This window comes from Helianthus annuus, chromosome 17 (assembly GCF_002127325.2).
Source record: "Helianthus annuus cultivar XRQ/B chromosome 17, HanXRQr2.0-SUNRISE, whole genome shotgun sequence".
NCBI classification, from domain to species: Eukaryota; Viridiplantae; Streptophyta; class Magnoliopsida; order Asterales; family Asteraceae; genus Helianthus; species Helianthus annuus.
Window position 1 is genome coordinate 186,979,702 of NC_035449.2, and position 72,089 is coordinate 187,051,790.

The window sequence follows — 72,089 nt, forward strand, 5'->3', positions numbered from 1 at the left end:
GTTTACCAATATACCCTTATATTAAAATTAACTACAAATATTAAATGAAGTAAAATGAAGCATTCTTATTGGTTGAAACTTCTTCTTTTTTTCTTGTTATACGGTGTTTATATGGTGTTATATAGTATTATATATAGTGTTATAATTCACTTCTCACATTTCTCACACTTTAGGCCCTTTTTACACTATCCCTACCCTATATATATATATATATAGAGGGTAAGGTTCATGCGAGAACCACCCTTATTGCGAGAACCAATGTGAACACAAAATAAAATCTAAAAAAAATCAAAAAAGGACTCAATTTTTTTTTAATATTTAAAAAAAATCGCTATATTTCGTTACCAAAAAAAAAAGAAAAGAAAACCTCTTTTTTTTCGAGTAACAGTTATCTATGCACATGTGCATATGTATCATTACTTCGACAAATTCGGTAATACGTTATCAGGAATAGACAATTGCACTTTAATTTACAATACCATCCGCAATACACTACTTTTTACATTACCAATATTCAAAATGCACATCTGCATCATTAGGTATAACCATGATATAACGTGTTTTGTTACAAAAAGTTTGTGATTTTGAATGGAGAAGTAGGCCCAAATACATGTTTTTTGGTTAGTTATATCTAGGGGGAGGGGATATTCCACGGTCCTCCCAACCGCCGAGGTGATCCCACCTCGCAGACCGCCACCTAGCAAGCTTGAGTCTGGGGGTAAATCCGCTACCGTAGGGGCATTGGGAACGAGCAAGACTCGAACCCGCCACCTCCGGGTTAGAACGCGGGCTGGTGGCCATTGGGCTGACACCCAATGGTTAGGTTAGTTATATCTAGTGGTTGATGGTTTGGTTATAGTTGTTAATTTATGATGTAATGTGTTGATTGGATGGTATAAATGGTGTTTACATACATGTAATAAAGTGAAAATATTGGTAATGGTATTGTATTATGGATAGTAGGAGGTAATGGATTGTATTATAGATGGTAGGAGGTAATGGTAGTGTATTATGGATGGTATGATAGATGAAAGGGAAAGTGTATTCATAGTAGTGTACCAAAACACCTTATTTCATGTTGATACATATAGATGCACATGTGCATTTCTAATATTGGTAATGTAAAAAGTATTGTATTACACATGATAGTGTAAATGAAAATGCAATTGTCTAATATTTGTAATGAATTACGGAATTTGTCAAAGAAATGACAAAAATGCACATGTGCATGTTTGTGTATTATGGATGGAATGATAGATGAAAGAGAAAGTAGTGTACCAACACACCTTATTTCATGTTGATATATATAGATGCACATGTGCATTTCTAATATTGTTAACGTAAAAAGTAGTGTATTACACGTGGTAATGTAAATGAAAGTGCAAATTTCTAATATTTGTAATGAATTACGGAATTTGTCAAAAAAATGATACAAATGCACATGTGCATGGATAAATGTGACTCGAATTTTTTTTTTTGAATTTCTTTATTATAAACGAAATATAGCGATTTTCCAAATAAAATAGTAAAAAAAACTGGGTGTTTTTTTAGATTTTTTTAGGTATTACTGTTTGTGTTCACACTGGTTCTCTCAATAAAGGGTGGTTCCTAATGGATCCTTCTCCTATATATATATATATATATATATATATATATATATATAGGAACATGATTAGGAGAGAACGCCTCAAAGTATGAGAACGATTCTCAGCACAAGATCTTAGTGGTTTGTGGCTGAGATTGATGCGGTGGTATTTTTGTAAATAATAGGGGCATTGGAACTACCAAGAGGGGTAAAATAGGGGCATTTTTGTAAAACAAAGGTGCACATGCTAATCACATGTCATTTTCCCCCATCATATTTAAACGACAATAACTTTTTATACATGATTATTTTTCGAAAAAAATTACACCATAAAACTCAGCGTTTTTTATCTTTCCAACGAGTATACTATTGATATACTTTTCGAAAAAAAAAATTAACTGGGTTTCATGGAGTTTTTCTGAACTAGGTGTTTTATGGCGTTTTAGACTATGTATTTTCATGGCGTTTTTCTGAAGTAGGTGTTTTTATGGCGTTTTAACTAGGTATTTTCATGGCGTTTTTCTGAACTGAGTGTTTTATGGCATTTTCAACTGAGTTTTTTCATGGCGTTTTTTCTGAACTAGGTGTTTTATGGCGTTTTAACTGGGTATTTTTATGGCGTTTTCTGAATTGGATGTTTTTATGGCGTTTTATTTGAACACCCAGTTCATTTGAGTGGGTTTTTTTGACAATATTACCCCTTAGTGTAAATTAGCATCAATGCCACATGTCACCACCAAAATCGTTCTCACACTTTTCACAGTTCTCTCTAAATCCTGACCCTATATATATATATATAGGGTGGGAGTTGGCTACAAAGTCTATTTTTCCTACAAAGTGTAAAAAGTCATAAAACACCATAATGTCAACCATAAAACATACTTAAAACCCCCCAAAAACAAAGTGAAGATTACTAAACGCCATATTTGTGGGTTTTGTGTTGTGTTTTGGATGATAAGGCTTTGATTATCGAATGACTAACATTAGTGTGTTTTATGTTGATTATCCTGTTGTGTTTTATATCCATAGTTCTAGGATGGTGTGTTTGAAGTTTTTATAGATTGTTATTGTTTGGATATTGTGTTTTAGTGATCTTCACTCTGTTATTTTGTGAGTTTTGAGTGTGTTTTATGGCTGAAATTATGGTGTTTTATGACTTTGTACACTTTGTAGGAAAAATGGACTTTGTAGCCGAACCCCACCCTATATATATATATATATATAGGGTTAGGTTCATTTGTAAACAACCTCATTGATTGTGAATAGTAATGCCCTTGATTATTAATACACAAGTGTAAACATAAGTGTAAATCAATGGCTAAAATTTGTTCAGTCAGTTAACAAATACAATAGTTTTCACTGTATAACCTCACCCTCTATAATCCCACCCTATATATAGGAAAATGATAAAATGAGAACCACATTAAGTTGTAAGAAGCACGAGAAGTAGGCATTTCAAAAGGATTTTTTTAAAAGGTTCTCAAGTAGGGGTGTAAACGAGCTGAGCCAGTATGGGCTCAGGCTCGGGCTCGAAGTTAAACGAGCTGGCTCGGGCTCGGTTCGATAATTTTAGCGAGCTAAAAATCAAGGCTCGAGTTCGGCTCGAAGAAAGTTCGAACTAGCTCGCGGCTCGACGAGCGAGCTCGTTTTTTAAATAAATTATTGAAAAAAATCAAATTTTGTATCTGGGCTTATAAATTTGGGCTCATATATGTGGTTTTTTTTACACAGTACCTTTTATAAACATGAAAATAAAACAATCAAATTACATACTATCAAAGTACCTTCATTCTAAACAAACCAAGATTGTATTGAAATGCAGGAAAGTAATACCAAAGTACCCTTTAATTCAGGCATTACTTGTTGCTGAGATTTCAACAACAATAATTTAATGTTATCAGCAAAAAATACAATAAACAACCAAGTTCAAAACTTTTAATGTCTTTAAAACTTAAACAAAACAAAAACAAAACATTAAGGTGTCATCTTGAAGTTCTTTCCACTTTTCCAACATCCTCCTAAGTTAAATTCCAACTTCAATCATTCCCAGTCACTAAAACAACAAAGAATAAAACATTATAAGCACCTGAGTACAATACAAAAACCATTTATATTTTGCAAGTAATCTATACTAAATTTTTAATTACCTTTCATTTCAATTAAATGTATCGTCACTCGTCGGGATTGGAACTTCTAAATTTTCTTCTTCCATTGCAAAGGTGGTGGGTTGTGGTGTTGTTGATGATTGATGAATGGTGCAAGATGGGATGGAATGGAAAAAAACATGGGGGGTGGAAGGAATGATTTTGAGGGAATGGAATGCCTTTTGGAATGGGTGATTCCATTCCATTGACCAACCAAACACCCTTTTCTTCATTCCCTCATAATCATCCATTCCATTCCACCCCTCATTCCTGCATACCAAACACTACCTAAAAGACGATCAGGAGACTTCCTTAAATACTTGACCCCTTCGCTAATTTTCACAAGACAACAATCAATCGTTCCTAATCCGTCTTGTACTACCAAATTCCATATGTGAGCACAACAGCGCGCATGAAAAAATATTCCCTCAAAATGCAATTTTCCCTTCCCTTGAAAAGTATTTTTCAAAATTGAAGCAGCCCTATCATTACTAGAAGCATTATCTAGAGTAATTGTACCAATTTTGTCTTGAATGCCCCATTTAATAAGACACTCTAAGATTGCATTCGAAATAACCTCACCACTATGTGGTGGTGCCAACTAATTGAAACCAATAATTCTTTTTTGCATTTTCCAGTTACAGTCAATATAGTGTGCTGTCAAACACATATAACCTATTGTTTGGTTAGAAGTCCAGCAATCACTAGTAAGGGAGATCATATCAACCCTTTTTAAGACTTTTTTCAACTTCTCTCGTTCTAATTCAATCACCTTTATACAATCCTTCCTAATGGTTGCCCTAGCTACTCACCTTTTGATAAAGTGGGTTATTATACTTCATTAAGTTATTAAACCATTGATACTCGACGAACGAAAAAGGTAGCTCATGAGCTATGATCATTTTTGCAATCATTTCTCTACATTTCATTTGATCATAACCGCCCATTGCAATAAATTCAGATGCATTTTCATTATCAGATGGTTGAAAATTAATAAAACCTTTTGTACCTTTCAAGCGTTTCACAAACGCACACTTCTTCAAGTGTCGCAAGAGATGTGTCGTGGTCCGTGAATTTTGTGGTGCATATTTTTTCTTGTAGTGCATACACTCATGTTTCTTAACCATTTTCCCGTCTTCCTTCACTTCAATAGTTGTAAAATGGCTCCAAGCTGCTCCAGATGAAGACTTTCGTTTTGAACCATCTCTTTCATTGTCCATAATTTCATCAACCATATCATTTGCTTCCTCGTTTAGCTCGACATTGTCTTCATCACTTAACTCAACGGGATCAACATTTGGGGTATTGGCTCTAGCAACAACAGATTCTATGTTTGAAGACATCTTGCTTCCTACAAAATAATAACACAATATGTATCAGTAAATCCAAATCAAAACAGTAAGTAATCTATATTATGACAGTGAGCTTATGTTTATGTTTATTTCTTGTAGTGAAACAGGGAGCTTGTGCGCGATGAAAGAAGTTGGTGTCATTCCTGATGATCCTAAATCATCCGAATGTAGTAGTTTGCAAATAAAATTGAAGAAAATTGATCCTAAATCTACTTGAAACACTGATCAAATAAAATTGAGCAGGTCAAATGGGTTAGAACATACATACTAATCATTAGCAGAACATACATACTAACTACATTTGAATCGAGGGTTTCACAGTTAGGAAAACCAGTATATTTTATAATGTCATTTTCGATACAATTGTGCATGTCTTGTTTGTCAACGTCCTGCATCCGATTGATTTTTCTCCTTAAACTTGGCAAACCAAAATTAATCCTAAAACGTCTGCTTACAAAACATAGATATATAACTACCAACACATAATAATAAATATATAATACACAAGTTTGATTCGAGCTAGATAATATCACAAAAACACAAAATATGGTTACTTCACTTTAAACTTGGCAAACAAAAATTAATCCTAAAACGTTTAATTCGAGCCAGATAATATCACTGAAGAAGAACAGAAGTAGCAAATATGAGGGTATCCCACATCATACGGACAAAAGCATGATAATACAGTTACCTTATACGGAAGATTGGAGGGGAATTAGTTAGGGCAAAATCGAAGCCTCCATGCGTAGAACTGTAGAAGAACGATATGAGTTAGAAGTTAGGACAAATGGACAATATATAATTAGGGCATCAGAGAAGAGATTGAGATTTGAAGATGAAAAGGCAACTAGCGAAGTGAATCGGCAGCCGCATATCAGAGATCTCGCCATCTAGGGACTGTGTTTTGATAACTGAAAAGGTAGCGCATATGAACAACCCTATTAATGAGTATTATTGAACATATGTTTAATAGATTGAAAACTGAAAAAGTGAAAAGGCATCGCATATAATTAGATTTTATAATATATGTTTAGTATAGACTTTATAATATTAATATATATACTAATGATAACGAGTCAAACGAGCGAGCCAACGAGCCAACTAACGAGCGAGCCACAAACCGAACCTACCTTGGCTCGGGCTCGGCTCGTTAAAATCGAGCCAATTTCGAGCCGAGCTTTTTTTGAACTTTTTTCGAGCGAACTGCGAGCCGCGAGTTTTTTAAATAGCCCTATTCTCAAGAAAAGAAATTACAAAAATGGCCTTTTCTACTCTTCATTCACTTTCCTAATTAACATATAGGAATAAAGGGCAGTTTTGTAACTAGAGCAATTTTTAATAGTAGAAAGCCGTATAAAAAAGGAAATTTTGAATATCAAAACTAAAAGAGTTAGAAAAAAAGACGTTGAGGGCCAAAATAGTTAGAAAAAAAGACGTTGGGGCGAAAAGGGTTAAAAAAAGACATTGAGGCTCAGATATTAAAAAAATACTTTTTGAGCTAAAAGGTAAAAGTGATATAACCACATGGGCTAAAATCGTAATTTACTCAAACTAAAATTAAAAAATACAAACAGTATGGAATTTTCAAACATTAACAAGCATAAAAATCATTTTAGATTCAACATCAAAATCAAAATAAAAAATCTCTTTTGGAATCAGAGCAACTTCAAAAAAAAAAAAAAAAACGCAATCAATATCAAAACTTGTTCTCTCAAAGCTATTATTGGTTTCTTATAAATTGATTATATTGTTACTAAACTTCTGACTAAAAACGATGAAGATGAGGAAATAGGTATTGTGCTGATATGCATATGCATTGTGTGCTGTTATGTATACGTGTTGTGCTGATATGCATATTCTTTGTGCTAATATACGTTCATATGCATATGCATTGTGTGCTGTTATATGCTGGTATTGTTGTGCTAATATTATAGTTGCGTTAAACATCTTTCATCTCAATAAACCAGTACATTTGTTACTACCAGCACAACTACAAAAATTAAAACTTGTATTTCAAGATAAAAATGGTACATTAAAAAGATAGTTATTTTTATGATATCACCATAAAACAATACATGTTTACATAAAATCAACACAAAAAAAAACATAATTTGAAAACATACAAATTTGATATTGATAGTATAAGTATGATATCATATAAAAACAGCACATGTGATATCCGCACAACAACCTCCTGGTTATTTCGTACATGAACTAGAACAACTGTGGCGAAGAATACAGCAAGTTGCATATTTAGACCATCCATGAAAAAAAATATCATGATAATAGAGAGAGAGAATCCTTTCTACCATTGATAATCTGAATTGGTATTGGAGAGAGGAGAGAGATAACGAGATATATATTAAACGATAAGGGGTCTGGGGGTGGGAGATTTTTTCTCCGTGATAGGCAAGTTCCACGAGTGATGGGAACAAACAAACCACCGTCACCATGCACTTTTATCACGTGAAGAACAATTTCCGTGAAAAAGTTCACGAGTGATGGCTTGTGAGTGATGGAACATGTGAGGGGGTGTGAGGGTTTATTGTTGGGTGTTGTGAGTGATGACCATTGCCACTAAAAAGGTCGTGAGTGATGGAAAAATGGTTGATAACATGACGAAACTTGATTGGATGTTGTGAGTGATGAAATTTTTGCAAGTAATAAGCACCCACACTCCCCTAAACTGTAACACCCCAAATTTCCTATGTGACGAGTTTTAATGCTTCATCACAAAACATAGACGAAAAGGAAGGGTAAATATGAAAATTAGAGTATCATTAAAATTTATACCATTTAACAAATCAAAAACCCCATATATGCATTAAGTTACCAAGATTGTAACTAGAAATGAGTAAAGTGAATAGAACTTAAAAGATGGGGGACTAGATATGTAAAAAAGGGGGTTAAAACATGACAAAAAAAAGAGAAACCAGACAAGTCTGGTTATCTACGATCGTGAGAAGCAGAGGGGGACTCCTTCCCTCACCAAAACCCTAAATCACTAAATTCCTTCAATTGAGAGCTAGATTATTGAAGAATCGAATGCATTACCCAAGTATCTTGATTATCTAAGTGTTCTTGATCTCAAGTAAGTCAATTTTTGTGATTTGATGAATGTTTAATTAAGTGGGTTTTGTGTAATTCATGAATGTAATACAAAATTCAGTAAGATTGATGGTTATTAGGAAGGTCTAGATATCATTAGAATGCTAAAATTCGAATATGAACAAGGTTAGGGCAAAAACCCACTTGCATGTCAAGTAATGTTTAACAATTGTGAAGTTTTGTATGTTAATTTGATGATTAACTTATGAAATTGTTATGAATATTGATTTAGAATTGTATGTTCTTGATTTGAATGATAGATTCTAACATGGTAGGATGTTTATGTTACTCAAGGAGTGAACTATGAAAGTTGTGCTTAAAATGCTTGTACATTATACTAGTCTAGTGATATGCACACCATGTGTTTGACAAAATGCCTAAGTGAGTTTAGTTATGGCTTTTGCATGAATACTTGTTAAGATGATGCAACTTTCTCATGATAATGATGTATGTAACTAGTAAACGCCATAACATACCATAAGGATTGTGAAATTAATGTTGAAAGAAAGCCAAAGTATGGGATTATGACATATATGCACAAAGAAGGAAGAAGGCGCAAGTCACTCAAAGGCACAATCATCACAAGATCGCGGTAAGTTCATATGAACTTTATGTACTCTATTTGTAGAATTATGAATGATACCAACTAGTACTATGATTTTGGTGTATTTCCCTTTATGAATCATGATTTAATAAATGCAAAGAGTTTGTATGGAGAAATGTCCGAAAGATCAATTGTGGTAAAGTAGGAAAGATCCGTCTAATAGGTTGGAATGTTAAGAAGAATGATAGTTGGAATGTTTAGGAATTTGACTTGCCATACGGGTCAAATGAGGTAAGTATATTGAAAAATATAATATGTGGCGATTCATCACAAATGAATCGGGAAGTGGAATGTTGAATGTTTCCGAATGAAAGTAACGATGTTAGTAAGGTAATATGTTATGTTAACGGGTTTAAAAAAAAAGAATATGAAATTAAAGGATTTTAATTGTTATGTGTTACGAACTAACAAGTGTTTATTGTTATGAATGTTAGGTAAATCTCATGCTTGATTGTGGCGCACTCGGACCGAACACACAATGTCGACCTCTTGCACGCTTCCGGTTCATGTCGTTGATTATGAAAGGGTCAAAGATTTCGTTTTGTCTTATGATATTAAATTGTGTCTAGTATGTTAGTAAGTAGTTAGGATTCCTAAATCTTTTGGTATGTTTTGTACAAAATCGTTCATGGTGAACCTCATGGTCACAACTTTGTGGTTTTGAAAAGTGTCGTAGAACATAAATATAATGATGTTGTTAAAAGCAGGGAAAAGGTTAAATTTTCGAACGGGTCATGTCAAAATTTTTTAGAATTCGTATAAAGTTATGTTATATGTCATATGTGGAATATGGGCGTTTCAAGTTGGTATCAGAGCCTAGGTTTGAGGGATTTAAGCATCAAGTGCTTGAACTCAAACCAAAAGCTCGGGAGAAGTGTGTGTTCGATCCGTGGCGCAAAGCAAGTAAGTGTTCTAAATGATTACGTTATGAAATAATTTTGCATTTCAATATAAATTGTTGTGGGACGTTATGGAATGATTACGTGATGTAGTGGAAGATATAGGATGAATCAGATCAGTTTGCGGGTTAATACGGGTCAAAAAGGAGTAGAAAAACATGAAAAATCAATAAAAGTACGCTGGGCACTACCGTAAGTTACGGTGGTACCGTAATTTATGGTAGCACCTGGGAGAAAGGATGGCTACCGTAAAACAGTAGCTCAGCACCGTAAAGGAAAAGGGGCCACCGTAAGTTACGGTACCACCGTAACTTACGGTGGAGCTCATTTTCAGCCCATTTTAAAATATATTGTTTTGTTTATTGATTTATTCATACGGAAGGTACTTAGAATGATATAATTCGATCCTAATGGGTAAGAAAATTATATCAAGGTGTAAGGGATAAAGAATACTATGGAGTTGGTTGTCGGAAACGTTGAGTTTCCAAAGAAAGTTTAAGCATGGTTTAGTCATGAGTAATTCCTTTCACATATTAGAAAGAATGAGAGCTACGTAGCACTAGCATGGTCATATGATAGAAAGGATGAATGAATGTCTAAAATAAAGAATGATACGATACAATGACGATAAGGCAAGAAGTATGAATGATGAATGGAACGTGTCATGATAAAATAATGTTAAGACATGATGGTGGAAGAAATGAAATGAAATCTAATGAATGTAACGAATGTTTTATGTAGATGGCCGATAAGGTGAATGCGAATGAGGACGATGAAGCACGCCGAAATGAAATAAAAGCTATGATTGTGGAAGAAGTAATGAAAGCAGTTGAGGCTAGTATTCCCCGACTAGCTCAAGAAGTCGAAGGACAAGTATTTGAAATAATTAATACCTCGGTAACTTCCAAGGTGGAAGAATTGAAAGAAATGATTAGCGAATTGAAAGTGAAGAAAAGCTTTCGGCGATGCACGTACAAGGAGTTCATGGCATGCAACCCCTTACCATACAAAGGGGAAGTTGATCCGATAGCTTGTCAAAGGTGGATTTCCAGTACCGAGGCAGTGTTTACACGAAGTAGATGTGAAGTGGAGGATCAAGTAATGTTTGCCACGGGCCTTCTACAACTTCGAGCAAAAGATTGGTGGGACGCATATTCGAAGGAATTGGGGGATGATAAGGTACAATCGTTAACATGGCAAGAATTCAAGGAGTCATTTCTGAAATATTATAGTCCACAATCCGCAATTGATAAGATTCAGGAAGACTTCTTACGTCTCAGACAAAAGGATGAAACGATTGATGAGATAACAAACAAGTTCCTTGAGAGGGTGAAGTTCTGTGAGGAGATAGCGGGGACTGAGAGGCAAAGGATTGTACGTTACCATGCTATGTTAAAGGCTGAATATCGGGAATTTGTAAACCCCTCCAAGTGTGCAACGTTAAATGAACTAATTGAATGGGCAAGAGACAGAGAAATTGAGATAAAAAGGCAGGTTGAACGGGGAGAGAAAAGGGTAGCGGAGAAGCCTACCAACGCAAGCCCATCGAAAAAGGCAAGATATCAAGACCAAAGCAAGAAAGGGAAAGCAAGTGGTGAAATCCCGACTTGCAAGACGTGTGGGAAGCATCATTCGGGTGAATGTTTGTCGGGAAAGAAGGGATGCTACAAATGTGGACGAGAAGGACATCCGTTTTATAGGTGCCCCGAAAACTCAAAGGCGTGTTACAATTGCAATGAAACGGGGCACATTAAAGCGGAATGTCCGAAACTCCAACAAGGGGCAAAGAGAGATGGGAAGAAGGATGAGCCCCCCAAGGCTCGCGGAAGGATGTTTCAGTTAACCTCGGATGAAGCTAAAGCTAGCCCGGACATGGTTTCAGGTATATTCTTGGTTAATTCTATGCCTATGAATGTTTTATTTGATTCCGGGGCTAGTAGGTCATTCATTTCTAATGAATTGTTAGCTCACCCATCGTTTAAGCTTAAAAGATGTCAATACCCTTAGAGGTTGAAGTTGCTGATAGTAAAAGCTACTTGTTGCATGATATTTGCAAAAACTGTAAGATAATAATCAAAGATGAGGAATTTAGTATAGACCTTGTTCCAATGTACATGGGGGAATTTAAAGTAGTTGTAGGAATGGATTGGCTAGCCCAAAACCATGCTGAAATTCAATGTGAAAAGAAAGTCATTCATATAGTAACCTCGGGGGGGAAACGGATAAGTGTTCAAGGGGAAAGGGTCATCAAGCCGAAATTGTGCTCTATAATCAAAGCTGTCAAACATGTGAGGAACGGGGGTAGAGCTTATCTATCTTATGTGATTGACACTAGTCGAGGTGTCCCAAAGCTTGAAGATGTGAACGTGGTGAATGAATATCCGGATGTATTTCTGGAAGACCTACCAGGGCTCCCACCTGAACGAGAAGTAGAATTTAAAATAGAGCTTAACCCGGGTGCAAAACCGGTAGCTAAAGCTCCTTATCGGTTGGCCCCAACCGAAATGAAAGAATTGATGACGCAACTTCAGGAGTTGCTCGATAAGGGTTTTATTAAACCAAGTGTTTCACCATGGGGAGCACCCGTATTATTCGTGAAGAAGAAAGATGGCTCGATGCGAATGTGCATCGACTATCGAGAGTTGAACAAGTTAACGGTGAAGAATCGATACCCGTTGCCCAGAATTGACGACCTTTTTGACCAGTTACAAGGGGCGAGTTGGTTTTCAAAAATTGATTCGCGGTCGGGATATCACCAACTGCGTGTGCGAGAAGAAGATGTGCCGAAAACCGCGTTTCGAACACGGTACGGACATTACGAGTTTTTAGTAATGTCCTTTGGGCTGACGAACACACCAGCTGCGTTTATGGATTTAATGAATCGGGTGTGCCGACATATGCTTGATAAGTATGTAATCGTTTTCATCGACGATATTCTAATATACTCCCGCAGTGAAGCAGAGCATGCTTCCCATTTACGTGATGTATTAGAAACGCTTCGCAAGGAAAAGTTATATGCAAAATTCTCAAAGTGTGCCTTTTGGCTTAGAGAGGTACAATTTCTGGGTCATGTGATCGATGCGGACGGTGTTCATGTGGATCCGTCCAAGGTAGATGCGGTAATGAATTGGGTACCCCCGAAGAATCCAAGCGAAATAAAAAGTTTTCTAGGCTTGGCTGGGTACTACAGGGGATTTATCCAAGGTTTCTCCAAGATAGCCTCTCCTATGACGAAGTTAACAAAGAAGAATGAAAAGTTTATATGGGGTGAAGAACAAGAAAAAGCGTTTCAGACTTTAAAAGAAAAGCTCTCAAATTCTCCGGTGTTGACATTACCGGATGGAACAGATGAATTAGTAGTGTATACTGACGCCTCCCACCAAGGTCTAGGTTGTGTATTAATGCAAAAGGGTAAGGTCAATGCTTATGCCTCAAGACAACTCAAGCAGCTTGAGAACAATTACCCAACTCATGATCTAGAACTGGCGGCAGTCGTGTTTGCTTTGAAAATATGGAGGCACTACCTTTATGGGGTGAAATGTGCTATCTACTCGGATCATAAAAGCCTCAAATATTTTTTCGAACAGAAAGATCTCAATATGAGGCAACGAAGATGGTTGGAACTCATTAAGGATTACGATTGTGACATCCATTACCATCCCGGGAAGGCTAATATAGTGGCGGACGCACTTAGTCGAAAGGAGTACCCACCCCCGATTCAGGTAAAATCCATGTAGATGGTTGTCACTCCTAAACTCCTTGATGAAATTCGAGAAGCTCAAACGAAATCTTTAAATGCTGTTGACCCGAAGAAAGAAAGAACAAAAGGGTTTATTCATGAATTGGAAGAGAATGCAAATGGTATGAAAACGAGATATAACCGAATCTGGATACCTCGGCATTGTGGGGTGAAAGAGTTACTGTTGAATGAGGCTCACAAGTCTCGATACTCCGTTCATCCGGGGGCTACAAAGATGTATCGAGACTTGAGGATGAATTATTGGTGGCCGGGGATGAAAAGAGACATTGTCAAGTATGTTGCTAAGTGTTTGACGTGTTCCCAAGTAAAGGCCGAACACCAAAAGCCATATGGAAAGTTACAACCCTTGGAGATCCCGGTGTGGAAGTGGGAACATATAACGATGGATTTGGTGACTAAGCTTCCCAAGACAAGAAAAGGGCACGATGCAATATGGGTGGTCGTTGACCGACTGACCAAAAGTGCACATTTCTTCCCTATTCGGGAAAATTATAATTCAGAAAAGATGGCGGAAGTCTATATGAACGAGATCATATCCCGACATGGGGTTCCGGTGTCTATAGTATCCGATCGGGACACCCGGTTCATATCTCGTTATTGGAGGAAGTTTCATGATGAATTGGGGACCCAATTACACATTAGCACCGCCTACCATCCACAAACCGATGGTCAGTCAGAACGAACTATTCAAACATTAGTTGATATGTTAAGGGCGTATGTTATGGATTTCGGAGGAAGCTGGGATGATCATCTACCTTTGGTGGAGTTCTCATATAATAATAGTTATCATAACAGCATAACAATGGCCCCCTACGAAATGCTTTATGGAAGGAAATGTAGGACCCCAGTTTGTTGGGGGGAAGTGGGACAACGAGAGATCGCGTCAAAAGAAGTAGTGACCAAGACGAATGAAAAGATTGATATGGTTAGGTCAAGGTTAAAAGCAGCGCAAGATAGACAAAAGTCTTATGCGGATCGACGAAAGCGACCAATAGAATTTCAAGTGGGAGATCGTGTGTTATTAAAGGTCTCTCCATGGAAAGGAATAATCCGTTTTCGCAAACGCGGGAAGCTAGGTCCTCGATACATTGGGCCATTCAAAATACTCGCCCGGGTTGGGGCGGTGGCATATCGGTTAGAATTACCACCCGCGTTGGATGGGATTCATAACACCTTTCACGTGTCGCAACTGCGAAAATGTCTCGCAGATGAGACTGCATATGTGCCCCTAGACGATATTGAAGTAGATGAAAAATTGAATTATGTTGAAAGGCCTGTAGCAATAAAAGACTTCAAAGTAAAACAACTCCGCAACAAATCCGTTCGGCAAGTATTGGTTCAATGGCAACATTGGAAGGGATCGGATCTCACATGGGAAGCGGAGGATGATATGCTAAAACACTACCCAGAGTTATTCGGTATGTATTCTGGTTTCGGGGACGAAACCATCTTAAGGGGGTAGACTTGTAACTCCCAAATTTCCTATGTGACGAGTTTTAATGCTTCATCACAAAACATAGACGAAAAGGAAGGGTAAATATGAAAATTAGAGTATCATTAAAATTTATACCATTTAACAAATCAAAAACCTCATATATGCATTAAGTTACCAAGATTGTAACTAGAAATGAGTAAAGTGAATAGGACTTAAAAGATGGGGGACTAGATATGTAAAAAAGGGGGTTAAAACATGACAAAAAAAAAGAGAAACCAGACAAGTCTGGTTATCTATGATCGTGAGAAGCAGAGGGGGACTCCTTCCCTCACCAAAACCCTAAATCACTAAATTCCTTCAATTGAGAGCTAGATTATTGAAGAATCGAATGCATTACCCAAGTATCTTGATTATCTAAGTGTTCTTGATCTCAAGTAAGTCAATTTTGTGATTTGATGAATGTTTAATTAAGTGGGTTTTGTGTAATTCATGAATGTAATACAAAATTCAGTAAGATTGATGGTTATTAGGAAGGTCTAGATATCATTAGAATGCTAAAATTCGAATATGAACAAGGTTAGGGCAAAAACCCACTTGCATGTCAAGTAATGTTTAACAATTGTGAAGTTTTGTATGTTAATTTGATGATTAACTTATGAAATTGTTATGAATATTGATTTAGAATTGTATGTTCTTGATTTGAATGATAGATTCTAACATGGTAGGATGTTTATGTTACTCAAGGAGTGAACTATGAAAGTTGTGCTTAAAATGCTTGTACATTATGCTATTCTAGTGATATGCACACCATGTGTTTGACAAAATGCCTAAGTGAGTTTAGTTATGGCTTTTGCATGAATACTTGTTAAGATGATGCAACTTTCTCATGATAATGATGTATGTAACTAGTAAACGCCATAACATACCATAAGGATTGTGAAATTAATGTTGAAAGAAAGCTAAAGTATGGGATTATGACATATAGGCACAAAGAAGGAAGAAGGCGCAAGTCACTCAAAGGCACAATCATCACAAGATCGCGGTAAGTTCATATGAACTTTATGTACTCTATTTGTAGAATTATGAATGATACCAATTAGTACTATGATTTTGGTGTATTTCCCTTTATGAATCATGATTTAATAAATGCAAAGAGTTTGTATGGAGAAATGTCTAAAAGATCAACTGTGGTAAAGTAGGAAAGATCCGTCTAATAGGTTGGAATGTTAAGAAGAATGATAGTTGGAATGTTTAGGAATTTGACTTGCCATACGGGTCAAATGAGGTAAGTATATTGAAAAATATAATATGTGGCGATTCATCACAAATGAATCGGGAAGTGGAATGTTGAATGTTTCCGAATGAAAGTAACGATGTTAGTAAGGTAATATGTTATGTTAACGGGTTAAAAAAAAAAGAATATGAAATTAAAGGATTTTAATTGTTATGTGTTACGAACTAACAAGTGTTTATTGTTATGAATGTTAGGTAAATCTCATGCTTGATTGTGGCGCACTCGGACCGAACACACAATGTCGACCTCTTGCACGCTTCCGGTTCATGTCGTTGATTATGAAAGGGTCAAAGATTTCGTTTTGTCTTATGATATTAAATTGTGTCTAGTATGTTAGTAAGTAGTTAGGATTCCTAAATCTTTTGGTATGTTTTGTACAAAATCGTTCATGGTGAACCTCATGGTCACAACTTTGTGGTTTTGAAAAGTGTCGTAGAACATAAATATAATGATGTTGTTAAAAGCAGGGAAAAGGTTAAATTTTCGAACGGGTCATGTCAAAATTTTTTAGAATTCGTATAAAGTTATGTTATATGTCATATGTGGAATATGGGCGTTTCATAAACACATTTAGTTGCCTGAATTACGGGATTTCCATAATCCATATTTACATTATGTGACAATATTGTCCCTGAATATAAATTAACTCCTAATCCATTTGTAGTAATTTGGTTGGTTCTTACAGTTTTTTACACAAAATTTAGTATGCATTTGATCTTACTTCCGACAGGTAAACAAGAAAAAAGTTAAGCCGCAGCCCCCTTTTATATAGTAAACCCAATTCTATCGAAAACAAAACCTTGATTCTTGGATGTTGAGAAAATATTTATTTTCCGAGTAATATCTATTTAGTTACTTGTAAATTGAAATTTTGTGGATAGAAGTTTTTCAAAGTCCAAGTGAAACAAAACACAACAAAACTTACTCTCCTTTCTTTAGTTTTTATTTTCTCTTGTAATATATACAAAACACATATTCAAAATATATAACCATGACATATATCATGCATGTTAATTTCATAAAATTATACATTATATATATATATTATAAAATTAGAAGCTAATGAATAGTAATTTTAATATTATAATAATTAACTTAAATTACTTTAACACAAAAAAGATACTAGTGTTTATCCACTGAGTTCTCTTTTGAGTTTTGACCCCTCATTAATAAGTAGAATAGTTAAAATAAGAGTAAAAAGAGTTAAAAAGTGTTTATCCAAAAATTTTTCTAGCCGCGGGTGAGGGGAAGCAGAGCTGCGACAATGATAAATTGTTTTCAAAATATGCGTGGATACGATGAAGAAGATGACGGGTAGGTAAAAACCCAATATTTTATACATTTATCTTTTTTTTCTTTTTAATTTGTTTAATGCTATTCAGTAACTTTTTTGTACTTGAGTTGACTGTAAGAGTAAATCATAGGAACTTTCTAAAAATTGAGTTATGTTTTTGTTTTATATATAATTTTCATAATTATTTAATACAAGTTAGTGTTGGAATTATATGTATGGGTTCGATAAGTCAACGCTGCTGACTGAGCTATGACCCGTAAGAGTTACACCTTAGGCAACGAAGATTAAATCCACTTAACTCGATTAACTGGTGATCATGAACAATTAACGGAACGAAATATATAATTATCTACAATAATTATATATCCACGAAAGACGGGATTTATTATTTATACACGTTATACATATTTTAACGTTTAATTACCTATTTAATTAAACTTTATTTTTCGAGCTTTGTATCGCGTCTGGACTTGAACTTATTATATTGGGCTTTGTGGGCTAAGATACAATTAAGGATAATAACCTAAATATGTTACTATATATATTTCAATAATATTCCTTTTGACATGATCTTCTAACGTAAATTATAAAGCAATTGTTTTTGCTTTGTGAGACAAGCACAAGATTATTTTGTGATATATATTATTATCACAACTCAAAAGAAATAGAAAAACAGCAAAAACCCAAAAGGATTTTTCCTTTTACGACCCTACGGTCCACAAGCATAACAGGCTTGTTTTGCCGCCGCACTTGTCTCCGGCGCCAACCGGTCTCTGTTGCAAACCCTGTTCATTTGTGTTCATGTTCTAGCACTCGTTCGTTGTACCTCGGTGTCTCACACGGTTATTATTAACCAAAAGGGTATTATTTTTCTCATCGGTAGATTAATTATTTTACATACTGTATTTGCATGTTTGTAACCATGATCCTGTTCGGTTCACTTTTGATGTTGATTATTTATATTTATTCCGCTGCGTATTTATTAATTATATATTTAGTTAATAAAATATGTCAAACCCGTTTTGATAAAAAGTAAAATTGACACCACTGAATTCCAACAGTGGTATCAGAGCCACGCTTACAACATGCAAATCGGAACCGGTCCTTTTAACCGGTTATAGATCTTAAACTTTAACTTGTTTAAAGTTTCAGCTCTAAGTATTTCTTGGGCAAAAAGTTATTTGGTCAAAAGTTTTATTTGTTTTGTTTGACCAAAAGATTGCTCACTTCAATATGATTGTGTTGAATATGTAAATCTGGCCGACCTTGTACTTGTATTTTTGTTATTGTTTTGTTTTATGGTTTTGGCCCACTTTATGGCTCAAAGTTGTAATAGATTAGGGTTTCAATTTTGTTGTATTTTATATTATAATATAAAGTTGAAGACCGGAAGACAAAACAGAAGACATTACATGAATCATGGAGGTGCTGAAGACAACTAGATGCACTAGGTCCATCCTTGTGGTTGTTTTGTGTTTGTTACCCCGTGACCCAGTTTGGTCTTGCTATTTGGCTCTAGCAAGGATGAACAAAATGGCCTAAAGATTTACATATTTATTTTGCTATTATGGTTGCTTTTATCATATATAAGTTGTTATATAACACACCAACCTAATACCAAACTTTTAAAATGTGTTTTAAAATATTCACAATCAATTGTAACAAGTTCTAAACTGATTTTTACAACTTGTAAATATTTGCTATAAAACAAATACATTATTTTAAAATAAATTATAACCATTGGAGTTTTGAAAATTTAACAAGTTTTAACTTTCTAAAACTTATAACTTAATAGTTTTAAAACTATTAACTTTTATATTGTTATACAAGTCGCGGCAAACTTAGTTTTAATAGGTTATTTAAAATTAAGTGTCCTGAGAGATGAAAGGGTTCATCAAAATGTCACGACTAATATATACTAAAATTGGCTCTTACGACCCTATTTGGTAAATATTAAATTAACCCATAATTAAAATCAATAGTCTATGCCATCATATCACAAGCTACACTTGGAACATAAAAGCAAACCATCAGTGTTTGGAGCCACATCACCACACTTGATGTCTGGCATATCCTTCCAAGGTGCAAGGGTTTCGTTGATACATCCGGCCCTTCCACAAGTACCTTTTTTAGGACGACTATTACTTTTTCTTTTCTCACCACATGCTCCAGCTGTCTTGAAAGTAGAAAGTCGGCATAGATGAGGCTAAACGTATCAATGCATAGACAAGAGTTGTCTTAGCGGCCTCATACTCGAGAGTTGTGCAATTCTCACAATTGACACTCGTTGTTAGTCTGCCTAGTCACTTACTAAAGTGCATGCCACAGCTGCCTTTACTATTGACATAGCCAGATTCTCATTCCTTGTTCTAATTACTGTAATGGGTCATTAATTAAATAAGGAAATATACATCGAAAATACTAATTAAAAACTCTTTGCTTAAGTAACAGATGTCTAATGAAAACAACTCCTTCGTTCTCAAGTCTATACTTGAAAAGGAAAAACTGAATAACACCAACTCTCTCGAATGGCACCGCAATCTGAGAATAGTTCTCAAGATGGCGAAAAAGCTATATATCTTAGATGGCCCAGTCCCTACCGAGCCTGAAAGTAACACTACTGCTGCTCGTAAGGCACTGGAAAAGCATAACGAGGATGCCATTGAGGTAGCTTGCCTTATGCAAGCCACCATGTCTCCTGAACTTCAGGAGAACATGGAAGATAAAGATGCTTATGACATGATCCAGCAACTGAAAGGCAAGTTTCAGAAACAAGCCCGACAGGAGCGATATGACACCATGAAGCAGCTCATAAGCTGTAAAGTGCAAGAAGGATCGTGTGTCAGTACTCATGTGCTTAAGATGAAAGGGTACATTGACCAGATGAACAAACTTGGTAGCGGACTTCATCTTGAACTCTCTCCCTAGCTCGTATGACCAGTTCATTATGAACTATAATATGAATGCTTGGGTGAAGACTGTGCCTGAGCTACATGGTATGCTCAAAACGGCCGAGATGAACATTTCACATAAAACCAACCAAGTTCTGATGGTCATGTCTGGTGGTGTTAAGAAGCCCAACAACAAAAAAAAAGGCTCATAACAGCAAAGGCAAGAAAATGGCTGTTGTTGCTGCCAAATCTGCCGCCAACAACAAGCAGGTTGCTAAACCACCCCCTCCCAAGGAGCGTCAGTGCTTTGAATGCAACCAAATGGGGCACTGGAAGAGGAACTGCCCGCAGTATCTAGCCAAGCTGAAGGCGAACAAGGCCAATAATGTTGGTACTTCTTCAAGTATTCTCATTTATGTTATTGAGCTTTTTACTGTCTCTAGCAATACATGGGTATTTGATACCGGGTGTGGTTACCACATCACTAATGTTTTGCAGGAGCCTGAAAAGTGGAGGAAGCTGAAACAAGACGACATGGAACTCATCGTTGGTGATGGGAAAAGAGTGTCCGTTCTTGCAACCGGCATATTTCATTTTTCATGTCCTTCTGGCCTTGTAGTTAATTTAAACAATTGTTTGTTTGCACCTGGTATAACCAGAAACATTATTTCAGTTTCTCTTTTGTTTGAACAAGGTTTCAAGTACGTTTTTAATGGTATTTCTATTTCTGCCTACTTGAATGATGTCTTTTATTTTGAGGCTAAACCTCGAAATGGTATTTATGAGATTGATGTTCAAACATGTAATAACATATATCATCTTTCTAAGCGTAACAAAGCTGGTATTAATGAAACATTTCTATGGCATTGTAGACTTGGCCACATAAGTAAGGCACACATAAAATGGCTCCAATCCGAGGGGATTCTTGAATCCACTGGACAGGACTCCTTTAATGATTGCGAATCTTGCTTAGCTGGCAAACTCATAAAGCGTCCCTTCACTGGTGTCGGTGAACGGGCCAATGGTCTGCTAGGACTTATTCACACTGATGTATGTGGCCCTTTCAGAACCATGACAAGAAACCATGAAAGATACTTCGTTACTTTCATCGACGATTATAGTCGATATGCTTATGTCTATCTTATGAAGCATAAGCATGAAACTTTTGAAAAGTTCAAAGAGTTTCAAAACGAAGTAGAAAACCAACTTACTAGAAAGATAAAAATACTTCGATCAGATCGAGGTGGTGAATACCTCAGCTTAGAGTTCCTCAATCATTTCAAAGAGTGTGGAATAATTTCAGAACCCACTCCACCTGGCACACCGCAACTTAATGGCGTGACCGAGTGGAGAAATCGAACCCTACTTAATATGGTTCGATCGATGATGTGTAGAACTAACTTGCCTCACTCTTTTTGGGGTCATGCTCTTATGACTGCCGCCCGCATTGTCAATCTGGCTTCGATTAAAAGGGTAAACAAAACCCTATATGAGATATGGCATGGGCGTAAACCCGATTTGGAATACCTAAAAGTATGGGGATGTGATGCATACATCACAAGTGATGCTGATTATAAGCTCGATCCTCGAGGCGAAAAGGTTGTTTTTGTCGGATACTATAAAAGAAGCGGATATTATTTCTACCATCCTGATGCAAATGTTATATCCATCAAAAGGAAGGGGCATTTTCTCGAGGAAGAACTTCTTAATCGAGGAACTGGAAATAATGTGGTTGATCTTGAAGAAATTCGAGAACCAACAACAACCGTTGATGAAGTCGGAACGTCTGAGCAACAAGAAATTGTTGCTGATGAATCAGACATAAACACAGGTGTTCATAGAATAGCGGGACTTGTAAAGAACCTGACAGATACCTTTGGCATCTCGAAGGTGCTGAAGTCTTGGTAGTAGATGAGTCTAATGACGAACCTGCTAACTACAAATCTGCTATCTCAGATCCAGAGTCTGAGAAATGGCTGGAAGCCATGAATGCTGAGTTGCAATCTATGCGTGATAATCAAGTCTAGGACTTGGTTGAGCTACCCCCCGAATCTCGGGTAGTAGGGAGCAAATGGGTTTTCAAGAGAAAAACTGATATGCATGGAAATGTACACACCTTTAAAGCACGGCTAGTTACGAAGGGTTTCACTCAAACTCAGGGTATTGACTATGATGAAACCTTCTCGCCCGTTGCTATGATCAAATCGATCAGGATATTGCTTGCTATAGTCGCGTACTATGACTACGAGATATGGTAAATGGATGTCAAAACCGCTTTTCTAAATGGGCATCTCTCTGAAGATGTCTATATGGTTCAGCTAGACGGTTTTGTTGATCCAAAATATCCTAATAGGGTGTGCAAGCTGAATAAGTCCATTTATGGACTCAAGCAGGGGTCTCGTAGCTGGAATCTTCATTTTGACCAAAAGATCAAAGAGTTTGGTTTTGTTAAAAATGAAGACGAGCATTGTGTTTACAGAAAGGCTAGTGGGAGCACTATATCATTCCTCATCTTGTATGTGGATGATATACTGATAATTGGAAACAGCGTCCCTATGCTTAACGAAGTTAAACACTATTTGGGAACTTGTTTCGCAATGAAAGATCTTGGAGAAGCAACTTATATTCTAGGAATCAAGATCTATAGGGATAGATCTAAGCGGCTTCTAGGGCTAAGTCAAAGCACATACATAGACAAAATGATGACACGCTTTAAGATGGAAAACTCCAAGAAAGGAGGTGTTCCTATGACTAAAGGGACTGTGTTGAACAAATCGCAATCTCCTTCAACGGACATTGAAATTAAGCGAATGGAAGGAGTTCCATATGCTTCAGCGATTGGTTCTATCATGTATGCTATGTTATGTACTAGACCTGACGTCTCGCATGCTTTAAGCATGACTAGTCGTTATCAGCAAGCTCCTGGCATCTCCCATTGGACTGCTGTCAAGAACATTCTAAAGTATCTGAGAAGAACTAAAGATATGTTCTTAGTGTTTGGAGGAGTAGGAGAAGAGCTCACTGTAAGATGTTACACTGATGCCAGTTTTCAAACTGATCGAGATGACTCTCGCTCACAATCAGGTTTTGTATTCACTCTAAATGGAGGAGCTATCTCATGGAAGAGCTCCAAGCAGAGTGTGGTGGCGGATTCAACCACCGAATCTGAATATATAGCCGCATCAGATGCTGCAAAACAGGCTGCTTGGATGAAGAAATTCATAGCCGACCTCGATGTGGTTCCAAGCATTAAGAAACCCATCGAGATATTCTGTGATAACACGGGTGCTATTGCTCAAGCCAAAGAGCCCAGGTCTCATCACAAGGCCAAACACATTCTAAGAAAGTTCCACTATATACGGGAAATTGTGGAACGTGGAGACATTGTGATAAGCAAAGTGGACACAGATCAAAACCTAGCAGACCCGTTTACTAAGCCCATGACTCAGGACAAGCATGATCAGCACATGGATACTATCGGGCTTAGATTAGCTAGCTGTATGTTTTGATTTAGTATTTGGATGTACGAACTTTTAACAGTTGTACTTTTGAATTCAATTTTGATTTACTGGTTAAATGCAATTTTGAATCTTATAACTGTGTTCGATTTTAATACGTTTAATCCGTGAATCTTGCATTCTAAACTATCCGTAGCCTGTCAGACTCGTGGGAATGATTCTGAATTAAGACTATTCTGACTTTGGACTCAAGGAGTTGACTTCCAAATTCACAGACCTCATTGAGAATGACGTTGGATGTAACTCGCATCAAATCATCTTCATGGATTTTAGTCATAAGATGATTTGATATTGGTATACTCATTTAGTATCCTTTGACCTGAGATACATATTAGAACTTCCGTTTACCAAGGATTATTCTTTGATTATTGTCAACCGCTGTCGCGTAACTGCCAGTCTTAAAGGCTTTAATTAGGAATAGTTCTGAAGTTCAGTGGGAGTTGTATGTAGTCAATATGGGATTCTGTACTCTTACATGATATGTAACAGTTAGACATTGTGGTGCCCTCGTTGATTCAAACTGGTGAAGTGTAAGGCCTTACCCAAACTTACTGTGTGTTTGTTCGGACCACTTTGACTCTTGATCGAGAACAATAATAATTGAACACCATATGAGAATGAACTTAATCCATGTCTCATTGATTCAATTTATGTCTTTTACAGAAAGGATGAATGACAACAATTACCATAAGTCTATTGTCTTGCAATAGTAAGTTGTTACTAATAGCAAGGTGTTTTGGTTAATGACTTTAAAGTATCATCCCTTGTTGGGGGCGGCCATGTGCAGCTAGAGCGTCGCTGACTGTCTGTGTTGAGGATTTTATCGAATGCCGTCCAAGTGGAAGATTGTTGGAATTATATGTACGGGTTTGATAAGTCAACGCTGCTGACCGAGCTATGACCCGTAAGAGTTACACCTTGGGCAACGAATATTAAATCCACTTAACTCGATTAACTGGTGATCACGAACAATTAACGGAACGAAATATATAATTATCTACAATAATTATATATCCACGAAAGACGGGTTTATTATTTATACACGTTATAAATAATTTAACGTTTAATTACCTATTTAATTAAACTTTGTTTTTCGGGCTTCGTATTGCGTCTGGACTTGAACTTATTATATTAGGCTTTGTGACCTAAGATACAATTAGGGATGATAACCTAAATATATTACGATATATATTTCAATAATATTCCTTTTGACATGATTTTCTACTGTAAAGTATAAAGCAATTGTTTTTGCTTTGTGAGATAAACACAAGATTGATTTTGTGATATATATTATTATCACAACTCAAAAGAAATAGAAAAACTGCAAAAACCCAAAAGGATTTCTCCTTTTGCGACCCTATTGTCCACAAGCATAACAGGCTTGTTTTGTCGCCGCACTTGTGTCCGGCGCCAACCGGTCTCTATTGCAAACCCTATTCATTCGTGTTCGTGTTCTAGCACTCGTTCGTTGTATCTCGGTGTCTCACACGGTTATTATTAACCAAAAGGGTATTATTTTTCTCATCGGTAGATTAATTATTTTTACATACTGTATTTGCATGTTTGTAACCATGATCCTGTTCGGTTCACTTTTGGTGTTGATTATTTATATTTATTCCGCTGCGTATTTATTAATTATATATTTAGTTAATAAAATATGTCAAACCCGTTTTGATAAAAAGTAAAATTGACACCACTGAATTCCAACAGTTAAGTTAGAATGTCAAATATTTTGTTTGTGTTATTTGATTGTTTTATTTATATGTTATATTTTTGTTTAAGGTCTAATCACTTTTTTCTTCTGTAATTTGGAAAATAATGGTTATATTGTTGTTCTTGTGTTCGCACTATATCGTCTCGTTAAAAAAAGTGTTGTCATGTAATGGGTATATAAAAACTTTATTTTGACCCTCCAGTCATTGAGTTTTAGTTTCGCCACTGATATAGTAAAAACTTATTTTAATTAGGCTTTGAATTTGTCCAATATAGTAAAATTAAACTTATTTTAATTAGGCTTTTGTAACACCTCGAATTTTTGTGTCCAATGATGTGTTAACACGTGTCATTTGATTACACGTGGCATCTATAATAAATAAAGGACTAATTTTGACAAACCTTGAAAGTATATAAATTCGAGGGTTATAAATGTCAACAAGGGTAAGTATACTGTATAATAACCCTAAATAAATGCTTGTACCCTCAAACGAATAAATCATAAATCGTACGGAAGCGAAACGCGGAAGAAAGTGAGAGATTACGAACTACAGGGGTTAACTGTGTCAACATGTTTAATTATACCTCTGAGTGACCCTTTAACGTTCCCAAGGCTTCGTAACAGTATTATACGCTCACTAGAATATACTGTGTAAAGTCCGCGAAGTTCCGTCTTAAAACGAGAGAGTTATACTCAAATTCGTATGAGAAGGGTTAAAAGCGTCAACAGTGAAAGTTAAGGCTTTCCAAATAATTAATAAACTAACCGGGGACTTTATAATGCGGGTAAATAACACGAGGCCCCTATCGGTAAATAACCGAGGGCCAAACCGCAAAGTTACCCCTTCAAACCCGAAAGGTCAGGTAAATCATTACGAAAGATTTCGTTATTAATTACCGGATTCTGATAATCATTACAAAGGATTTTAAAAATCTGAAAAACAGACCTCTCGCGACCCGCGTGAAGGTTAGGCTTAAGTGTAGGCGGGCCGCGAGCCTCCTAAATTACACGCCTGATATTTGAACTTTAGGCGACCCGCGTAAAAGTGCATGGGAACTCCCATGCGGGTCGCGTAAAGTGCCCAGATGCAGAAACATTGTAGTTTCTTGCCTTTTGAGCATTGTGAACGATCAAACCTCAATAAATGAGGCATGGGCACCCTACACTTGACCCATACACCTTAGGGACACCTGCCCATGATCCATGATCAATTGTAGACTGTTGTGTAATGATCTTGAAAGCTTTTGAGCACTATAAATAAGCCACATTGGCTCATAACATTCACACAACTCAAACATACATCTCTGATCATTCTAAGGAGCTCCCAAGCACCCTTCTCTGCTCTATAAGCAAGAACACACTTCTGTAAGTCGTTCACAACCATTTTGGTCATACATTTCCATAGTTTTAGCCTATAAACACAACCGTCGTAACTAACGGTTGTCATTGCAATAACTTACAAATGGTTCAGTCTTATGACGAATCAAAAGTGGTTATGAGTTGGTATTTATGTGGGTAATAAACCTCTAAAAGGGTTCCCCCTGATCACCACTCTAACTATGTCAAATATCGAGTCAAACGTGCGGTTAAAAAGTCAACAGGAAGCTATTTTAGCGATTTATGCATAATCTGTAATGTACATACTATGGAACCTGTTTTGACAATCATAAAACATGATAATAAGTATATAAACTTGTTTGCGCTCGTTTGAATCGATCATTTGCTATATTGAACCGGTTCGGAGCCGAATGTCGCAAAAGTTTGACTTTTGCTTTGACTTCAGTTCTGACCCGTTTTAGTGAGGTATAGATATGCCTTAGGACTCTCTTAGGACCAGGTCACATGTCGGTATAAACCTCTGTGATCGGTTCATGAGTTACCCGAGTCTTTTGCGCATTTCCGTCATTCGCCTAAAAGTTGACCGTAACGGCCTTTTGAAATTAAAACGAGTATTTCGGACACGTGAACGGACCAAAACCTTTCTTATTAAATTATAAGCATGTCCTTAAAGTTTCACGTCAATCCGAGGTCTAGAATGAGAGTTATGCTAAATGGCGCATTTAAAGTAAACTTTAGTAATTAACGGCGCAATTAGCATAACGACCAACTAAACCAAGATTTCGTCACCAAATCTTTTACCTACTGTATTAAAATAATATTTTGGGAATTTTAAAGATTTTTAATAATTTTTACCTCGCTCATAACCAGCGGTTATGGCTACGGTTCGGTAAATACCGAATATGCCCTTTTCGGCCAAAACATGAGTTCTACAAGGTCTTTTGACCCGATTCCAGTTACTACTGATTTTAAATAATAAATAAAGTATTTTAAGCTTCATAAGCTGTTCGGGAAACTCAGATTTCCTGTAGAACTTGAAAAGCTCTTTAAAGGTCTTTAAAATGACCGAAAAGCCCCTACGTGGCATAATAATAACTTAAACTCGTTACGGGCGTCACGGAAGGTATCCTACTGATACCACAACCCATTTAAGGCATATTGACTTAGGAAATAAGCGTACGACTCTCATGGTTAACCGTTTCGCCTATTGCGCGCACGGTTCGGCTTATGAAGCTAGTTTTCATAATATAGCCGATACGGGTCAAATAATATCATTTGAACCCCAAAATCCAGAGTGTGAACCATTAACCCATATAAAACAAGTCTCTGAACTTGTTGGGACAGAATCACACTCCATTCTCGGTTTTCGCCTTTTCGCGCGATTAAACCATATCTATATATATCGGAACCAACCGGTCTAGGCTACGGCCATTATAACGACTCGTTAGGATTCTAAGAGGTTAATTAAAACCTTCGTTCCAGATTAGGAGCCCCAGTAAAAGCTATCGGTGATTTAATCCAAATTAAGGAAATATACTTGCAAAGGTAAATACTTTAACTTATTTCCCCTATATGGGCTTGGGTTACGGTATATTAATACCGCTTGATTGAGCATTATATAATTCCATCGCTTAGGTGGTTAATTGATTAAATATGATCGGATCATTTAAACAGTTTTGTTGCTTGTAAGCCTTTGGGGGGTTTTATGACCGTTGTCCCGGATATCCTTGGCATCATTTTACGAAATGGCCACGACCATCGACATCCCGGTGTAGGCGTACACCCGGTATAAAGTGTCGACATTAAATTAAAAGACGTAGCCGTTGGTTTTTATACTACGGGTTTACGCAAACGTGGTATGTCTATAAATCTTTAACCCGGCACGACCCGGGCTACTGAACGCATAAAAGAACATGTAAAACGTTCACAAGATTTTATTATAATTTTCCCAAGTTATAAAAGAGTTTGTGCCTTGTGCATTCAAATCAATTTTAATAAACATTTTCAAATGTGTCAGTTAAATGTATTTACCAGTGTAAACTGACGTATTTTCCCCAAAAAGATTAAGTGCAGGTACCTAAACGTAAATTGGCTGGTATTAGCTCCCTAGCGTCGTGATAAGTCTCGCAAGCTTGATTGCAGCATCTGATGGAACAATACTTTATGTTTATTTACGATCCACTGTGGATATATTCAACTTCTGTAATACATTTGATATTACAACCAGAGGTTGAGTTTATATATTTATCTTATGCTTCCGCTGTGCATTATATAATTGTGTGGTTTGACTATATTGTTGCCAACATCGTCACGGTAATCCCCCACCGGGCCCACCGGTGAGACACGTGGAAATCGGGGTGTGACAGGTTGGTATCAGAGCCAACATTGAGTGAATTAAACACTATCCTATTGTGTTTAATCTCAATGACACAATTGCACATACTTGAGTCTAGACAAGAACTTAGGACAAATTCGGATTAATACTCCTTTTTGTCTTTATTTTCCTTTCGATTTTTAATAAGTTTTGGAGCAGGAAAATGCCACCTGTTATATTCCGAGGAAGAGGAAGAGGAAGGAGAGGCAGAGGAGAAGTCGTGACACATCACGATAACGAAGCTGGACCATCTGGTACAAGACATCCTTCGATGACACGGAGCAAAGAGCCACAACGACGAAGAAATCTTTACGAACCCGCGAGGCATTCCACTTCGCACAGCTCGACGCCATCCTACCGGCACTCCTTTGGGCCAAACTCAGAAAATGATCCCAATAACCCACAACCTTCCTTCATACCTCTACAACGTTCGGTTTCGACCCGGAATTATGACGACCCTACTCCATACTACATAGGTCAGTTTAATCCGGCTGACTACATACAGGAACCATCAGGTTTTGTTCCACTAGGACCACAAGACCACTTTTCTGAAGATCCCATGGAGGAAGAGGAGGATCCTACTGAACCAGCGCGTGGTACGCCCACGCATCCAATAGAAGTTTCTGATGGGTCATCCTTCCATGGAACGCCCTATCAAGGACCAGACAGTTTCCAAGCGTTGTTTGACCGACATGAGTGGTACTACACGCCACCCCAACAGACATCACAACAACCGCGACATCCACAGGATCCCTCTGAGGATTCACGCTTTGTGGCAGTTACGCCACCACCTCCGCCACCGGCGCAACCAGTAATACCTGATCCGCCAAGGCGTAGGAGGACAAATGCTCGTATGTCTACACGAGGAGGAGGGGGTATCCACTTCAGCACTCCTCGACACTCTAGTAGTAGCCACTATCCGCCACTACAAGAAGAAGGACCTTCAAGTCCTATACAGGAGGCGAACTCCGCACCAGCTGCACAACATTCGCCACCATTTGGGTATGACCAACCCATACCTGCTTATACGGGTCCAACGGCTTACAACCCGTTCGAATCGTCACAAGCACAATACAACTACGGCTATGAGCGCGACCCATATGTGGTGTCGGCTAGATATAATGCGCGCTACCCTGACGGAGCACATGGAAACATGGGACCACCGGACTACTCAGCTCATGGGTATCCAATACCTCCCAGACCTCCAGTTCCGCATCAAGCGTCACAACCACGTTTCTCTCCTCCTGAACAGGAAGAAATACTCCATCGACTAGATCGTGTGGAGAGAGAGTTCGAGGAAGAGAAGAAAAGCCACCGAGGATTTCTCAAAGGCTTGGCGAACCTACTAAAGGGCAAAAAGAAGAAACGTGACCATTAGCCCTTAATAGTTGTACTAATGTAATTTCTACTTTGAAATAAGTCCCTGCGTGGACAACTTATTGTATTTCAGTCCCTACGTGGACTTACCTTTTAGTCCTTGCATGGACACCTATCTTGTATTAGTCCCTGCGTGGACTTATCACTTATTTTAAACCTCTATGGAGGTATGTACCATTTGAAAGACCCGTTTAGGGCAATATGTGATTGTATTTGAGATTATGGAATGTATGTTATGAGTTTTGTTTAATATGTATAAAAATAAATCAAAACCATTCCTTTTATATTGATCTGCCTAAATAAAGAATCTTAAAAGGTGAAACCTAGCTTGGTGTCTTTTAAGATCCAGTCAAGATGGTACGACCTAATTAAGAAGATTCTGATTCTCTGTTAACCTCTGTACGCATGTTAACCATCATGGCAGATGTGATTCGTTAAAATCACGCACGTCATTCTTATACAATAATCCTTTAAGGATTTCAAACCCCACTAAATGATTTATAAATCGTGGGTTAAATCACCAATGAAGGTGATCAATATTATTAAAAACATCCATTAGTGATGTAGTGCCTACGGGCCAGTATTATTAAAACATCCATTAGTGATGTAGTGCCTACGGGCCAGTATTATAAAAACATCCATTAGTGATGTAGTGCCTACGGGCCAACCTTATTAAAACATCCGTTAGTGATGTAGTGCCTACGGGCCAATATTATTAAAAACATCCATTAGTGATGTAGTGCCTACGGGCCAATCTTATTAAAACATCCATTAGTGATGTAGTGCCTACGGGCCAATACTATTAAAACATCCATTAGTGATGTAGTGCCTACGGGCCAATATTATTAAAAACATCCATTAGTGATGTAGTGCCTACGGGCCAACTATATTAAAACATCCATTAGAGATGTAGTGCCTACGGGCCAACTCTATTAAGACATCCATTAGAGGTGTAGTGCCTAAGGGCCGTAATAATTGTCTTATAAAGACAAAAGGCAGTGGTAGTCTAGGACTCTCTGTCAGAAAGAGATAAAAGAACTACGGTTCAAATCTCCATGCTTTTGATTCTCTGAAATCTCGGCTAAAGATTATAAAACATTCTCGTGATTAGGCTTTATGCCGCCAATACTATTTATATAGCTGAAATAGGATATATTCAAATCCTAATATATAATGAAATAATAAGTTAACCAAATATGGTCTCCGTACCATGGTTGACAAATTGTCATAAAAGACGATTATATAATAAACTCCTGAATAAAATTTTGTTATCTTCTGTAACAGATTCAAGTTACAATGGCGGATCCCAATGGAGAGAATAGCCATACTAATGATGACGAATACGACAATACGCCAGTACATTTGACAGGCGCACAACTGAAGGCTCTGATTGACAATGCTGTTCAGGCAGCTATTGATCGTCAATATACTGAGTCCCAAGGCAGAACCGTGTCAAAACCACCCTCTAAACCAAAGACACACTCCAAACCACCCTCTGAACCCAAGAAAGATGACGACAAACACTCGTCCACTGAGCACAGCGTTCATCGCGATAGAGAATATACTGATGCATCCAGTGCTAAGGGTTGCACCTACAAATGCTTTGTATCATGTAAGCCCCGAGAATTTACAGGGGAGAAAGGTGCTGTTGATTGCATCACCTGGCTAGATGAGATGGACACTATTGTGGACATCAGTGGGTGTGCAGCGAGGGATGTGGTGAAGTATGTGTCCCAGTCTTTTAAGGGCGAGGCCCTGGCATGGTGGAGGGCGTTGGTGCAGGCATCTGGTAAGTCTGCTTTGTACAAGATGACATGGGAGGAATTTATTGCTCTCATTAAAGAAAACTACTGCCCTCAGCACGAGGTTGAGAAGATAGAGGCTGATTTTGTCTCACTGGTGATGACGAACCTGGACTGCCAGGCGTATTTGACGAGTTTCAATACCATGTCTCGTCTAGTTCCATACCTGGTGACACCAGAACCCAGAAGAATCGCCCGTTTCATTGGGGGATTGGAGCCTGCAATAAAGGCTAGCGTAAAGGCTTCTCGGCCGACGACCTTCAGGTCAGTTACTGACCTCTCCTTGTCTCTAACTTTAGACGCTGTCCGTCTGAGGACACTAAGGAACAAGGAGGCTGAGAAGAGAAAACGTGAGGATGATACCTCACGAAGATCAGGGAAGAAGCATCGTGGAAGCGGTGAAGGCAAAAGAGGGTCGGAGGCAAAGAAGGATGGGCAAGCTGGTGAAAGGCCCAACTGCAAGATCTGCAAGAAACCCCACTCTGGGAAATGCAGATTTGCATCAAACTCACAGTCGCAATCAAAGACTCCTCCCTGTGGACTATGCAAGTCCAAGGATCATAAGACTGTGGAGTGCAAGAAAATAAAGGATGCAACCTGCTATGGTTGTAATGAAAAGGGGCATATCAAGAGTAACTGCCCTAAGTATGCCAAGAAGGCGGAAGAGACTAAGAAGTCAAATGCGAGAGTTTTTCGCATGGATGCAAAGGAAGCGGTTAAGGACGACAATGTGCTTACAGGTACTTTTCTCGTAAATAATATATTTGCAAGAGTACTATTCGATTCTGGCGCCGATAAATCCTTTGTAGACCAGAAATTTTGCCAACTACTAAATATGCCTATTAAAACCCTTGACGTGAAATACGAAGTAGAGTTAGCAGACGGCACGATAGAAACCGTCTCTACTGTTCTAGAAGGATGTGAAATGTCCATTAGGAACCATTCTTTTCCTTTATCTCTACTTCCCTTCAAATTAGCGGGTTTTGACATTGTGCTAGGCATGGACTGGTTATCCCGTAATCAGGCCCAAATCATTTGCGGTAAGAGGCATATAGTGTTAAAGACTCCGAGTGGTGAATCTCTTACCATTCGAGGAGATACGCAATACGGATTGCCCGAAGACGTATCTATGCTGAAAGCTTCAAGGTGTTTGAACAGAGGCTGCGTAATTTACATGGCTCATGTGATAATTGAAGAACCGAAGCCGAAGATCGAGGATCTTCCTGTCATTTCTGAATACCCCGAGGTTTTTCCCGAAGAACTACCTGGTTTGCCACCAGATAGACAAGTGGAGTTCAGAATTGACATCATTCCTGGAGCAGCTCCGATAGCAAGAGCACCTTACAGGCTAGCTCCAACGGAAATGAAAGAACTGAGGACCCAGTTGGATGAACTGTTAGCAAAGGGTTTTATCAGACCTAGTTCATCTCCCTGGGGAGCTCCTGTCCTATTTGTAAAGAAGAAGGACGGATCGATGCGGTTGTGCATCGACTATCGAGAACTAAATAAAGTTACTATAAAGAATAGATATCCTTTACCAAGGATCGATGATCTATTCGATCAGCTGCAAGGAGCAAGCTACTTCTCCAAGATCGACTTGAGGTCGGGCTATCATCAGCTAAGGGTCAGAGATGAAGATGTACACAAGACTGCATTTAAGACTCGCTATGGTCATTACGAGTTCCTAGTGATGCCTTTTGGGCTCACAAATGCACCGGCTGCGTTCATGGATCTCATGAATCGCGTCTGCAAGCCGTATTTGGACAAATTTGTCATAGTCTTCATCGACGATATCCTTATATATTCCAATAACCAAGCAGACCACGAGAAGCACCTCCGTTGCATTCTCGAATTACTACAACGTGAGAAACTCTACGCCAAATTCTCGAAATGTGAATTCTGGCTACGAGAGGTTCAGTTTTTAGGGCACGTTGTGAGTGAGCGTGGTATCCAAGTGGATCCCGCTAAGGTAGAGGCGGTCATGAACTGGCAAGAGCCAAAGACGCCTACCGAAATTCGTAGTTTCCTGGGGTTAGCAGGATACTACTGGAGATTTATTGAAAATTTTTCAAGGATTGCTGCGCCCTTGACTTCCTTGACCAAGAAGAAAGAAAAGTACATTTGGGGCCCAAAGCAGCAAGAGTCCTTTGAAATACTGAAGCAAAAGTTAAGCAACGCACCTGTGCTAACATTACCTAAAGGAACAGATGAATTCGTAGTTTACTGCGATGCATCGCACACGGGCATGGGGTGTGTGCTTATGCAGAAGGGCAAGGTGATTGCCTATGCTTCAAGGCAATTAAAGGTGCATGAAAAGAATTACACCACCCATGATTTGGAGTTGGGTGCCGTTGTATTTGCACTAAAATTGTGGAGGCACTACCTTTATGGTATTAAATTTGTGATTTATTCTGATCACAAAAGCCTTCAGCACCTGTTCAACCAGAAAGAGTTGAACATGAGGCAACGCCGTTGGATGGAAACCCTGAATGATTATGACTGCGATATCAGGTACCATCCCGGCAAGGCGAATGTAGTCGCCGATGCCTTGAGCAGAAAGGAAAGGGTAAAACCTATTCGAATCAATGCCAAGAGCATTGAGGTCAAGAATAATTTAATGGAAAGGATTTTAGCTGCACAGCGAGAGGCTGTGTTGGAAGCTAATTACCCTAATGAAAAGCTGGAAGTAACTGAGGAGCAGTTGACTCTTAGCAAGGATGGAATTCTTAGGCTGAACGGACGTATATGGGTTCCGATTTATGGAGGACTACGAGATGTTGTTCTCCAGGAAGCCCATAGTTCCAAATACTCAGTCCATCCTGGTGCTGACAAGATGTACCAAGACTTAAAGGCAAATTATTGGTGGATAGGCTTGAAAAAGTCTGTAGCCGCCCATGTAGCAAAGTGCTTGACTTGTGCTCAAGTCAAAGCCGAGCACCAAAAGCCGTCTGGCTTGCTACAACAGCCTGAACTTCCCGAGTGGAAGTGGGAATGCGTAACTATGGACTTCATAACCAAGTTACCCAAAACCAGGAAAGGAAACGATACAATATGGGTCATAGTCGATAGGCTGACTAAATCAGCTCACTTTCTACCCATCAAGGAGACGTATAGCTCCGATATGTTAGCCCAACTTTATGTTGATAAGATTGTAGCCTTACACGGCATACCTGTGTCTATTATCTCCGACAGGGATACTAGATACACATCACACTTCTGGAAGAGTTTCCAGCAATCTTTGGGCACGCGTTTAAACTTTAGCACGGCTTACCATCCACAGACGGACGGTCAGAGTGAGCGTACTATCCAAACGCTAGAAGACATGCTTCGTGCATGTGCGATCGATTTAGGTGGTAACTGGGATAAGAACCTACCCCTGATCGAATTCTCCTACAATAATAGCTACCACACCAGCATAAAGGCTGCGCCTTTCGAGGCATTATACGGTAGGAAATGTAGATCGCCTGTTTGTTGGGCGGAAGTAGGAGAGGTCCAATTATCGGGACCCGAGATTGTTTTCCAGACAACGGACAAGATTGTCCAGATCCGGGAACGTCTCAAGGCTGCCCGTGATAGGCAGAAAAGCTACGCTGATCCAAAGCGTAAGGATTTTCACTTCGAAGTGGGTGAAAAGGTATTACTTAAGGTGTCACCCTGGAAGGGGGTGATGCGTTTCGGCAAGAAAGGCAAACTGAGTCCGAGATACATAGGACCTTTTGAGGTCATTGAACGGGTCGGGTCTGTCGCTTATAAGTTGAATTTGCCTGAAGAGCTCAATGGAATTCACAATGTGTTCCACATCTGCAATCTCAAAAAGTGCTTCGCCGATGAATCATTGGTGATTCCACACACAGATGTGCATATAGATGAGAGCTTAAAATTTATAGAAAAACCTTTGTCGATTGAAGATCGACAGGTGAAGAAGCTTCGCAGAAAGCACGTACCGATTGTAAAAGTCAAATGGGATGCTCGTAGAGGTCCTGAATATACGTGGGAAGTCGAAGCTACAATGAAAGAAAAGTACCCCTATTTATTTGAGTAAATCTCGGGTCGAGATTTATTTTAAGGGGGTGAGGATGTAACACCTCGAATTTTTGTGTCCAATGATGTGTTAACACGTGTCATTTGATTACACGTGGCATCTATAATAAATAAAGGACTAATTTTGACAAACCTTGAAAGTATATAAATTCGAGGGTTATAAATGTCAACAAGGGTAAGTATACTGTATAATAACCCTAAATAAATGCTTGTACCCTCAAACGAATAAATCATAAATCGTACGGAAGCGAAACGCGGAAGAAAGTGAGAGATTACGAACTACAGGGGTTAACTGTGTCAACATGTTTAATTATACCTCTGAGTGACCCTTTAACGTTCCCAAGGCTTCGTAACAGTATTATACGCTCACTAGAATATACTGTATAAAGTCTGCGAAGTTCCGTCTTAAAACGAGAGAGTTATACTCAAATTCGTATGAGAAGGGTTAAAAGCGTCAACAGTGAAAGTTAAGGCTTTCCAAATAATTAATAAACTAACCGGGGACTTTATAATGCGGGTAAATAACACGAGGCCCCTATCGGTAAATAACCGAGGGCCAAACCGCAAAGTTACCCCTTCAAACCCGAAAGGTCAGGTAAATCATTACGAAAGATTTCGTTATTAATTACCGGATTCTGATAATCATTACAAAGGATTTTAAAAATCTGAAAAACAGACCTCTCGCGACCCGCGTGAAGGTTAGGCTTAAGTGTAGGCGGGCCGCGAGCCTCCTAAATTACACGCCTGATATTTGAACTTTAGGCGACCCGCGTAAAAGTGCATGGGAACTCCCATGCGGGTCGCGTAAAGTGCCCAGATGCAGAAACATTGTAGTTTCTTGCCTTTTGAGCATTGTGAACGATCAAACCTCAATAAATGAGGCATGGGCACCCTACACTTGACCCATACACCTTAGGGACACCTGCCCATGATCCATGATCAATTGTAGACTGTTGTGTAATGATCTTGAAAGCTTTTGAGCACTATAAATAAGCCACATTGGCTCATAACATTCACACAACTCAAACATACATCTCTGATCATTCTAAGGAGCTCCCAAGCACCCTTCTCTGCTCTATAAGCAAGAACACACTTCTGTAAGTCGTTCACAACCATTTTGGTCATACATTTCCATAGTTTTAGCCTATAAACACAACCGTCGTAACTAACGGTTGTCATTGCAATAACTTACAAATGGTTCTGTCTTATGACGAATCAAAAGTGGTTATGAGTTGGTATTTATGTGGGTAATAAACCTCTAAAAGGGTTCCCCCTGATCACCACTCTAACTATGTCAAATATCGAGTCAAACGTGCGGTTAAAAAGTCAACAGGAAGCTATTTTAGCGATTTATGCATAATCTGTAATGTACATACTATGGAACCTGTTTTGACAATCATAAAACATGATAATAAGTATATAAACTTGTTTGCGCTCGTTTGAATCGATCATTTGCTATATTGAACCGGTTCGGAGCCGAATGTCGCAAAAGTTTGACTTTTGCTTTGAATTCAGTTCTGACCCGTTTTAGTGAGGTATAGATATGCCTTAGGACTCTCTTAGGACCAGGTCACATGTCGGTATAAACCTCTGTGATCGGTTCATAAGTTACCCGAGTCTTTTGCGCATTTCCGTCATTCGCCTAAAAGTTGACCGTAACGGCCTTTTGAAATTAAAACGAGTATTTCGGACACGTGCACGGACCAAAACCTTTCTTATTAAATTATAAGCATGTCCTTAAAGTTTCACGTCAATCCGAGGTCTAGAATGAGAGTTATGCTAAATGGCGCATTTAAAGTAAACTTTAGTAATTAACGGCGCAATTAGCATAACGACCAACTAAACCAAGATTTCGTCACCAAATCTTTTACCTACTGTATTAAAATAATATTTTGGGAATTTTAAAGATTTTTAATAATTTTTACCTCGCTCATAACCTGCGGTTATGGCTACGGTTCGGTAAATACCGAATATGCCCTTTTCGGCCAAAACATGAGTTCTACAAGGTCTTTTGACCCGATTCCAGTTACTACTGATTTTAAATAATAAATAAAGTATTTTAAGCTTCATAAGCTGTTCGGGAAACTCAGATTTCCTGTAGAACTCGAAAAGCTCTTTAAAAGTCTTTAAAATGACCGAAAAGCCCCTACGGGGCATAATAATAACTTAAACTCGTTACGGGCATCACGGAAGGTATCCTACTGATACCACAACCCATTTAAGGCATATTGACTTAGGAAATAAGCGTACGACTCTCATGGTTAACCGTTTCGCCTATTGCGCGCACGGTTCGGCTTATGAAGCTAGTTTTCATAATTTAGCCGATACGGGTCAAATAATATCATTTGAACCCCAAAATCCAGAGTGTGAACCATTAACCCATATAAAACAAGTCTCTGAACTTGTTGGGACAGAATCACACTCCATTCTCGGTTTTCGCCTTTTCGCGCGATTAAACCATATCTATATATATCGGAACCAACCGGTCTAGGCTACGGCCATTATAACGACTCGTTAGGATTCTAAGAGGTTAATTAAAACCTTCGTTCCAGATTAGGAGCCCCAGTAAAAGCTATCGGTGATTTAATCCAAATTAAGGAAATATACTTGCAAAGGTAAATACTTTAACTTATTTCCCCTATATGGGCTTGGGTTATGGTATATTAATACCGCTTGATTGAGCATTATATAATTCCATCGCTTAGGTGGTTAATTGATTAAATATGATCGGCTCATTTAAACAGTTTTGTTGCTTATAAGCCTTTGGGGGGTTTTATGACCGTTGTCCCGGATATCCTTGGCATCATTTTACGAAATGGCCACGACCATCGACATCCCGGTGTAGGCGTACACCCGGTATAAAGTGTCGACATTAAATTAAAAGACGTAGCCGTTGGTTTTTATACTACGGTTTTACGCAAACGTGGTGTGTCTATAAATCTTTAACCCGGCACGACCCGGGCTACTGAACGCATAAAAGAACATGTAAAACGTTCACAAGATTTTATTATAATTTTCCCAAGTTATAAAAGAGTTTGTGCCTTGTGCATTCAAATCAATTTTAATAAATATTTTCAAATGTGTCAGTTGAATGTATTTACCAGTGTAAACTGACGTATTTTCCCCAAAAAGATTAAGTGCAGGTACCTAAACGTAAATTGGCTGGTATTAGCTCCCTAGCGTCGTGATAAGTCTCGCAAGCTTGATTGCAGCATCTGATGGAACAATACTTTATGTTTATTTACGATCCACTGTGGATATATTCAACTTCTGTAATACATTTGATATTACAACCAGAGGTTGAGTTTATATATTTATCTTATGCTTCCGCTGTGCATTATATAATTGTGTGGTTTGACTATATTGTTGCCAACATCGTCACGGTAATCCCCCACCGGGCCCACCGGTGAGACACGTGGAAATCGGGGTGTGACAGCTTTGAATTTGATTGTTCACTTGTTATGAATGTAAGAAGTGAATTGTTGAGACAACAAAATATAGACCGAGGATAGTAGCAAGGGTGGTTAGGCAGAAGGGTTAAAGGGTTTAACCTTGCCTAACGCAGGTCGTGGGGTTCCCCCACGTTTGCAAAACGTGGAAGGAGGTTCACTAGTTTATGTTTCTTGTTTGAAGATCCAATTCTGAAGTGTTGTTCAGAAAAGGATTGAGGAACAGAAAGAATAAGCGTAATGTCAATGTGAGCGAGGGACACTTTGAGTGAAGTAAATGTACGATGTGAAGGACCAGAGTTTGAGAGAACAAGTCTGATCCGAGATGTCTTTGTTAGTAAATGAAGTGTCATTATATAAGAGAAGACATGTCCAAAAGGAGTATTCATTTGACTAGTGAACCAGCTTGCAGTGAGGGGCTTACCCTTTCGGGGGTTGAAGCCTTTTGACCCCCGGATAATAGCATGTATTCTGTGGACCTGCATTGCTTTTACGGCTGTGGTTGGTGAGACTGTTTGGGGATGTGACTTGTTCACTATTCCCGTGTTACTTTACTCCAGCTCCTCAGCTTTTTCAAGCGTTGAACCTTTTAACCTTTTAGGTGTTTACATACTTGGCCATTTTATTTGGTCTCGGGCTACCCCCGTCATCAGCCCCCCAAGTCAGAGGTTTTTGGGAGTAGCTCAAGGACTTCTGACTTTTTTAAGCAGCTGCTTTATTCCCTGAAGGTTTCAAGGGTTCAAGGCTTGAAGGATTGGAAGGTTGTCGGCAGTTAATGTTTGAATTTTGAAATTCTGACAACTGATTTGATTGATGTGTAGCAGTTCCTAGGGTGGCGGTTTTGCAGGGTGTATTGTTTACATTATTGCCCCTATATTAACTTGTTTATATTTTTCTTATTTGCCGTTTCATTATTCCATCCAAGTAATCTCTGCAAGTCCTCCCCTTTTCTTTCAAGGTTAGTGTTGGTTTCTTTTGCTTTACTTTTTATACTTTCTTTGCAAAAATGGGTGCCCTTAAGGATTTAGCAAAATCCTTTTCCCGGTTAACCCAAGAGGAAGTATAGTTATTTTGTAAGGAATATGGCATTGGGATTGAGTTTACACCTACTGCTCCTGCGTGTGATGCTTCGATTGATAAATGCCCAACTGGTTTCATCGCCCTTTATTGTCGTCACTTTGAGTTTTCAAACCTTCGCTATCCATTTTCTCTGTTTGTTTTGAATTTGTTGGAGTATTACCGGGTCTCTTTTGGTCGGATTCATCCGAAGGGCATGGCTAGGGTTTTACATTTCGAGGTTTTGTGCCGTGCCCTCGGATATGATCCTTCCTTGTTGCTATTTTGTCGTTTTTTCCGCTTGGCCAAAAATGGCGATTGGTTTACTTTTGAAGCATCTAAGGTTGATTCCGGCCTTATTTCATCTATGGTTACCACACTTGGAATTTGGAAGAATCGTTTTTTCTGGGTTTCAGACACTATTGTTCCGTTTAAAACTGTGTGGCGACACCCGGATGCTGTTCTCAATGAACCGGAACCCCTTGCATCTGATTTAAATGATGCTTTTCTGAAATCTATTCGTGAATGCCCTGCGAGGGTTCGTCCCTTTCCTGAGCATTTGCTGGTTTTATTAGGGGTTAGTAAGTTGTGGGAAAAAGCTGACCGGGATCCGGTTCTGATGAGAGATGGCACGGGTATGCATTTTTGTTTTCTCCTTTCTTGTATCTTTCTAATTTTTGTCTCATGTTCTGTCTGCTTGTTGCTTGCAGTTATGTCTGCCTTGGATTTCATCAAAAGTGATGACACTTCGGATGTGGTTTTTGGGGATGTTCCTGATGAAAATGTTGTGGTTAAAGGTGCCGAACAAAGGTTTGAAGGTGCTGGGTATGTTAGTGTCTCGAACGTTAAGGGTTTTTCTAAACCTCTTGCCCCCATGACTTCGACCCGGCGATCTACTCGTCGTCTGAAAGCTGCTCCTCAATCCCCTTACATGGCCCTTGCCATGGAGTTTTTTGCTAGGTTCTCAACCTGATATTAGGATAGAAAGACAAGTTTGATAAAACAACTTCATTCATTCAAGCAATACTTGCTTTTTTACAAAAGGTTTTCATAGTGTTGTTAAAGGTACATTTTGATACAAACCAAACTTTTCTGACTAAACATGGAATCTCCTCAGGGTTTTGCCGTTCCAATATCTTGGAAGCCTTTTGCCTTCTGAATCTGCTAGCTTGTAGGATCCACCCTTGTGTGCTTCGAGGATGGTGTATGGACCTTCCCATTTTGGGCCCAGTTTTCCTTGATTTTCCTTTTTGCTAGCTTCATTGTTTCTTAGGACTAGGTCCCCTGGCTTGAATCGTTCATTCTTAACCTTCTTGTTGTAGTAGGCTTCCATCTTCTGCTTGTATTTGGCTTCTTGGATTGCGGCTTGATCTCGGGCTTCCTCTAGGAGTTGTAAATTCAACATGGTCTCTTGTTAGTTTGTTTCGGGATCCATGTTGACAATTCGTTGGGTTCCAACTCCTATTTCAGCAGGGATTACAGCCTCGGATCCAAATACCAAGCTGTAAGGCGTTTTCTTGTGGCTTGTTTTTTCGGTTGTTCTAATTGCCCATAGAATACTAGGCAATTCTTCGAGCCAATTGCTTTCATATCTTCCTAATCTTGTCTTGATGCCTTCCACTATGCTTCGGTTAGCCCTTTCAACCTGGCCATTTGATTGTGGATAAGCCACTGAGCTGAAGATCTGGTTGATTCTGTACTCTTTACACCAAAGGCTGAAAGGCTTTTCAGCAAATTGCTTTCCATTGTCGGTGACAATCACTCCCGGCAACCCATAGCGGCAGATGATGTTTTACCAAACGAAGTCTATGACTTGTTTCCCTGTGATCTTTGCAAGGGGTTTAACTTCGGGCCATTTGGTGAAATAGTCTATTGCTACTAGCAAGAATTTTACTCCTCCTTTGCTTGGAGGGAATGGCCTAACAATGTCCATTCCCCACTTATGGAATGGCCATGCCGAGGTTATTGGAACAAGATTATGTTTGGGACTTCTTGGGATTGGAGCATGGATTTGACAAGCATCACATTTCTTCAATTGCTCAATGGTGTCACCATGCATCGAGGGCCAGAAATATCCAAGGTTCATGATTTTTGCAACCACCGACCTAGCTCCAAAATGGGCTCCACATACTCCTTCGTGAATTTCCTTGATCAAATACTTACTTTGCTCGGGACCAACACATCTTAGCAAGGGGGCAAGGTAACCCTTTTTGTAGAGGGTTTCTCCTTGCAACACATATTGTCTTGCTTTGATTTTAACCCTTTCTGCTTCTATTTGATCATTGGGTAGTTCACCATTTTGAAGGAATTTTTTGATGGGAGTCATCCAGTTTAGATCTTCCTCGGGGACTACATCTTGGACCTCCAATTCATCAATCGATGGAGCCTTCAACACTTCAACCAACACCTTTTTGGTGAGGTGGGCAAAGGTGAGGGATGCTAGTTTACTTAAGGCATCAGCCTTTTTGTTTTGGGACCTTGGAATTTGCTTGATGCTGCATGCTTGGAAGGTGTTCATCAATTCCTTGGATTTTTCTTTATATCTTCTCATATTGGGTTCTTTAGCAATGTAGCTATCGTTGACTTGGCTTGAGACTAGCAATGAATCTGTGAACACTTCAAGCTTTTGAACTTTCATTTCTTTGGCCAGTCTTAAGCCGGCGATTAGTGCCTCGTATTCAGCCTCATTATTGGTGGTCTGAAAATCAAAACGGAGAGCATATGTGAATTCTAACCCTTCAGGGTTGATTAGAACTAACCTAGCCCCTGACCCTTCAACGCTTGAAGCCCCGTCGGTAAATAACTTCCAGGCCTCAGGGTTGGAGGGTTCAGTGGTTGTGGTGTTTACTTCGTCAACTGTTTGGTTTGGGACTTTCACAAGGAAGTCGGCCAGAACTTGAGCTTTAATGGCTTTTCGTGGGACATAGGTGATGTTGTGTTCACCCAGTTCCACTGCCCATTTTGCTAGCCTTCCTGAGTTTTCAGGTTTTTCGAGCACATTCTTGACAGGTTGGTCAGTGACCACTTGTATAGGATGTGCTTGGAAATACCTCCTAAGCCATCTAGCTGTTTGAACTAGGGCTAGGGCAAGTTTTTCGAGGGGAGGATATTTAGTTTCAGCTAATTTTAAAGTTTTGCTGAAGAAGTAAATGGGTACCTGAGCCGTGTTTCGTTCGATTGTGAGGACCGCACTTATGGCTTCTTCAGCAACTGATAGATAAACTGATATCAATTCTCCCGTTTCTGGGGCTGCAATGTCTGGCAAGGAGGCCAGGTGTTGTTTCATCTGGTTGAATGCTTCCTCGGCCTCATTGGTCCATTTGAAATCCTTCTTATCAGAACAATTTTTGAGTGTTTTATAGAAGGGTAGGGACCTTTTAGCCAGCTTTGAAGTGAAACGCTTCAGGGCAGCGAGTTTCCCGTTTAAGCTTTCAACCTCTTTTTTGGTTTTTGGTGGCTTGGCTTCAAGGACAGCCTTTACTTTATTTGGGTTGGCTTTGATGCTTTGTTTTCCGACAATGTGACCCGGGAATTTTCCTTCTTCGAACCCAAACGAGCACTTTTCAGGGTTAAGTTTCATGTTAACCTTTCTAAGATTTTTGAAAGTTTCTTGAATGTCGTCAAGCATTTGGTTCTCCGTCTTGCTTTTGATTACCAAGTCATCAACATAGGCTTCCATGTTTTTGCCAATTTGACTTGCAAAAGCTTTGTCCACCAGACGTTGGTAGGTTGCACCGGCGTTTTTTAGTCCAAAAGGCATCTTCTTGTAACAGAAGATTCCTTTATCAGTGTGGAATGCCGTCTTTTCTTCATCTTCTTCTTTCGTGAGTATTTGGTGATACCCTTTGTAAGCATCAAGAAAGCATTTGAAAGGGTAACCGGTGAGCGAGTTAACCTTAAGGTCAATTTCTGGTAGTGGGTAGCAGTCCTTAGGACAAGCTTTGTTGAGATCTTTGAAGTCTATGCACATTCTCCAGGAGTTGAGATCTTTGAAGTCTATGCACATTCTCCAGGAGTTATCAGGTTTTTTGACCATGACCGGGTTTGCAACCCATGATTGGTATTTGACTTCTCGGAGAATGCCAGCTGAGACGAGCTTCTCAACCTCCTGACAAGCAGCCAGGCTTCTTTCTGGTGCTAAGCTCCTTTTCTTTTGTACAACGAGTTTGACATCAGGAGGTATCCTCAACTCATGTTCAGCAATGCTTCGAGGGATTCCTGTCATATCTTCCGGACACCAAGCGAAGACATCGCTGTAATGTGTCAACAACTTTTCCAAATAGGAGAGAGTTTCTTGTGAAAGGTTTGGGTTGACCCTTATTCTTTGTTCAGGGTACTCAGGGTTTATGATAAGCCTTTGCTTGTCTTCTTCACTTTTGGGACTTTCACCTTCGATCATGTAGGCCTCTTGGGAGGGTTGAAGGGTTGCTACCCCCCTTTCGGTTGGGAATTTTGCCGTGCCATGCCCGACGGACACTGCCATAAAGAAGGCACATTGCCCTGGCCTTCCTATGATTACATCATAGTTCGAAGGTATGTTGAGGACTACGAAGGTAAGTGGCTGGATTCTTTTCTTCTGACCTTCACTGAAGCAAACATCTAGTGTCAGTTGCCTTAAAGGCTTGAGGGGTATATCGGCGATACCTTTTATGGAGGTTCCAGAGGGTTGAAGCCTTGAGCGTTCTTCATTGCTTAAGCGGTTGAAAAATTTCTCGAACATGATCTTAGTGGCTGCCCCAGTGTCTATGTATGCCCTATGTGTTTCCAACGTTCCAATGGTAGCTTCTATGACGAGAGGGCTTGAAAGGGGCCCTTTTTCAGCTGGGGGAAAGCAAACACATTGAAGCTCCCAAGCTTTCAACCGCTGCCTCTTATGAGGAACCTTTTCATCAGAGTTTACCATATTGACTTCCTTTCCTTTGCCTTCAGCCATCTTGTCTCGAACCCCTTTTACCAAATGGGCGAGTTCACCTGACTTAACAGCCTCTTCAATTCTTTTCTTTAGTTGGAAGCAATCGTTGGTGTGATGTCCCTTTTCTTCATGAAATTCGCAGAACTTCGTAGAGTTCTCATTTTTTCTACTTTTGGGGAGAGGCCTGGGAGGTCTAAAGTTCTGTTTGACTTCTTCGGTTGCCAGGATTTCTTGAGGGGTCTTTGTGAGGGGTGTGAAACTCATGCCTTTTTCCCTGGTTGGAGGGTTCCGGCCTTCAGACCTTCGATGGTCTGAACCCTTTTGCCGTCTGTCATAGGAGTTGTAATTCTCTCTTTTTCTGACTGGGCTATTACTTCTCCAGCTAGACCCTCTGTTCCTCTGTTCCTTGATGTCAACCGCTTCCTCTCCCTGAATGTGGGCTTCTACTCTTTCAAGGGCCTCCTCCAAGGTCTTAGGCAGGGACTTGTTAAATCTCTTGTGAGGTATTTTGAGGTGATAGCATTCATGAAACCTGCTACCCTCATTTTTTCATCTGCCCCTACGTAGGTTAGACCTTCCTTCTTGTATCGTTCAATAAACTCACGAAGACTTTCATTGTCTCGCTGTTTTATTTGAAAAATAACGGTTGCATCTTTGACATATCGTCTTTGCTGGGAGAAGTTGGCCAAAAAACCCTTGCTAAGGTCGTCAAAGCTTCGAATGCTTCGAGCAGGTAAATCGTTGAACCAGATTCTGGCAGATCCGATAAGGGTTTGCATGAACATTAAACAACATTCAGCGTTTGACCATTTTTCTATCCTTGCTGCACCGGTAAAGATCTGAAGATGGTCCTCTGGGTATTCAGACCCGTCGTACGTTCTGATGTGGGACGGCATCTTGATCTTTGTTTGAAAATCATAATCGGATATTTGCTGTGAGAAACATGAAAGGTTACTCGGCTTGTAGGGTTTAGCCAAGTCTTCTTCGACCCTTGTAGCCATATTGTTATTACTATTGTTGTTCCCTTAAGCGGCTAGCACTTGATTGATGAAGTGTTGCCATGGGAAACTGGCCATCATCTGGGTCATCATCTGGGACATAGGGTTGAAACCTTTGAGACTTCCGGATGTGATCGGGCAGCTAACTCCAAGGGGGGTGCTCATTACCGCACTCCGTGCTAATGGAAGCACTGACAGGGCTTGTTCCCACGAAGTGGAGGTTGAAGCTGGAAAGCTTGCTACTAGGGAATGTAGGAGCTGATCTAAAGTCAGCTCATGGCCCAAAGGAGCACCACTTGTAACTGGTTGGGATGAAAAGAGGGGATATGCTGTAGGATTTGTCATGGTGGGTAAATATGGAACGGGGTTTGAAGGGTTACTGGGGCCAGCCTCATTCCTGGTTGCAAAAGGTGGAATGGGAGGTCCAAGAGACAGTGTTGGTTCAGGTTCGTCGTAGTCTAGACGAATCCTTACTCCCTTGTCTTTTTCTTTGTTCACATACTGGTTGAGGAGGGTCCTCAACTCAAGAAAATTGTTAGCAACTACCTCGGGGGTGAGTTCAATACGTGTGGGGGTGTCCGTGACACCGACGTTAGGGGAAGGAACTCCAGACCTAGAAGGAGTTGGAGTGTTAAAGGTGAGAAACTCGGGTGTGCTCCCCGGAGTTGAAAAAGGAGTTGGGATAGTCATATGGGCTTGACTACTACCCGGAGTTGAAGTGTTTGGTACCTGGTTCACTTCACCTGGGGATCCACTTTCAGACATGACAACTTTGAGAGAGAATAGCTACACTACTAGGTCTTTTTGAGGAGAAATAGCGGCGTAGCCTCACGGTGGGCGCCAACTTGTTGAGACAACAAAATATAGACCGAGGATAGTAGCAAGGGTGGTTAGGTAGAAGGGTTAAAGGGTTTAACCTTGCCTAACGCAGGTCGTGGGGTCCCCCCACGTTTGCAAGACGTGGAAGGAGGTTCACTAGTTTATGTTTCTTGTTTGAAGATCCAATTCTGAAGTGTTGTTCAGAAAAGGATTGAGGAACAGAAAGAATAAGCGTAATGTTAATGTGAGCGAGGGACACTTTGAGTAAAGTGAATGTACGATGTGAAGGACCAGAGTTTGAGAGAACAAGTCTGATCCGAGATGTCTTTGTTAGTAAATGAAGTGTCATTATATAGGAGAAGACATGTCCAAAAGGAGTATTCATTTGACTAGTGAACCAGCTTGCACTGAGGGGCTTACCCTTTTGGGGGTTGAACCCTTTTGACCCCCGGATAATAGCGTGTATTCTGTGGACCTGCATTGCTTTTACGGCTGTGGTTGGTGAGACTGTTTTGGGAATGTGACTTGTTCACTGTTCCCGTGTTACTTTACTCCATCTCCTCAACTTTTTCAAGCGTTGAACCTTTTAACCTTTTAGGTGTTTACATACTTGGCCATTTTATTTGGTCTCGGGCTACCCCGTTATCATGAATCATGTGACATATTATAATATGATTATCAATATTCATAAAAAAAGTTCTACAAACCATTGCAATTCAACATAGCAATCCGACTAATTAGCATCGCTATTCACATCATAGTATTAAGAAAATCTAATATATTATATTGGTTATTGTAATATTATTCTTTGAAATATAATTTTGTTTTTCGTTTCAGCTAAAAAAATTAACAGTGTTTACGGTTGAAGTTTTAGTAATTCGAGACTTGCCGAATGCCTAATTCTTGGGTGGATGTCAGTGATTTTATTTATTTATTTTTTCGAAGCCCAACACATATACTTCTGTTTAACGGTTAACGAACTTTTATTAAAAACAAACCATGCCGGTCAATATTGCGTTAACCTGACATGAGTACACCACGGTACATAATACAAAAATCAAACAACACTACACACCCATAGACGCCACATTAAAATTACGCCAATCCTTCCAGAAATAGTTAAACGCTTCGCCTTATTCTTTATCCAAATTGCTACTTGAATGACTGAAAGTAAGATTCTTCTCCGCATATACTCTGTTTTGTTTTTTTTTTTTTTTTTTTTAAGTTTCTGAAAGTAGAAACTTTATATAATCATACACTTAACTTAATATCTGAAAGTAGAAATCCTTGTCTTGGAAATGGAAACAACGTATTAAAATTTTCAACGTTGGAAGATTTCTAGCTCAACCATTGCTTGATGCGTCATTGCGAAATTACACATCCACAATATAACATTACTTTTCATCCCTGAATATATTTAAAACCTTATTTTTTTTATCCAAAAAGTAGCGATTTTTTATAAAAAATATTAAAAAAAAATTTGTGTGTTTTTTAGCTATTTTTAGGCATTTTTGGTTGTGTTCACATTGGTTCTCGCGATTCTCGCAATAAAGGGTGGTTTCTAACGGATCTTTGTCCTATATATATATATATATATATATATTCGAATCCGTGAAAAGAAGTCGTTGTTGACTTTAACTAATAAAAAGTAAGTTAAAGTATTAAACTCAATAATTAGTAAGTTAAATTCTTAAACTCAACAAGATTAAGAAAACTAATAAAAAGTAAGTTAAAGTCTTAAATAAAAAGTAAGTTAAAGTCTTAAACTATTAAGAAAATCGTATTAAAACTTGGCGTACACAAACTACAAACTCAATTATATATAGAAAAAACTAAAATGTACATTTCATAAACGTTACAAGACCATATGTAATGGGGCTTTAAAAGGGTAGGATGCGAAAAGCTTGGCTTTAAACCATTTAAGATCTTATGACGGCCTGACCTGATCAGGAGATATTTAAGCTTTGATAGTGGCATCCGTCATTGTCCAACACTAATTTCACGAAATCATGTCATAATTACTTATCAAATCAAAATTTATGGGCCATTATTAATGATAATAACGTGTTAAATTTTGTGTAGCGCATGCGCCACTTCTAAGCGTCAATCTCAGCATAACGCAATGTGAATATTAAAACCACAGATTGTACGCGTTACTTGCCAAATTTCAGATACTAATTATTTCAATGAAACGTTTTAGCTTACAAAATTTGTGAACAGTTTATGTTCAACATAACCTGTTATCTTTTCCGTCAATAAATGTTTTTATAACGCGCCTATCATTTCGTACCCTATTCATTTCTTTAGATTTGCTTGCTCAATATGGTCGGATTTTGACTTTAACTTTTTAGCGAGTACTTTGAAAAAGTTGAATTCTAAGAGCTTGTTAAACTGTTATCTAGCTCTTCAGCAGTTGATTATATATTCCTTTGTGTTTAGCACTGGCAAAAAAGTTTACCAAGATGTTAGAAAATTTGGTTTTGGTATGCTTAAACTGTTAATAGTACAAGCAACTAAAACAACCGTTTTAAGCCTCCAAATTTAAAAGCTACTTTGTTCTATATACTTGACGAGGTGTGACCCGCATCGGTCAACCCGACCCGGTTACAACCTATTATTTTAATATAAATATAAATGATTATTCTAGAACTTTCCATATCCGCATCGAAGTTACACAACCAAATCTCTAACTTTTCGGGAAGATCATGTAAATCCCTAACTTATCGGAATATATCCTAGGTTAGAGGAAACCCTAATGGAAAACCTACAAATAAAGGTAAACGTATAAGGTATCATCATCTTGCTCTCATATAACTTTCTCTTCTCAATTTCCTTTACTTCCACAAACCGAGACTTATTCTCACGCCGGAGGGTGGTTACAGGAATAACCCCATTCCTGTAACGAGTCCTAACGGTGTTTCTGTTTTGCAGCCAAGCGTTCGGGTCACTAATCATCGAAGTCCTAACCCATAATCACCGCATAGGTCAGTGTTTCTTCATTGGCGCCATCCGTGAGACCTATTCAGTGACAGAACCTCATGGCAAGTGATCAGAACGTAGCAGATCAAACGATGACAAACAATAACCTGACGTTGGGGACGAGCCTCGGTGCCACCACACAGTCTTCCCCAGCCGTTACAAGGTCGCTGGACCCAGAGTTCGAGGCAGAAGGACCACCGCCAGGTTTTGACAACATCACCACCATCTCTTCCCAGGCTGTGGTGACGAGTCCGTTTCTCTACATGCCCTCACAACTGCAATCAAGGGAGTTAGGGGGAACTAACGGTAATATGTTCACCCCAGCGACAACTACTAATGCACAGGCTTCACGCCTCTCCTCCGTCCCTGTTATCACATCGGCAAGCCCCAGCACCATCACACCACAAACCAGCAGGCCTCAATACTATCAACCTCTAACTTCCAACTCGATGCCACCGCTATACTCTGCGGCGCTTACCGCGGCATTATCGACGCCGCCTCATCAGCCGGTCGTCATGCCGGCCGGAATCATGAACGCCCCCATCACACCAGAAAACCAAATATATTTCCCTGGGTATTGTTATGCACCCCCTTACGGATATTTACCCTCGTACGGGGGTTCGGCGTATCCGCTCCAGGGAACGACCCAAGGTAGCACTCAATCGCCGTACGCGGCTTACATGCCGCCTTGGTGGAGTGTCCCAACGCCACAATCGGTTTATACCCAGACTCCGCCTACGGCTGAGCCTGTGTACGACAGGGGAAACACGGTCAGGCCCCGGGTGTCTCCAATAGAAAACTCCAACCCTATAGTGGGGACTGCCCCGAGTATTGACGCCCCACTAGCACAGCCTATAAATGTGGAAGAAGACGAACTTACCAGACCGTACAAGCCGATAGACGCGACGTTCCGGTCTAAATTCACTCGAAGAATCGCCGAGGCTCCTATCAAAGAAAAACCCAAGATGCCCCAAACGGTTGGCAAGTATGATGGCCTCGCCGACCCGGATGATCATCTCAACTTATTCAAGAGCGCCGGCGAAGTGGCCTGTTGGTCTATGCCCTTATGGTGCAAAATGTTCGTACAAACGCTAGTGGGCACGGCCCGAGTTTGGTGGGATAGCCTGCCTACAGGTGAAATAGACAGCTTTGAAGATTTAGAATCAAAATTTATCTTACAGTTTAGCCAGCAGCGCAGACACACGAAAGATAGAAACGAGCTCCTCCACATCCGTCGGCGAGATAATGAGACGGTAGAAAACTTTATCATCAGGTTTAACAAGGAAAGCCTGGCGATCCCGGGCGTGACGAATGATCTGGCATGTGGAGCTTTCCTTCAGGGGGTCAATGATGACGAGTTACTGAGAACGCTACATGGAAGGGACGGTGTACCCCCAACAATCGATGAAATACTTCGAATAGCCAAATTATACGTCATACAAGAGAAGACAGTAGCAGCTAGCCATGCAGCCAATAGGAAGAAAGAAGCCCTAAAGAACCAGGAGGAAAAAGATCACCGGGGATCTAAAGGCAAAAGTAGGGGAGACCGATACCAGAGAAACGACAAAGACGCGCGGTACGATAGACACCGAAACTCCTATTCAAGGAAAGAGCCGTCGAAACCTCGATCCGAATACCCCAACTTAAGCAAGACACCGGCTGAAATTTTAGCCTCAGAAAACCTCAGGTTTAACCCACCAAAACCACTGAAAGATAACCCTAACAAAGATACGAGTAAATACTGTGAGTACCACAAAGGGAGTGGGCATGACACCAACGATTGTTTTCAGCTTAAGAAACAGATCGAATATTTTGTAAAGTCGGGCAAATTGGCACACCTAGTAAGAGATATCAAGCAAGGCCCGCCTGTCGTCTAGGAAGAAAGTGACAAGGCGGCAAGCAAGAGGCCGCGTGAATTGAACATGGTACATGCAGATATGGGAAGGGGGGCAAAACGGAGTTTCTCCACGCTCGAACCTTGGATGTTGGCAACAATGACCATAGAACCTCGTATGGAGGACTTGCACCTCACTACAGATGCCCTGATCATATCCGCGGCAGTAGGAGACTACCGCATGAGGCGAATCCTGGTCGACACCGGGAGCTCGGAAGACATTATCTATGAGCATTGCTTCAACAGAATGCAACCAGAAGATAGAAAGTTGCTTGAATCAATACACGCCCCCATCAAAGGGTTCACAGGGGAAAATGTTGACCCTATCGGTCAGATCACTTTCCCGGTAACTTTTGGGCAGTCACCTAAAGAAAGAACCATACTCCTGACCTTCCTTGTGATCCGCGCTGAGTCATACCACAACGTGATAATCGGAAGATTCACCCTGAGAAAATTGGATGCCATACTCTCCACGGCAAGAGGTTTCATGAAGTTTCCTACACCGCAAGGTATTGCTACTGTGTTTCGTGACAAGATTGGAGAAGTACTGAGTACCAAAAGATGCCGCCAAGGGCCCACCGGAGCCACGGGCCCAGAAAGATGGGTACTAAGCACACGCCATCCAGACCAGATGGTCACAATCGGGGACACTTTGTCTCCAGAAGTTAGAAACGACCTGAAGCAACTGTTAAAAAGAAATGTGGACATCTTCGCTTTTGAGCATTCTGACATGACAGGAGTCCCCCGTGATAAAGCAGAACACAAACTTGCAACGCTCCCAGGCGTTAAGCCGGTCGCACAGGGTAAACGTAGCATGGCCCGGGACCGACGGGCAGCAGTTGTCAAAGAAGTACGAAAATTAGTGGAAGATGTAATCCTCAGGGAAACGCAATACCATACATGGGTATCTAACCCGGTTATGGTAAAAAAGCCAGATGGCACATGGCGAATGTGTATTGATTTCAAAGATCTAAATAAGGCGTGCCCTAAAGACGCATACCCGCTGCCCGAGATTGATTTAAAGGTCGATTCCTTGGTACCCTACCGATTCAAATGTTTCCTGGACGTTTACAAAGGGTACCACCAGATCAAGATGTCCAAAGAAGACGAAGAAAAAACAGCGTTTCATACCGATGTGGGCATTTTTTGTTACACAAAAATGCCTTTTGGTCTACGAAACGCCGGAGCTACCTATCAGAGACTCATGGACAAGGTGTTCGAGACACAAATCGGACGAAATTTGGAGGTCTATGTCGATGACCTTGTAATCAAAAGCAGGGAAGAAAAGCAAATGTTAGCAGACATCGAAGAAACTTTTCAGCGGCTTAGAGAGTATAACATTAAATTAAACCCAAAGAAATGCTCTTTCGGGGTGGAAGAAGGGAAGTTCCTGGGGGTAGTAGTCACCCGAGATGGCTTCAAAGCCAACCCAGAAAAGGTGGCCGCCATAACGCGGATGCCTTCCCCACAAACATTGAAGGAAGCTCAAGCCCTGAATGGGCGGTTAGTGGCAATCAACAGGTTCTTGGCAAGACATGCCGAGAAATCCCTGCCTTTCATATAAACGTTGAAAGATTGCCTTAACAAGAAAAACTTCAAGTGGACCACCGAAGCGGAACAAGCTTTGCAAGACATGAAGCGCTTCATAGAATGATTACCCATGCTGACAGCACCATGGCCTAGCGAGGTGTTAAAGATGTATTTAGCGGCAGCTCATACAGCAGTAAGCGCTGTGCTCATGGTTGAACGGGATGGAAGACAAACACCGATATATTACATCAGTCGGGTATTAGCGTGACCTGAAACGCGGTATCCCACGTTAGAAAAGCTGGTCTTAGCATTGGTACATGCCACACGGCGACTGAGAAGATATTTCCAGGCGCACCGTGTACAGGTCCTAACCAATTATCCACTGCAACAAGTCCTGCACAAGCCGGAGATTTCTGGCAGACTGGTCAAGTGGGCAATTGAACTTGGCGCTTTGGACATCGAATATCAGAAACGAACAGCAGTTAAGGGGCAAGTAATCGCTGACTTTTTAGCCGAAATACCTGAAGGAGAAGCTATCTTAGACCCAGTCGTCCAGGACATCCCGGAATCCAGTACCGCCCGGCAGACCTGTAAACTATACACTGATGGGTCATCTAGTGGAAAGGGATCTGGAGCGGTTTAATGTTGATAAGCCCAGATGAGATCAGGCTGATGTACGCCTTACGCTTCGATTTCGAATGTTCTAACAATGAAGCGGAGTATGAGGCACTGCTAGCAGGTCTGAGAATGGCAAAATCTATGGGAGCGGCAAGGGTGGACGCGTATGTTGATTCGCTGCTGGTCAACAATCAAGTAAACGAAACGTACGAAGCCAAAGATGAATCAATGGCAAAATACTTGGCCAAAACAAAGGAACTCATGGATTCTTTTGACAACGTCACGCTCAATCACGTACATAGAGGCAAGAATCAGATAGCAGATGCTCTTAGTAAACTCGCCACCTCAGGTATGGAAAAGGAAGTCAAAGTCGAAACGCTGCAGACACGCTCAATTGAATGTTTCCGCCTTTACAGCAGAAGAGCTTTGCTGGTACACTCCAGTTCTACGTTTCCTTGAAACACGGGAGCTACCTCCCGCCAAGGGCGAAGCACAGAAGATACAAACGAAAGCATTGCAATATGAGATCAATAATGGTATCCTATACAGAAAGTCTTACCTAGGCCCACTGCTGCGATGTGTCTCTCCAACAGAGGCAAAGTATCTCATCAGCGAAATGCATGCAGGTCTATGCGGCATACACGCTAGACCCCGGGCGGTGGTAGCCAAAATCCATAGCGCGGGATATTACTGGCCTGGGATGCACGAAGACACTGTAATAGAACTACGGAAATGCCGCAGCTGCCAGAAATTCGCTCCTCAAACAATAAGGCCCAAGAACAGCCTAGTGCCGGTGACAGCAGCATGGCCTTTTCAGAAATGGGCCGTGGATATCGTAGGACCTTTCCCGCCGGCCCCCGGAAAGTTAAAGTACCTAATTGTGGCAGTTGATTACTTTACCAAGTGGGTGGAAGCTAAGCCTTTAGCCAAAATAACGGCGGATAATGCCAAAAAATTCCTTTGGGAACACATAGTATGCCGGTTTGGATTACCGCTGTACCTGGTAAGCGACAACGGAACACAATTCATAGACAGAATTTTCCAAGAATGGTGCACTAATCTCCACATCCAGCAAATCTTCACGTCAGTAGCACACCCCCAAGGAAATGGCCAGGTAGAGCGGACAAACAGAAGTTTGCTGGATGGCATTAAGAAACGACTAGGCCACGAGGGAAGCTCCTGGGTGGAAGAGTTGCCAAACGTCCTCTGGGCAAACAGAACAATGCCCAAAACCAGCAACAACGAAACCCTGTTTAGCCTAACATATGGAGCGGAAGCAATGATACCCGCTGAAGCGGGACTACCGTCACTACGCCGCCTCAATACAGGCAATGACAACGATAGATCTCTGAGGGAAGGCCTAGACTTACTGGAAGAAAAGCGCGAGGCAGCCGCCATCAGCGAAGCAAAATACAAGAAGGCATTGGAAAAATATTATAACAAGCGAGTGGCCAAACAGAACTTCAAAACACGAGATTATGTTATGCGTGACAATGAAGCGTGTAGGATGGAACCTTCGGGCAAACTGGGCCCAAACTGGGAAGGCCCTTATGTCATCCAAGAAGATCTGGGCAAAGGGGCCTATCGCCTATCTCGGCTAGATGGCACACCAGTACCACGCAGTTGGAACATCGCTCAATTAAGGAAATGTTACTTGTAAGACCTTGCTCCTAACAGCAAGAGTTAACTATTTTTCTCATTTCACAATTTGTAACTCACCCGCGGTGGTGTCCTTTCGTTTTACTTTAGTTCAATAAAAGACATTTACCTTTGTTTTTACCATAAGATACAATCGCACAACGAGTGCACACAACGGTAAAACTACAAACAACACCCTTAAACACGAAATATTTTCAATAAGTCATAGGGTTAGATCATACAGCGCTTACGGCGGGTATCTTGGTAATAGATACACAAACCGCCACAAAACAGATAGGCATTCTTACATACACGTAACCTATCCTAAACAAACCAAGTACTTGTCCCTGTCGCTAAAAGCCAACACATGGGAACCAAAAAATCAGAACATGTTCAAAAACATCTATTGATGAAAGTTGGGTGCCATCACCACTGCAGGGGTATGCAGCACCACACCACCATCAACAAAAGCAGCTGGACCAACAGCCAGGTTGCCAGACGATTCACCATCCATCATTGGAGCCACCACCCCCGAACCGTCCATCTGTTGCTTGGGATAACCACCAGAGCGACGTTGGTACGTAATACGGCATCGCCGGTCATGATCCACCGGAATAAGACCTGTCAGAACGTCAGCTGACAAAGATGGCATTCCAGGATCCATTGGCTGGGGGTCCTCGACAACAACACTCTAGCATGCCCGGTTTGCCCGGGCCGGAGCAACATTGGGAAGTGGCCTTCTTCTTCGAAGCATCGACCTTGTCACCGGATGCTGCAACTGGAGTAAGCCATCTGCAGCATCCAGCACTCGGAAGATTTCGGAAAGACGTTGCCTATACCTTTTTCTCTCCATCTTGTCCAAGTACCAAATAAGGAAAAGGAAGTCAAATTTATAGAGAGGTTAAAAAGACTTGACAGTGATGACGTTAGAAGCATTAATAGAAAATAATCATTACACGTCACAGAGCTATATTTTCAAAATACGGCGGTGTCAGAAATCATGGCATTAGCATTAAAATGGCTGTCAAATCAAAACAGAAATGGGCACCAAACCCGAGTCAAATAGTGTCATTAGCAAAACCACAAAGTACATAACAAGCGAAACAAAACAAATCTATCATTCTTCTTCAGATTCCTCCATGTGGTCCAGCATCAAACGCAGCGACTCTATACCATCTTCATTCACCTTGTCCATCAAATCGCCATAACAGGGCAACGACTCGGTGTATGCCGCTTCAAAGGCATTGGACATGTCACTTTGGAGTTTGCTTTTGACAGCATGAAAGTCTGGAGGTATCTTGTCCAACTGGTGGCACTCCATATAGCCTTTATACACACCATCATGATGTCCCGATTGATAAGCAGCAGCGGATAAAAGATCAATCAGATTGGTAAAGGGGGGCGACTCGCGTAAATACTCAAACGCCCCCACCAGCCCATTGGTTATCAGCCAGTTCCTGTCGCCGCGAACAGCCGCCAACTGGCTAGTCAAATCATCCACCTCGGCATTAGATTGTGCCAACGCATTTTCAACCTCCTTCAGCTGGGAAGCGGACGACGTAGCCAGCTTGTTATTCTGGGTAACAAGAACATCACAATGGTCCTGGAGCTCCTTAACCTTTCCCTCTCGCTCCTCTAGCTCCGCCTGAAGTAGCCGGATTTTGGTATGGGAGGCTTCTACTTCGGCGGTCAGGCCTTGGTATCGTTCCTGAACCTGAGACACAAAATCAGTGTCAACACGGAACTTTTCCAATTGTGCCGATAATTCAAGTCTCACCTTTTGAGCCTCCGCTATGGCCTTACGCTCCAACTCTTCCTGTATGTTCTTGGCTTGAGCCAGAACTCGGTCTTTTTCCGCCACATCGCGGGCCCACATTATCCTTTCTTCAGCAAGATGGGCAGTAGCCCTCTTCAAATCCTCCTCAGCCTTGTTTTTCTCTAACAGAAACCTCGCTTCCTTCAACCCAGCGGTTTGAAGTTGACTCTCCAAGCGATGTTTATCATCCGTCAACTCTTGAATAGTAGCTCGCGCTTGGTGGAGTTGGGTGTTATCATGCATCCATCTACGACGAATTTCCATTAGCCTTCGCGGTAGGCTCACAGAATCAGATATCGAGGAATTCATCAGATCTTCATTGTTCAACCCCTCCACGTACGCCGCCTCGGCCGGGGGATACGCCCGCTCAACCCAGTGTTGAATAACAGGGGGAAAATCAGCCTTGAAGACTCAGCGATTTTCCATTGTGGCTGATAGCGTTTGTCTTGAGCATTGGGATCCCATCGAACGGTCGGTAAGAATAGGTCATCAATCAGACGGACACCATCATCAGCAATGCCGCTGCTTGACCCCCCCAGCTTCACTAGCAGCAGCACCACCAAGGCTAGTCACCTCCTGTGCCACGGACACGGCTGTAACTTCTTTCTCAGCAACAGAAAAAATACTTATGGGCGAGTCGAACAAGGATGTACCAACGCCGCACGTCCGAGGTGTAACAATAGGGTCGACGGTCACAGCTACAGATAAGGTAGGAGTGGGAAGCGGTATGGCACAGCTAATAGTAGCGGTAGCAGAAGCCGGGGTTTTGGGCTCCGCGGATACGCCAATACTGGAACCAGGCACCGACAATGCCACAGTTGCCACAGGAGTTGATGCGGCAACCCCAGTTTGTACTCCTGCAGAGGTACCTGCACAATCAAACGAAACAATTTAGAAACACGAAGTTTTTAACCTACATCAGCAGGCCAGGTCGGTAGGTACATACTTATCGGGAGAGCATGAGCAGCTTGTACCGCCTCGAAGGCACTTAGGGTGGGAACAACGAACGTTTTCCTCTTTTTCAGGGCACGTCCAGGGCTCGTCATGCCGACGGACAGCAAAATACCCCGCCCAAGAGAGGCAGCTTCCTCAATAGAAGTACCAGCAACATTAGTCGCCGTATGTTTCTTTCCGGTAAGCTTTATCCGAGCGGTTTTCTTCTCCAACGCAGGAACACTGGTAGTTGAAGCAGCTGGTAGGGGGAAATGTATGAAGCAGGGTCCGCTGGTACAGTGGGTAGAATAAACTGTTCAAGGTGCATCCCTAGCACGTCCAGCTCCCCTTCATCCAGTACGCGGTCAGCAGGCTTTAACGCTAGGTGCCGCGGAGGATCAACAAAATCAAACATACTCCATTCCCCTGCGGAATGTAGATACGTCATTTTTGAAATTAAAGATAAATATGACCAAAGATAGTCAAAACATACCTGCATCATCCCTTTGAAACGAGGGGTACCGCCGGATATCACGCCACAACAAACTCATACCGGCTATCACCAGAGCACCTTCAGGGATAACTGTGCACTCGAAGGGACGGCCACACATTTTCGTGTACAGAGCATTTGATACATACGCGTCCTCCGAAGGACCCTCATCCTTGACCTTATCTTTTGGCCCCTTTTCCCTCCAATGCATTTCACCAGGGATAACAGAGGCATCAATATAGAAACATTTTTTTCTTCCAATCTTTGTCTCTAGAACTGGTAGGAATATCCCTGAGGCAGGACACATCAGTATCTCTCCGGTCGAAGGTAAAGAAAGGGGATTTCCACACAAGCACGAAGAAAGCCCTAAACACAACCAGTTCCGGAATATGGCCTAGGGCAATGCAGGCAAATTCGAACTGGCGAAGTTTCAGCAGACCGAGGGGATGTAATTGAGAAATATGAATACGGTAAAAATCAAGCACTAATTTGAGAAACTTGGTAACGGGCAACCGGAAATTGCAGAACTTGAAGAAATCACTAAACAACGTGATTTTACCCGATTTCAGGGGAAATGCAGTATCCGTTTTGGACGGCAGTATAGGGTTCCATTCGGCCCGGATACCGTAGTCTTGAACAAGGTTGTTGTACGACGTTACGCCCCACTTGCAGAACAGCACGTCGGTAGTGGCGGCAGCAGAAGAAGACGATTCACTAGGTTTTGAGGCCATTTTTCGGAAAGAATGATTAGAGAATGATTTGGGGGAGAGAGATTTGAACCCTCACACATAGAGGTGTTATTTATACGCAAAAGTAACCTTTCAAATTCAAAAAGACGTATGGACGGAAATACGTGTCCAAACCGGGTAAGAACAGTTGTCATCCCAATGATGACCCAACTGTCACATCCTACCTTTTTGCCGTCATTTCCCCAAAACATAACGGCACTAAGCCCAACGTATTTGGCAATAAGCATAGTATAATAACTTTTCCTTTTTCTCTCTTAGTCCGAGCTAATGGATTTCTTTCCATGAACTCGGACTGGGGGGACATGACGAGGTGTGACCCGCATCGGTCAACCCGACCCGGTTACAACATATTATTTTAATATAAATATAAATGATTATTCTAGAACTTTCCATATCCGCATCGAAGTTACACAACCAAATCTCCAACTTTTCGGGAAGATCATGTAAATCCCTAACTTATCGGAATATATCCTAGGTTAGAGGAAACCCTAATGGAAAACCTATAAATAAAGGTAAACGTATAAGGTATCATCATCTTGCTCTCATATAACTTTCTCTTCTCAATTTCCTTTTACTTCCACAAACCGAGACTTATTCTCATGCCGGAGGGTGGTTACAGGAATAACCCCATTCCTGTAACGAGTCCTAACGGTGTTTCTGTTTTGCAGCCAAGCGTTCGGGTCACTAATCATCGAAGTCCTAACCCATAATCACCGCATAGGTCAGTGTTTCTTCAATACTAATACGTTTCCATCAACTAAAGTATTTTTTTCCATTTTCGTTTGTGATTATCTTTAAAGAAAATAATGTTAAAACACAACTTAGTATGTGATAAAATCTATCTAAAAGTACCAGGCAAAATAAACTAGACACCACACTTTATTAAAACTAGTGGGTTACATCCGCGTTTCGCGACGGATAGTGGGCTGATATTTAAAAAATTTATGAAAACCTAAACACTATGATAAAAACAATGTTAATAAGGGGAATTCGGTATACCAATAAAAAGAGAAAACATAAAAATCGCTCAAAAGGTTTGAGCACGTATTTTAGTGGACTTAAAACCATAAAAAAATTCAGTAACGGATTAACTAAAAAATAATTATGTTGCTGGTTTCCCAACCGACTTACCCTTATATTCATTAATTAAAATGTGTTATGCATGGTTTTCTAAAAAAACACCTGTGTTTACACACGGGTCTTACCGCTAGTATTCATTAAATAATTAGTATTCTTGACAACACACGGCAAGACACACGTGTATATGGTGTGCAAGTATGTTAAATACAAAATGTTGTGGAGAATTTCAGAATTAATTAATTTTACTATTTTCAGTGTTATGATTTAATATACAAACATAATAGATAATTTATATTCGGGTCTGTAATGTTTTTTCGGGTGTAGTCTAATGTATAATGCCAGTGGCTAGCTCGTTAGAGAATATATATAAAAGTTTTGTTTGCCGTTGAAAAAAAGATAATTTATGTGCAGTACAAATTTCATGTTATTACGTTAGAGCTAACATTCTACGTTTTAACGTTCTAATAATTACATAATAATTACATTTTCAGTTCTTTTACATATCTGTAGAAGGCCTCAGGCCTCTAAATATGTAGAGCCGCCTCTAGTAGTAGCAAAAGCCAATATGGGTCACTTTGCAAAACCTCCCAATCATGGATGCAAGTTTTAGGTACACTTAACTTTTACCACAATACATCACCACTTCTACTTTTACATTCTTCGTCATCCTCCACTTAACCAACCTATATCCTTTATTCTTCTTTCCCTTTCTTTTAATTGCCTCGCATCTCATCTAGACAATACGATGTGACTCCTTGAATAACAACAAAAATATTCCATGTGTTGTGCGTTGTCGGTTTCTCATTACATATTCAGTAATTATATATGGTGCCTTTAGCATACTATTACTCGCAAAAAATGTCTCTTGCTTTGTTTGGTGGACTTTTAGGTTTGACATCTTTACCTACCACCATCTCTTTAGAAAAGCATATCGCTAAGCATTGTTCTATGCAAATCCTTTGTTAGCAACATATGTTGAAAATTATATCTATATCTAAACATAGTGAGTAATTTTGTTAAAAAAGTCTTTTCGATCAAAACTTAGAGCATTCACATTCAGCCTCCTAAAATTATATATACATTCCACTAAAAAACAACTCCTATATCAATATATTTTCACTAAAAACAAATATTTTTTCTCTCTCCTTTTCAATTAAATAATATTTTTATACCTTTATCATTATATTTTTCTCTCTCCTTCACTCACAACCACTTTCAATATATATTAAAAAATTATAGTGGGTGAACAGTGTCCCCCCAAATATACAGATGAACAGTAACATTTTCTCTCTCCTCCACTCACAACCATATTTTATACTCTTTATATTTTAAAAACCCCACACACAAAATTTGATTCCCAGGATGTGAATGCTCTTAGAGCATTCACATCCAAAGAACTAAATTGTGAGTATGGAGTTTTTAAAATATAAAGAGTATAAAAAATGGTTGTGAGTGGAGGAGAGAGAAAATGTTACTGTTCATCTGTATATTTGGGGGGACACTGTTCACCCACTATAATTTTTTAATATATATTGAAAGTGGTTGTGAGTGAAGGAGAGAGAAAAATGTAATGATAAAGGTATAAAAATATTATTTAATTGAAAAGGAGAGAGAAAAAGTATTTGTTTCTAGTGGAAATATATTGATACAGAAGTTGTTTTTTAGTGGAATGTATGTATAATTTTAGAGGGCTGGATGTGAATGCTCTTACTCCTTTTTTTCATCCATCAAAATTATTAGAGTTAATTGCCAATATCGTCCCTGAGAAAAAGTATTGCACGTTCATTGTTTGTGTAGTTAATTATTTGCACAATTGATTGCTATGGAATGGTATACGTTTTGATGCAATAAATCGTATTGTGTGATTGTGCATGGTTGTTTGATTAATTGTGATAGACTTGTCAATTATGTGAACTTGGTGGTGAAACTGTGAAATGCTTGTAAGATGGTATGCTTGTGTAAAATATAATTATTCAGGGTGTATTGAGTAATTAGTGAAAACTTAATTATACTTAACCCTAATCCTCCACTAAACCACACACACAAAAATCCAAGCACGTAGTTCACAATTCTCTGGCAATCATCACCAAATCATTGGCAAGACATCACAAGTTTGATTCCTCTCTTTCTCTAGGATCAACACAAGGTAATTGTTAATGATTGCTTGTTGATTATTTGATTGATATCAATTCTTGATTCTTGTAATTCTTGCAAACCCTAGATTTGATTTGATGGTTCTGTGCTTAATTTGAATCTTGATTATTGAAATGATGATGATGATTAGGGTATGCTTGGTAGATTGATCCTGTGATGATTGTTATTGTTATGTATCGATTGATTGATTGATCTTGTATTGTGAAAGTATGTAACTAGGGTTTTCAAACCAAGAACGTAACTGTTGAAACATATAAAGCGTAGCTGTTATGATGCAAAGATCGTGTGATTGAATGTTTGTCTGAGGTTTGTGAAGGAGCGTAAGTGTCTGAGTTTTATTATATCATGGTGGTCCGACTTTTAATGATGAATTAAGAGTCTGAGTTTTTATGAAATGCATTAAGGATCCGAGTTTCATAGAATATGTGATCCGAGTTTTGTAATGTGACTTGGTCCGAATTTTATAACCTACATTGATGGTCCGAGCTTTAAAGGAAAGGATTGAGGTCCGAGTTTCAACCCAATCACATATCCGACCTTGTAGTTGTTAATTGAAGTCCGAACTCTTGGCAAGGGTGTAAAGGAGGTCCGACCTTTAAGCATGGGGGTGGAGTCTGACCTTTAATCCCACACTTGGTCCGAGTTTCATCATCATGTGTAATGCCCGAGTTTTAAAGGCCAAAGGGTGGTCCGACTTTGTGACCCCCTTGCCCACTTGGTCCGAGTTTCATCCATGAAACTCTTGTCCGAGTTTGTGACATATCATGTGCTATCCGAGTTTGAACAGGGGAAACCCCCCCCCCCACACTTGTCTGAGTTTTTAAGAGGGGCATGACCTTGTGAATGTTCATATGAAGCTTTGAGTTGTATGATAAATGTTGTTGAATCTGTTAAGGCTTGAATGATGTATATGTGCTCAAATTCCATACGCATGATGTGTTGTTCGAACTTTAAATATATGCTCTCATAATTCGTTGTTGTTAATGGTTGAAAAGACTGAGTTATGTTGATACCAAGTTCAGAACTTCGTGTGAAGAACAACCTGCTATTGCATGCTACTGTTTACTACTGTATACGAATATGTGATACTGTCTGATTATGATGATACGTGTTACTGAATGATACTGCATGTTACTGTGCGATACGTTACAGTATGTTACAGTTTGATCACCAAAGAGTTGTAAACGTAATTGAACGTAAAATACTTACATCGAATCATGTGCAATACTTCCTAGGTCGTGTGTAACGGACTTAGACGATTAACAAACCCTAGAAGCAATAACATACCGAGCAAACCAAGGTGAGTTCACACAGCCAAGGCATGGGGTTCCCAGGGTGGGAATGGGATTGGATTACTTTATTACACATACTCAGTTGATAGAACCTAACGATAAGAATACGACTAGACTAGTAACACTTATTGAACTGATCTTCGCACACCTGCCAAGGGTTGGCCGCGATATTATGACTGACTTCGCACACCTGCCTTTGGAAGGTCGCGAACTGTAATTTACTAATCTTCGCACACCTGCCTGGGAGGCCGCGATACAGGTAAACCTAGTCTAGAATACTTGGGATAGTTGTCCCCTAATCTTCGCATACCTGCCTGGGAAGCCGCGATGGAAACTAATACGATACATGACATAACGAGCGAACATACTACTACTCATTCTATATTACTACTGAACTGTTAACTGTGAACTCGCTCAACTAGTTGTTGACTCGTTGCTGCATGCCTTGCAGGACCTTAGGTACTTATGGAGCTTGCACTGGAGGCGCGGTCGTTGTGGACAAGGATCGTGATTACTATGTTGAACATTACGACATTTCAAATTATTAACTATGTTGGGTTATTTACATGCTTCCGCTATTGATACTATGTTTGGTTTAGAACATCAATTGTATTGAATTGGGTTTTTACGAACTATCTTATTTATATTATGCTATGTTCAATATGATTGATGGCTTGATCCTGGTCATGTCACGCCTCCTAGCGGTGGTACTCCGCGTGTGGATTTTGGGGGTGTGACATTAAAGACCAGTTGTGTAGCTCCATTTTCTCTTTACATCATGTCTGAAAGCGAGTCTCTCGGTCAGGTAAATCAGGTGCCTAACAACACCGATTTAACACCAAATTCGGGTCGGATCTCATCGGTCTTATCTACACCTCTTTCTACTCCCGAAAGTACTCCAACGGGATATTTTCCCAGAGTTCACTTCTTTTCAAACACAAACCCATCTCGGTCAGGGGTTGCACCTACTCAAATCGATGTAAAGCATACACCGGAACACATAGATCTAACACCCGAGTGAGTAGCTAGAAATTTCTTACAAATGAGATTTCTTCTCAACTAGCATGTGAGCTTAGAAAGAAAAAAAAGGGTGAGAATAAGACTAAATTATGAGGAATCTGAACCCTCATTATCACATGGCCCTTCATCTCTTCCTTTTAGCAGCTCACGTTCAGCCACATCTTACCTTGAAGTTGGTCCTAGTGTGGCAGACCAACCACTCAAGCCTTTAAGCTTTTGGGAGGCCAAGTCCAACCGCTTTTCCCTTATTTACCTACCAACCCGTTACAACCGGTGCACCTATGGGGCATAAAACCACTCTTGATCAATTATGGTAAGTCACCAACTTCAAGTGTTCTCCCTCCCATTGCTACTTCGTGAATACAAGCCATGGCCACCCTGCCTTCGGCTCGTGGTAGGGTCATGAACACATCCATGGGAATGCCTTATACAGTAAGCCTTTAAGGCTTTAACCTTTTGACACAGATGATGACATCTTTCATGAGTACCATCAGAAAGCCTTTAAGGCTTTAACCTTATACCCTAGCTGATGACACGGATGATGGAAAAAATTTCCTTTGCAGCACGTGAAAAGTGGATGATGACACAGAAAGCCTTCAAGGCTTTGACCTTAATTTCATCAACCAAGTGCCAACCACTCACCAGGGTACCTCAAGCGGTTACCCAGCTTCAAGGGTAGTAGAAGACCTCTCAAAACCCTACAAGCCTAACAAACTTGTCTTGCTTCTCCCAACAAATCGTTGATTACAAGTTTCAAACCCAGATAAAGATGCCATCACGGTACTAAAGACTACCTCCAAATCTTCGCTGGGATTGCAAGAATTGAAAAATGACCCAACTCCGAATGTTGTCTCATGTTCATGCAAACCCTTGAAGGGTTTTCACGCATATGGTTCAATGACCTTCCTGGACGAAGCGTTCAGACCTTTGACGATCTTAGCAAAAGTTCCCTATAACAACAGAGGCATGTCAATGACGCCACGATAATCTTCCAGACCAAACAACGTGATGATGAACGTCTCAAAGACTTCATCGAAAGTTACAAGAAGAAAGATTTAACTTACGCCAATGAAAAGATTAGGGTTGCAAGGTTCATGAATGCTAAATTCCAAATATTTCACAAGATACTTCAATAAATGTCTGCCCAAAACCCTTGAAGAAACACTTGAAAGGGCTGAAGCCCACATTCGAGGAGAATAAGCTGTAGACATCAAAGAACAAAATAAAAGACTCTTAACTGGAGCTTCTAGTATGGCTCTTATGACAAACGGTTCAAAGGTTCGGATTCCAGAAGGCCTGAAGGCCGGAACCCTCCAGGCCAAGAAAAAACCATAAACTTTACAGCCTTAACCAAGGCTACATAAGAGATCTTGGCAACCAAAGGGGTAAAACACAGCTTCTGCCCTCCTCAACCTTTGCCAAAAAACAAATGATTGGAATAATCAAGCCAGTATTGTGAGTTTCACGAATAGAAAGGTCACCATACCAATAATTGCTTCCAACCCAAAAAGTGGATCGAAAAAGCCGTCACCTCCGAACTTGCTCACTTGGTTAAAGGGGCCAAGGACAAAATGGTTGAAGAATAAAAGTAGGAAGTGAACATGGTCGACCTTGAAAACAAAGCTTTAACCCTCTCAGCTGATGAAAAGCTTGAAACGCTTTAACCCTCTCAGCGACAATGAGCGTTCAAAGCTTTAACAGTCTGAATCCTCCAAAATCATGCTTGAGAAATGCTTTAACCCTCTCAGCTGATGAAAAGCTTGAAACGCTTTAACCCTCTCAGCGACGATGAGCGTTCAAAGCTTCAACAGCCTGAATCCTCCATCGAAGGTATCGCAGACATACCTACCAAGCCTTTAGGCCAAATAACCCCTAATGTTTATTCAGCGAAAGAACAAAGGGACGAACCGAACAACTCACTTTTGCGGTGATCAATATCCCTTCCAACTATAATATCGTCATAGGAAGGCCATAGCAAAGTGTGTTCGGAATGACAGTTTCAGTTGGCCAAGGCGCTGTGAAGTTTCTCATTGAAAAAGGGATAACAACCCTTCAACCTACCCAAGAAGCTTTTGTGGTTGAAGGGGAAAGCTCAAGAAAGGACGAAAACGATATACAAGGGTTGGACATAAACCCAAAATATCCTCAACAGGGGATAAGGGTAAACACTAACGTTTCCAATGAAACCCTCTCATACCTTGAAAAGCTGTTCTTGCACTATGTATTTGCTTGATGCCCCGAAGATATGACCGGCATCCCTCGTAGCAGTGTTGAAACATGAGTTATGGATCCCACCTGATGTTAAGCCCATTATACAAAATAAACGGAGTCAAACCCCTAACAGAAGCCTTGTATAACGCCAAGAAATGGAAAAGCTTGTTCTAGCCGAAATCCTTCGAAAGGTCAAGTATCAATCATGGGTAGCCAATCCGGTAATGGTTCAAAAACCTGACAAGTCTGGGAGAATGTGTATCGATTTTAAAGACTTGAACAAAGCACGCCCAAAGGATTGCTACCCGCTACCCGAAATAGACCTCAAGGGTAACTCGCTCACAGGCTTACCATTCAAGTGTTTTCTTGACGCCTAAAAGGGTTACCATCAGATCCTAATAATATTAAAAAAAAGATGAATAAATCCGCATTTCACACTGATAAAGGTATATCTTGCTATCAAAAAATATCTTTTGGTTTAATAAATGCATGTGCCAGTTATCAACGTCTGGTTGACAAAGCGTTTGCCAGACAAATCGGCAAAAACATTAAAGCTTATTTTGATGATTTGGTGATCAAGAGCAAAACGGAATACCAAATGCTCGATAACATACAAGAAACCTTCCAAAACTCGAGAAAGATCAACATGAAGCTTAATCCAATCAAGTGCTCGTTTCTAGGGCACACCATGGGGAAACAAAGCATAAAAGCCAACCCTCAAGGGATGTGCTAACAAGAAAGACTTTCGATGGAAAGCTTACAGCTTTGAAGCGTTTTATCTCAAAAGGAAGCCTTCAACCAAATGAAGCAACACTTGGCCTCACTCCCAGCCATTTTGGCTCCGGAACGTGAGGAACGACCTCTATCTACCTTTCGATTGTTGAAAATACCATAAATACGGTTCTAATCATTGAGCGAAACAAAGTTCAGATACCCGTTTACTTTTTCAAAACTTCAAAATTAGCAGAAACCAAATTTTCTTCTTTAAAAAAAAACTTGCTCTAGCCCTAGTCCAAACGGCTAGAAGGATTCGAAGGTACTTTCAGTCACACCCGATACAAGTGATCATTGACTAACCAATTAAGAATGTGCTTGAAAAACAAGAAAATTCCGGACGATTAGCCAAATAAGTTGTGAAACTAGGTGAACACAAAATCACCTATCTCCTGAGAAAAGTTGTCAAAGCTCAAATCTTGGCTGACTTCATCTTGTAAGTCCCTAAAGAAGCCATAACAGAAGTTAATACAACTGCAGTTGAACCCTCCAACCCTGATACCTGGAAGCTCTTTACCGACGAAGCTTCAACCATTGAAGGGTCAGGAGCAGGGATAGTTCTAATTGATCCTAATGAATTGGAATTCACGTATGCCCTTCGTCTTGAATTTCTGTCTACAAAAAACAAAGCTGAGTATGAAGCATTGATTACTGGGCTCAAGCTTGCAAAAATATGGGTGTCAAAAGGCTTCAAGTCTTCACAGACTCGTTGCTTGTTTCAAACCAAATAAGTGACAACTACACAGCCATAGAAAAGGAGGTTCAAAAGCTTCAAGTCTTCACAGACTCGTTGCTTGTTTCAAACCAAATAAGTGACAACTACACAACCATAGAAAAGGAGGTTTAAAAGCTTCAAGTCCTCACAGACTCTCTCAAGCTTAGACAATAACATCTACAAAGAAAAAGAACCCAACATGAATAAGTACCAAAATAAATCAAAGGAATCGATTAACACATTTCAAACATGTGCCATCAAATAAATTCCAAGATCTCAAAACAAGAGAGCTGATGCAGTAAGCAAGCCTGCATCTCTTACGTTTGCACATCTCACCAAGAAGATACTAGTTGAGGTATTAAAAATACCATCCATCCAAAAAACACGAGTTTCAAGATATGATCACCGAAGAAGGGCCAAATTGGATGACTCCCATTGAAAAGTTCCTAAAAAACGGTGAATTACCTAATGACCAGACTAGGGCTGAAAGGGTTCGTATCAAGTCAAGGCAGTATGTGTTACAAGGATATATCCTTTACAAAAAAGGATACCTTGCACCACTACTTCGATGCGTTGGCCCAAAACAAAGCCAATATCTGATCAAAGAGGTTCACGAAGGGATATGTGGAGCTCATTGTGGCCCAAAATCGGTAGTGTCAAAGTTGATGAACCTCGAACACTTTTGGCCTTCCATGCATCGAGATACCTCCGAACAACTGCGAAAATGTGAAACTTGTCAGTTACATGCTCTAGTGCCCAAAAGCCCCAAACATGACCCCATTTCCATCTCCTTGGCTTGGCCATTTCACAAGTGGGGTATAGACATTGTTGGTCCATCCCCACTAGCCAAAGGAGGAGTCAAGCTCTTATTGGTAACCGTGAATTACTTCACCAAGTGACCAGAAGTAAAACCCTTGGCAAAAATCTCAGGGAAACATGTCATTGATTTCGAAAGCATAATCTATCGGTTTGTGCTCCCAGGGGTACTAGTCTTGGATAACGGGAAATAGTTTGCCGAGAAACCTTCTAGCTCCCGGTGCAAGGAGTTCAGAATAACTCAAGTATTCAACTCGGTAGCTTACCCACAATCTAATGGCCAGGTTGATAGGATAAACCACAACATTGTTGAAGGGATTAAATCTCGATTAGGAAGATACGACAACAACTGGCTCGAATAGCTTCCCAATGTGCTATTGAAAATTCAAACAACTAAGAAAACGAGCTACAAAGAAAATACCCTACAGCCTAGTGTTTGGATCAGAGGCTGTAATCCTAGTTGAAATCGGAGCAATAACACAAAGAACAATTAACATCGACCTTAAGCCAAATAAGAAGGAGACGATGTTGAATTTGAAACTCCTCGAAGAGGCTCGTGATCAAGCAGCCATACAAAAAGCAAGGTACAAGCAAAACATGGAATTATATTACAATACACGGGTGAAGCATGAACACTTCAAGCCTGAGGACCTTGTGCTTCGAAATAATGATGCCTACAAGAAAGAAAGCCAAGGAAAGCTTGGCCCTAAGTAGGAAGGGCCATACACTATCCTTAAAGCCTACAAAGGGGGATCATACAAGCTGGCAGGCCCGCAAGGCAAAAAGCTTCCCCACCATTGGGATGCCAAAAACCTTAAAAGGTTCCATGTTTAACCAAAACGTGTTACAAATAGTTCCAAAAAGTTGTTCTATTCCCCTAGTAATCAAAGTACTTTGAAATGAATGAACAATGAATCAAAATTTGTCTTTTTATCCTATAATCAGGTTGAGAACCTAGCAAGAAACTCCATGGCAAGGGCCATGTAAGGGGATGAGCTCCCAGGCCACATCGCTCAATAGGTTCAAGGGTTGAATGGACCTATATAAGGGGTGAGTTCCTAAATCAATACAACTCCATGAGACTCATAGAAATCTTGAAAAACATGTCTCATAGACGGGTTTGAACAACCTACACCAAATGTTCCTTAAGCCCCAACATTGGCTTACGAACCAAAAAGACTCTAAGTAAATGTCATACATAGGATAGAGGTTGTATCTTCTTGTTAAAAATATCCTAAGGCTAAGTGACTGCAGCACTGAACCCTTCAAGGTATAAATAACATAAGATGCACCACCCAAAACAAAGACAACATGCAAAACCAACGAAAACGCAAGGGAATAAATAGAACAACATAGCAAGATAAGTTAAAGATAGCAAGTGCCATACTTGCCATCAAACATAAAACATTGTCCACAGGCCTTCAAGGCTTTAAAACAAAAAGATGTTTAAGCAAACAACCCATAACATTGTTCGACATGCTAAGAAAGCTATGAATTAAAGTTTCTTCTTCGTATGGCAGCATCAGAAATGATAGACTTCGCTGCATCATCTTTATTCGAAACCCCATCATCTTGGGAGTTTTAAGCCTTCCTCTTTTTCCTCCCTATGACACCCG

The 72,089-nt window shown here is 40.1% G+C and overlaps 1 protein-coding gene across 1 annotated transcript; it reads left to right on the forward strand.

Annotated features, from left to right (window-relative positions):
* The first annotated feature begins 8,748 nt into the window (after positions 1 to 8,748).
* Positions 8,749 to 16,661, forward strand: LOC110926034. The gene is made up of 4 exons (XM_035986432.1): positions 8,749 to 8,781; positions 10,434 to 11,574; positions 15,873 to 15,929; positions 16,376 to 16,661. The coding sequence occupies exons 2-4, from the start codon at positions 10,434 to 10,436 to the stop codon at positions 16,390 to 16,392; spliced, it is 1,215 nt and encodes a 404-aa protein (XP_035842325.1). The 5' UTR covers positions 8,749 to 8,781; the 3' UTR covers positions 16,393 to 16,661.
* The last annotated feature ends 55,428 nt before the right edge of the window (positions 16,662 to 72,089 follow it).

What these genes read in the sequence shown, in the direction of transcription:
- LOC110926034 (XM_035986432.1), top strand. Translation starts at nt 10,434, where the DNA reads ATGGCCGATAAGGTGAATGCGAATGAGGACGATGAAGCACGCCGAAAT. An exon ending in TAGCCCGGACATGGTTTCAG is followed by an intron (nt 11,575 to 15,872) that starts GTATATTCTTGG and finishes TATGACATATAG; the next exon opens with GCACAAAGAAGGAAGAAGGC.